Raw genomic sequence first — 60,948 nt, 5'->3', positions numbered from 1 at the left:
ATATCATATTCTTTTAAAATTAATTAAATGCACTGACACTCAAGGAGAAATCTTCGTTAACCATCAATTTTAGTGACCAAAAGTTGTTAAATGTACAAATTTAGATATCAATTTACAAAATAAAAAATTTGTATTGGAAGTCTGGGTACATCCCATTAGTTAGGTACAATAGGGAAGTTTGGGAGGGATATACTCGGCCACGGGCACGACAGGAAAAGGTGAGGCACAGTCAGTAAAAGAAGGTTAGAGTGGTGTGGTCAGAGGCATATGTCTCGACCCAGGAGCCGTAAACATCACGGCCCAATGGCTAGACACATTTGAGGCACTGAAGTCAGGGAGTGGCCTGGTAGGATGGCAGGCACGCGCAGAGTGGAGGCCGAGTAGGTGTCGGCCCTGGGTGCCTGGTACATCTCGGCCCAAGGGTTCTGATGCGTAATGGGCTAGCAGTGCAGAGGGGTAGACCCATCCCAGTCACGGCAAAGATAGCACACAGGCCCAAGAGTTTGGAAGTCCAATGGAATGTAGAAATGTTACCGTTAAGGTATGAGAGGCAGTTACTGTATTGATTAAGATTCCTTAGTGTTTAATGGGAGAAGGAAACCGCTCTGTAGGCAATAATAACGGGAATAAGGCCAGGTAGTATAAAAGATATTTGGACTGTCTAGTAAAAGGTAAGTTTATCTAAAGCCAATATCTAAAGAGAGAATATCTGGGGTTATTACTGACTTAAGCATCGGAGTATTTGCAGGTACTCACCCCTGACGGTAGTCCAGAAGCAGCTGTAAAGAGAAGGGACGCAAAGTGGGCGGAAGAATACAGAAGGCCTTTGAGATCGCTTGGCTCTAACCCTTACAAGAACATTTGGCGCCCACCGTGGGGCCAAGCTACTCTCAAGGGACATGGATTCGACCAGGACAACGATAGATCACAATGCAGCCCTAGCCGAGATGCGGCGACAAATACAGGAAGAGATGCAGACAGAAATGCAGCGACAACTAGCTGAGATAAGACGTAAAAACGAAGAGGAAGTCAACGCCTTGAGGGCGGAAAACCAAAGAATCAGGAGACAGACCGAACGCACGGAGAGAAGGAGAGAAATGCCACAAGAAGAAGAAGTACAAGAAGAGACGTCAGACCAGGAGGAATCCCGCGCTCAAACTAATCCCAATCATACCGGTGCACTAGCAAGAACACCTAGGCGTCACCCCTTTGTGGACGGAATCATGACGGCTGACCTCCCTGCACGTTGGAAGGGGCTTACTATGAATCAGTATGATGGCACCACAGATCCGGAAGAGCATATAGACATCTTTACCACTCAGGTGGGACTGTATACAACCGAAGACGCCATCCTCTGTCGCGTTTTCCCAACATCGCTAAAGGGTCCGGCGCTCCGTTGGTTTACCCGGCTTCCCCCCAACTCCGTGGACTGTTTTGATACACTGACGACGCGTTTTAGCATTCAATTTGCTACTAGCAAACCCCATCATCTCACCTCTTTGGCACTGGTGAATGTGCGGCAAGAAAAAGATGAGACATTACGCAATTTCATGGAGCGATTCGGGAAACTATCCCTAAACATCAGTAATTTGAATCCAGAGGTAGCCATGCATCATTTGATTACAGCCCTGCGACCAGGCCTATTTGTGGACAGCCTGTGCAAAAAACCTATGGCCAATCTGGACGAGCTCCGAACGCGAGCTACGAAGTTTATGCAAATGGAAGAGCTGAAGGAGTTTCGCAACACCACCCGCAGGGAAACCCTTGACAGAAAGCAACCCGAGAGAGACAGAGCAACAACCTCAAGACCAGGCTCTAGGTTCCGAGAGCAAAGACAACCAAAGTATCATAGATACACCCCGCTGATATCCAACAGGGCACAGATTCTGGAGGAAGCCCTAAATGCCGACCTTATATCTCCCCCTAGAAAGGTCCCAACTCCCCCTCATGCTGACACCACGAAGCACTGCCGTTATCACCGAAATTACGGCCATACTACAGAAGAGTGTTTCACACTAAAGGACAAAATCGAGGAGTTAATACAAGTTGGGCATCTCAAAAGGTTTGTAAAACGCGAAGAGGGGGGATTTGCATCCAGAAAGGAGGACCGAGATGGAGGAAACGAGAGGAAAGAGTACAGAGCGCCAGCGTATGGGGGGCGACGCGAAGATAACCTTAGACGAAAGATCGATCATAAGAAGGATGAGCAACGGGAACCACAGGAAAAGCCATTACGAGGAGTTATTAACTACATTGCGGGAGGTTTCGCTGGTGGGGGCTCCACTGCATCTGCCAAAAAGAAGTATGTCCGTGCAGTTCAGAGCGTGAATGCAGTTTCTATATATCCGCGTAGGCGTATGCCGCCTATTACCTTTAGGGACGACGATTTTCAGGCTGTTGACCCTCAACATGATGATCCGATGGTCATATCGGTGGAAATTGAAGACTTCGCTGTCAGAAAAACCCTTGTGGATCAAGGAAGTTCGGTAGACATCCTCTATTGGAGAACTTTCAAAAAATTGAAAATTTCAGAAGAAGACATTCAACATTATTTAGAACCCATAGTTGGCTTTTCAGGTGAGAGGGTGGACACGAAAGGCTATATCGACCTCTTCACTAAATTTGGAGGAGGAAAGGTGACGAGGACGGTAAAGATCAGGTACCTCATCGTCGATGCGCACACATCATATAACATATTATTAGGAAGGCCCTCTCTTAATACGTTGGGCGCAGTCGTTTCCACATATCATTTGGCAATGAAGTTTCCTTCCGCATCTGGAGATATCATCACCATACACGTGGACCAACCTACTGCTCGTAAGTGTTATGCGGATAGCTTGAGAGGACGACCTAGGTCACCACCAAAACGCGCAGTACACAATATTGAGAGAACATCGAGGATTGAGGGCGCAGACTTAGATCCTCGCTTCAATGATGACACACGGGTCGAACCGGTTGAGGCCACAGAGAGACATGACTTCGGGGATGGGGTCAGGTACACCTACACTGGTAAGGCGTATGCAGATGTCGAGGAGCTGAAGCAGACGTTGAACGAGCACGCCGATTTGTTTGCATGGAGCGCAGCCGACATGCCTGGAATCGACCCTCGAATTGCTTGCCACAAACTGTCTGTTTATACAGAAGCAAAATCGGTCGCTCAAAAGAGGCAAAAAATGGGGGAAGAAAAGAGAGAAGCAACCAAGATTGAGGTACAGAAACTGCTCTCCGCGGGCTTTATCACAGAGGCTAAGTATACCACTTGGTTGGCCAACGTGGTATTGGTCAAAAAGCCCAATGGCAAGTGGCGGATGTGCACGGACTACACAGACCTTAATAAGGCCTGCCCCAAAGACACTTATCCTTTACCCAGCATCGACCGGCTTGTCGATGGAGCAGCTGGCCATAGGGTACTTAGTTTCTTGGATGCCTATTCGGGTTACAACCAGATACCTATGTACGCAGGTGACAAGGAGAAAACAGCTTTCATCACAGAGGAAGCCAATTTCTACTATGAGGTAATGCCCTTTGGTTTGAAAAACGCAGGAGCGACGTATCAGAGATTGATGGATCGGGTTTTTCATCATCTGATTGGAAAATGCATGGAGGTTTACGTAGATGACATGGTGGTGATGTCCGATTCGTTAGAACAGCACATAATAGACCTCAGGGAGGTGCTACATGCAGTACGCCGATATGACATGCGTTTAAATCCAGAGAAGTGCGTGTTCGGAGTCACAGGAGGGAAATTCTTAGGGTTCATGTTAACACACCGAGGAATTGAGGCTAACCCAGACAAGTGCCAAGCGGTACTAAGTATGCGTAGTCCTGCAAACATCAAGGAGACACAGAGGTTAGTCGGACGTTTAGCAGCACTGTCGAGATTCATGCCAACATTAGCCGAGAAAACACAGCCCATGCTTAAACTGATGAAGAAGGCTTGTAAGTTCGCGTGGGATGAAGCCTGTGAGCACGCGTTTGTTAAACTGAAAGAATATCTGTCCTCACCCCCGATATTGCACAAACCCGCAAAAGGTAAACCACTTTTAATATATCTAGCTATTTCTAATAACGCCGTAAGCACTGCTATAGTCCAGGAACACGATGGACAGCAACAACCTGTTTACTTCATCAGCAGAGTTCTGCACGATGCTGAGCTGCGCTACCAGACGGTGGAGAAGGTGGCATTGGCATTGGTAGTCACAACCAGAAGATTACGGCCGTACTTTCAGAGCTATGAGGCCATAGTGCGAACCGACTACCCAATACACAAAATGCTGAGGAGACCCGATCTGGCGGGCCGAATGGTGGGATGGTCAGTTGAGTTGTCCGAATTTCACACTCGCTGTGAAGCGAGAGGAGCAATCAAAGCCCAATGTCTGGCTGACTTTGTTAACGAGCTAGCTGGACAGACAGAGCCGAACGATAACACATGGACACTTTTTGTGGACGGCTCCTCTAATACCAAAGGTGGAGGGGCTGGCATAGTTTTGCAAGGACCAAACAATCTTCTTCTTGAGCAATCCTTGCGGTTCGGATTCAAGCCCTCAAACAATCAAGCGGAGTATGAAGCATTGATTGCTGGACTGCATTTGGCAGTAGATATGGGCGTCGAGAATCTCACGTGCAAATCCGACTCACAACTCCTGGTGGGACATATGGATGGCAGTTTCCAGGTGAAAGATCCTCTCCTCATCCGCTATTACCATGTCGTAAAAGGAATGTTGGCACAATTTAAAACAGTACGGCTGGAACACATTAATCGAGCGCAGAACTCCATAGCAGACTTACTCTCTAAGTTAGCCACGACTAAGATAAAGGGACAGCATCACACAGTAATTCATGCTACACTCAGTCAACCCACTGTCACCATGATAGATAGCAATGTCACAGAGGTAACAAAAACAGAGGACAAGGGGTGGATGGTTCCCATAGTTCAATTCATACAGCATGGTGAGGACAGCGGGACTGACGACCCCGCAATCAGGAAGAAGGCTTCGCGATTCATGCTCATAGGCGGTGAATTATATAAAAGAGGATTTTCCAACCCCCTCTTAAAATGTGTAGCCGAAAATCAAACGCAATACTTGATGGATGAATTGCACACAGGCATTTGTGGTTTTCATTCCGGCTCGAGAACCATGGCGTCCCGCATCTTGAGAGCAGGGTACTATTGGCCTACCCTCAAGACGGATTGTGACAGATATGTTCAACGATGCACTCGCTGCCAGCAGCATGGCAATCTCCTACACGCAAAGCCAGAAGAACTTCATACCATTATGTCCCCGTGGCCTTTTGCTATGTGGGGCATGGACATCTTAGGACCTTTCAGTCCTGGGAGGGGACAGGTCAAGTTTTTGCTTGTGGCAGTCGATTATTTTACCAAATGGATCGAAGCAGAACCCCTCGCTACGATCACGGCTCAGCAGGTACAAAAGTTCGTTTGGCGTAATCTAATCTGCAGATTTGGCGTTCCAAAAACCATCATAACAGACAATGGGCGACAGTTCATTGATAAGGGGCTGGCTGACTTTTATAAAGGACTCCACATTCACCATGTTACTAGTTCGGTAGAACATCCGCAGACGAATGGCCAAGCAGAGGCCGCAAACAAAGTCATATTGAAGGAATTAAAGAAACGACTCGGGGAGGCAAAAGGTACCTGGGCCGACGAACTACTAGAAGTTTTGTGGGCCTATCGCTGCACCCCTCAATCCACGACTAAGGAAACACCCTATAGCTTGACATACGGTGTTGATGCGATGATTCCTATTGAAATCGGCGACACTTCACTGAGACGACGGCTCTTTGATGTTAACCTTAACAACGAGAGCATGCTCATCAACCTAGACTTGCTCCAGGAACTCAGGGATCGTAGTTGCATTCGGGAAGCAGCATCCAAGGCTCGAGCTCAACGCCGTTACAACTCTAAAGTCAAGCATCGATCGTTTCATCAAGGAGATTTGGTTTGGCGGATGGCTAGCAACGCACGAAAAAAGGAAGGTAAATTCTCTCCCAACTGGGAGGGCCCGTTTCGCATCCGTGAGGTCGTTGGCAAAGGAGCTTACCGCCTGGAATATCTATCTGGGAGCACTATACCAGCAACTTGGAATTCGTCACATCTAAAATTTTATTATAGTTAAGACTATTCATGTGTCAGGCGATGTACTCTTTCCTACCTCGATTTTTTTCCCTAAGGAGGGTTTTTGTCGAGGAGGTTTTAATGAGGCATCCTTGTTACTAATAAAGTATTTACGTTCCTCTTATATTGTTTTGCGATTGGGTTATTTTTCTCACATGATAATTCTGTTCTTACTCTACCAAGGGCCCTGGAAGCCTCGTTAACCATGATGAGCCCTCCCCTCAACTCCTCACCATGGGTCAGGTAGTATCATTAACCATGATGATCCCTCCCATACACTGCCACTGCGCTCTATATAATGTAAAGCTTTTCCCCATGTCACGCCAATAATGACCTTCGCTAAGTACTCGGCCATCGCGGCCGAGAACATGGCTACCCCCGTGGCCGACACCTGTTCTTGCTCGCATACTAAGGGACGCCGTTATCGCAACACAAATGCTGACGTATCCCTATTGAGTTCAATCACAGCACATATACGACAATTAAATTCAACATAATATCACACAAACATAGCGGCAGTTCGTTACAGACGTCCTACAAATCATAAATGTTCAGCATCTGATTTAACAACCTTTTACACATAACACAAAAAGTCATAATAAGCATACAGCAGCATCCCACACACAAGTTCATCATATAGACGGCGGCGATGACACCTTCCCGGGATCGTTAGCAGCAGCTTTGGCGGACGCTATGTCATTAATATTCATCAAGACCCCATCGTAAACATCCTTCTCAATGCTAATACGATCATCTCCTGCATCAAAGTTGAATAGGTGGGCAGTCTGACGAACGGCTTTGTAAAAACCTTCCTCATGTTGAGCCATGACGTATCCCTCCAACTCGTAGATTCGCTCCAGGGCCACAGTATGTTCGGCCTGTAGGGTCGCCAATCTCTCCTCTAACCTTTCCAGTGCTGTTTGTGATTCTTCATCCTTCATTTCCAGCTCTTTGCAGCGCGCTTTCAGTGTATTGCCCCTCTTCTTTTCAACAGGCGGGGGTAATAAGTCCCCCCTCTGTGATGACCCTTCTGCTGTCATCCGTCCAGCACTTTCAACACTCTTTTTCTTTTCTTCTTCCATCCTCTTACGCCTTAGCTCCAGGTAGATATCCTTTCCAGACCCACCAGCTGCTGCCATGATACCTGCACAAGCATAAATGCATCAACCACCATTAAAATCATATCCCTGGCATTCAACCAAATAAACATACATACCGAATAATTCATCGCGTGGATGGGAGGATCTAAATACACCAATAATTTTCTTTGAAGAGAGTTTCTTGGGCAGTTGGTCCAAGTAGGACAGTGTATGTCGGTCTTCAGGGGTTAGCGACTCTCTCGGCCAAGTACGGTATGTGGTAGGGGAGTTAGTCCAATAGAAAGGAAACTTGGGTGTTCCATCATCGTAATAAAAATACTCAGCCCCGGCGGACCTAATAATGACTTTAAAGAATCCTGTTTTAAATCTCTTAAACGATTGGGTGTATGCCGCTAACAGACACTGGTGGCTTTGACCCACAAGGGATACCCAACTAGCTAATTCCCCTGGCCGGGTACTATAGTACTGCAGAAAGACTTGGGGTGATGGTTTTAGATGCAGCACGCGACAAATTAGTCTGAAAGACTGTAAGGCAGCCCAACTGTTGGGGTGCAATTGACTAGGAGCTACATTTAACACCCTTAATACGCCCATCGTGAAATCGTCAAACGGCACGCATACATGCAAGTCGGTAACCAAGGTTGAGTACATATAAAAGAAATCATGTGAATGACCCTCACGCCCGTGGCACACACTATCCCCTCTCCTGACCCGCTCAACACTCACAATACGCTCGTCGACAGTATCTGCTATGATATCAGCACGCTTGCGCAAGGCTGCTAGTTCCGCGGATCGGGTGAACCGCGACAAGGGAAGTTTAACTCTAGGGTCTACCCAGTCATACCCTGGCCGATGCAGGGCCGCATACTCCTCGGCCCCTACTGCACAGTCACTATCCACTGGGGATGATAGACTGTTCGACGAGTCGGGTATATCCCGCTCCTCGTCTGACTCACTACACCTACTAGAAGCACAATAAGCCGAAGGGGATGACATACCTGGAGAAGCTGCAACTTCTTCGCTTAGGGGGACCTTTCTTCTCAACACGCGTATCCCTCTCAATATGGGTCCTCTTCTTTATTTATAGGAGCCCTAAGGTACCAAATGAACATAGGTCAGGCACGGATTCCGATGTCGCCATCATGGCTTGTGTCTCGAGCCCCGCGCTACTCTAACTATATCTCTAGCAACTGCACCCCTATTTTCGTTTTGCAGCGCCGTCGTACGATTAATTACTCATTCATTTATGTTTTCATGCAGACTCTTGTTTCACTTCGTTTACTACGAGCCTGGGGGGGCTAGTGTATTGGAAGTCTGGGTACATCCCATTAGTTAGGTACAATAGGGAAGTTTGGGAGGGATATACTCGGCCACGGGCACGACAGGAAAAGGTGAGGCACAGTCAGTAAAAGAAGGTTAGAGTGGTGTGGTCAGAGGCATATGTCTCGACCCAGGAGCCGTAAACATCACGGCCCAATGGCTAGACACATTTGAGGCACTGAAGTCAGGGAGTGGCCTGGTAGGATGGCAGGCACGCGCAGAGTGGAGGCCGAGTAGGTGTCGGCCCTGGGTGCCTGGTACATCTCGGCCCAAGGGTTCTGATGCGTAATGGGCTAGCAGTGCAGAGGGGTAGACCCATCCCAGTCACGGCAAAGATAGCACACAGGCCCAAGAGTTTGGAAGTCCAATGGAATGTAGAAATGTTACCGTTAAGGTATGAGAGGCAGTTACTGTATTGATTAAGATTCCTTAGTGTTTAATGGGAGAAGGAAACCGCTCTGTAGGCAATAATAACGGGAATAAGGCCAGGTAGTATAAAAGATATTTGGACTGTCTAGTAAAAGGTAAGTTTATCTAAAGCCAATATCTAAAGAGAGAATATTTGGGGTTATTACTGACTTAAGCATCGGAGTATTTGCAGGTACTCACCCCTGACGGTAGTCCAGAAGCAGCTGTAAAGAGAAGGGACGCAAAGTGGGCGGAAGAATACAGAAGGCCTTTGAGATCGCTTGGCTCTAACCCTTACAAGAACAAAATTATTAGTAACTAAAATAGTTACTTATTTTTATAAATGAAAAATTATAAGTTGGTCACCAATTAATTAGAGACTAATTTAGAAACAAATTTATTTAGTAGCAAAAATCTTAGTAACTAATATTTAGTGACCAATTTTCTTTGTTAGCTAAAATCTTGGTAGCTCAATTTTAGAAACCAATTTGGAACCAATTAAAATTTTTTATTTATAATAGTGACTACTTTAATATTTAATAATTTTTTATTTTATACATTAATATTTAAATTGGTCATCATAGTGACTAAAAACTCTTAGTCACTAAAATTGGTTGTTGACGAGACATTTTTTTAATTATAGTGTAAGTTTCGCTTGTAATATAATTAAAGTTTATTGAAGTACATTTTGTTTATATGGCATGGCTTGAAATATAATAATTACCCTCGATTTAAAATAATTGAATGTTAATTTCATATTCAGATTTCTGTTATTCCAGCAAAAAATAAAAATAGTTATAGATAATGTTCTTTTATTTTTAGAAGTTTATATATGTTTTGTTTTATTAAACAATTAATATATATTTTTTAAATATTCACCAACGTGACTTCACATGTGTACATATGCCAGTATGCAGCCGTGATGAGAGCGTAGATTCATTTGGGAAGAATAGTAATTACATATATCATAACCATTACTCTGTAATTGTATTCAAACCTTTACCTTAATAATATATACACCGTAGTTAATGTTATTATAAAACTTCAAATTTGATTTAAAAAATGTACAGTATATTGCAGATTGAAATATTTCCAAAAAATCATTACATAAATAAGGTAGTAGAATATATTTAGCCTATAAATCAACATGATCATGATATTGCAGCAAGATAGTTAACACAATTACTTTAAAAATCCCAGTAACATATATAAACTTTGGTAAATTTTTGTTTATTTTAGCGAATAATCTGACATTATGATTTTGAGAGTGCATTAACCAGCACTCATCGATTACTTTTAGGGATAATTTAAATTATTTTGTGAACTAAAATTGGATGTGTCACACTGGCTGTAAGTATAGCAAAGAGATTATTTGGAAGGTTCAAGAATCTGAGCCATTCAGACCCAAATAATCACTGATGCTTTTAAAAACATATCACAAATGAATCTGTGAATATCGGTGTTTGGATAACTAGACTGTAGCAATATATGTCTTTAAGGCATAACTGGTGCTTTTCTTTTAGTTATAATCATTATCAAAAATCATATTTTGACACCCTCTGTAGTTTAAACAATCGTTTGATAATTTGATTTTAACAATGTAACAATATGCACATCATTTCTGCACAAAATATGAATAGAGACACATCTACTGTAGCACCTATATATGTACCCACCCATACAGGTTTTAAGGCGTTTGTTGGTGATACACACTGTTGTGCTCCTGTGCCTGAAAAGAAATTTGCATGAAAGCTCCATGAAACCCATATGGTACTCTGCCAGGCATGGTAATTTTGGTAACCACTTCACCAGAAAACTTCTTTGCATCGATTATATGAACCTGAAAGAAAAGTGGATAAGAGGTGATTAGTATATATGTAATACTCAGCAACACCCATCATAGGCTACTGAGTAATATCAACCCACTTCAGATATGATAGTATCTTCATTGTGAACAAAAGCTATGATCCAACCGTCATCTTCTTCAACACCCCCTTCTCTGGGGACAAACGCAGCCCCACTGCAAAATGTGTTTTTATCAAACATATGGCACTCCACTCTTACACCCTCTTCTGCTTTCTCTTTCTCTTTCTCTCCCTGATTCACAAAATCCAAGCTTTAGAATTACTTGATAGAGATATCTCTCTGCAAGTTTTCTCTCACGCATTTTATCAAACACTCACATTGCTCACTAAAATTTACTCTGCAAGCATTCTCTTACCTTGGAGAACTCTGTACGTGATTCTTCAAAATAGAGCTTTGCTAAGCCTCCATATTTTGGCGCTCCTAAATAACCCACTTGACATAGTCATGTTATTGAACGTTTATGTAACAAAATGGAAGGTATTTAAAATTCTCGAGGGGAAAAAAGAAAAGAAAATCTTCAGAATGTTACCTTGAGTAGAGCTTGCAATTGCATCGACTACTTGGGTGTATGCATATCTATTCCTCATTCCTGTGAAGTTTCCATTGATCACAGGAAAATCCATGTAAACTACGTTGCCTCCACACACATCTTTCTCCTTAACTTCTCCTGTGTGCATATTCAATCGCCATTCGTGACAGCGAGATAACCACTCGTATTCCTTCAAACTTAGGTTAGGTCCGGGAATTAGCGAATCTAGAGATGAGCAACCCCTCACTACAACCTGTTCATACCCATTCATTTATATTTTCAAAATCTTTTCATACCCCTTTTGATCATAGATCATTTGTTTTAGTCCATGTTTGGTTATACACATTACTTTATTAGAACTATAACGTTATTGCTACAACGGAACTTGCCTCGTGTCCATCCTCAAAAGAGTTGATAATGTGAAAGGTGCAATTAGGTTCCACCTCAAACCATTTGATTGAGTTGGCATCACCATAGCGTGGCAGTATTCCAATCCTTGCGTATTCCTCCTTATTATACTTTATTAATCTACACGCAGACAAAAGAGATACTGAGTTTAGGATCATTTTGTATAACTTTCTCGTAGATTAAATTGAAGGAATGTTCTCTCATACAAAAGGATATGCACTCACTGGCCTCCTCTAAGAAGTCTGTTTAGATCAATAGTTAGAGGAAAATCCATGATCACAATGTATCTGACAAACACAAACCGACAAAGATACATATTTTATAATGCAGATTGTACATAAAAATTAGCTCCGAGTCAGCAATGCTACCTCTTTGTAACACCAATGTCATGACATAGAGTGCACCTATTTAGTTGGAGGTCAACTTTTTGAACCAATTTCTCTCCATCAGCTGAAAAAGCAGAAAGAAAGAAACATTTACTTAAAATCTCAGATACTACTACTCACTACTGCAAGCAAGTAATTAGTACACTTTGTTTCCTTAGTTTTACAATTCAAAGCATACCAGAAATAATTCCAGCAACGACAAAAGGTTTGGCCGGTGCAACCCCTAACGTAACTAGCTCCCCCGTACCTGGAGCCTTCTGTGATAGAATAGAACATCAAAGAATTTGAGAGCAAGAATACAATTTAAAGTGCTAAACTATACTCATTTGCTGATATATGCATATAAAGAATAAAACCTTTGGATGACTGGTAAAAGGACGATCCCAGGCTCCATTGACATTCCAATTTCTTATAGTTTTTAGTGTGAAGATATCAATCTCTTGTGGAATGTGATTTTCGGCAACCGAGTAAAACCTCCCAGAATGTTCAAACACATTGGTGTTGCTGATGTACTTGTTTACTTTGCCGAATCGCAACTGTTAATTCCACATATGGAATGCCAATATTCATAAATGGGTCCAAAATTTCATGAAATTATTGCTTGATTAATTCTTCACAAATGAGTTTGATATAAATGCATGAATCTTGAGAAGATACTATTGCTTGATTCTTCATACCCAGTTTAGGAGATAAGCAGAGAAAATGGCGAGTGAATCGCCTTCAATGGCCGGTAGAAACGATGGTTTGCTGAGTTGCTTTTCTATGTTGTATGTATCGGTTTCAACGTGCTTGTTGTTGTAAAGAACCTTCCAACTCCCTTGACTTGACCTCTTAAAGTAAATTGCGTGAAGCATTCCCTCTCCTTCCACCCAGATGTGACTTGACCTTCCAAATATAGAATTTGTTGATTTTAATCCTCCAAAAAGTGGATTTGGTCCTGCACTATGCAACCATTACACACACCTAAATTAAGGTTATGATTTAGCTTTTACCTCTCATATAGGATAAAGTTAAGAATGCAATAGGAACAAATCGATAATATTTATACGTGTAGATATCTTTTAAGGGGGTTTTACGTATAAAGATTAGACTGTAATTCAGCAACAGAAGAAATTATAAGTTTAATAAATAATTGGGATCTAGTATGCTCTGGATTAACTAATTAATTAATCTAATCAAACAGCGACTTCCTACCTTACAGTGCACTATAATATGTTGCATTTTGAATATGTTGTACTGCAGCCTGCAACTGTAGCTTATGTCGTTTTCACTGTTTTCTCCGCAATATTATATTAAAAGTAGAATGCTAAGGACCGAAAGGAATGTAAAATTGGCATTTTTGTTAATGGAATTTATAGAATTTATTTACATTATTAATAAAACTAGAAATTATGTTGAGTTAATAATACAAAGTTCAAAGGAATCCCCACCATTTCTTATGTAAACACCCTCTGGAAAATCATCTGGAATTCGTCCCTGGATGCTGGTAACAAGAACGGCTTCACCCAACTCCTCCACCGGAGCAAAGTTACTCTGCACAGTTAATGGAACAATGTTGATCGGAGGCTTAAAAGAAGCTATATATATGTTTTTACATGATTGTAGAAGAAACACTTCCTTATATATAGTATATAGGTAGGTACCTGAGATGGAAGCAGTGGCTGATCAACAAATTCAAAGAATGAATCTACAAAAGCTTCAAGAAATTTAGCTGCAGCGTCTGTCATGGTCTTTTGAACATCAATTAATGAAGGGACTCCAAGCACAATTTTCTTGAGTGGCTGCTCAATAAATCACACATTCACTTACAGTTCAAGTGGGAAAAGCAAACTAAAACAAATATATGTCATAAGGGATAGATAGATAGATACATACATATATGTGTTTACCTTGAAGGAAGGGAAAGGTGGAAGGTTGAAGTGAGGAGATTTTTGTGAGACATCATGGGAGGGTCTTTTCTGAATGAAACAATTTGATATGAATGGTTTATATGAAGTGGCCATGTATGTAGGTGTGGGTTAAGGTAGCTTGGTTCTTCTGTGTTCAGAATTTGGGTTAACTTCAAAACATTTACCAAAATGGCTTCAGAGCAGCGCCATATCGTGTACATCTAAATATGGTGTATTGAGATTGGAATGTAGTGGGAATTTATATTTCTCTACCTAACTGGGTTATTTTAGTAATAATAATAATAATGGTAGTTATTATATTTAATGACTATTATATTATATAAGGAGTTGTATTTTAAGTGATGTGATCAAATGAATAGTTGGAGTACTAAAAGAAATGTGATTGAGCAATGGGCCCAATGATGATAGTATTGTTGGTTCCCTTCGATATAATAGAAACTCTACAAGAGTCAATAAATAATAAGAAACTTTTGTTATGGTCGTATCTAAATTAAAACATGGTCAATGATACTCTTTTTTTCTTTATGTAAAATGTAAAGACTTATAAGTTCCGAGAAAAAAAAAAGATAAATAGTAAATTCAAAATAACAAGTATTATTATATTTCGTTTTTGGCACAGTTATAAAAAAAATTATTTTAATTTTGTTTGAATTATCCTAATAATTAAAATATTTATACATATGTTTAAACTTTAGTAATTAGCATATGTTTGTTAGAGAGGAAATCAATGTTGATATGCAATCAATCTTGAAAAAATTACTGAGAATTTAAAATTTAAAATTTATAAAGTAAAATATAAAGGTTAAGAGATTTCATTTAAAATTTATTGCACATTCACGTTATTTTTTTCTTCAAGAAAATACATGTAACAATTACTAAAAACTAATTATTTGTTCAATTACCTCAATTAGTAATAAAGTTCAAATAAAACTAAATAAATTAAAATTATTTTATTAATATTTTTTTTAAATTACTAAAATAAAATAGGTCGTATTAATTTTATTGTTTACCTGAAAAAGAATATTTTTTTAACATGTTTGAAGATTAGTCTACCATCAAATATAGTCAATAGTTATTATTAATTCAGGTGTTATAGGATAATGGATACAGAATTTTGGCTTTCTCGTAATGAATTCGACCAGGAGAATTTGAATGCCAATAAAGAATTTAAGATACACAAATACTTAACAGTTTAACAAAAAAATATTTTTTATAATCTAAAGTTTTATTTAATATCTTGAGTTTTCAATCTTATCTTTTATCAACTTATTTCAATAAAAATAGAAGTTTATAAAACTTATATCTTAAACTTATTACCTTATATATGATTCTTGTCCTAAAGTTTCATTGTCTAGATTTAAAGATAATTTCACTCCTTATTCTTCACTTAGATTTAATATTTTTGTATTCGATACTTTTACAAAATAAATTTAAATAACAGTTTATTGATAGTCTGGCTTATTTATATGCAATATTTGAACTAAAATTAAGAATTTTAAATTTATCTCAATGAGAAAATTAAATTACATGTAATTTTTACGTCATTCGTTTATATTTTATTTGTGATAAAGTGGACTGATAATAATCATTATCATGGTTCAAGCATAGTTGAGTGATGAAAGTTTCAGTGGTTGAATTGAATAGTATATGATATGGAACATGTTCTTTTTCTTTGGAAAAATTAAAATAAATAGCATGCACAGGTGTATTTAACAAATGCATGATGCAATTTATTTGAATAACTATGGTTAGAAGTGATATATTTTTTTTAAAGTATGTTTTTAGTCTTTAAACTTTAATCTAAAATTGAAATTTATTTTTATCTGAAATTTTGATACATTTTATTCCCTAAACTTTAAAAATGAATGAATATAGTTTTTTTAATCAAATTATATTAACTTTTTTATGTGCCAAATGCGTTTTATGTTAGTATTGGAGTTGTTTACACTGTTTTACACAATTTCTTATCTTGTGAAAAATACATTCGACACATAAAAAAAAGTTATCGTAATTGGGTTAAAAAGATTATATTCATTCATTTTTAAAATTTAGGAACCAAAATATATCAAAACTTCATATAGTGACAAATTTCAATTTTAGGTCAAAATTCAGAACTAAAAACATACTTTTTTTTTTTACTTTTTTTTATTTTATCTAATATGAACCTATACTTTAATAATAAATATATTAATTTATATTTAGTAGAATGAGTTGTGTTCTAATGATTAAGCTTGTTAGACTATGGTGTTATGGAAGTATGCTTCCGGTAATGAATGACAATTATGAGGAGGACGTTATCATTGGAATGATTGTAAATAGGGATATTCAATTAATTAATAAGAAATAGGCTAATTAACTTGAAAAGTGGAGGATACTTTTACAAAGATGTATGAAAATAAAGTCAATAATAATAAATAAAAAGAAAATACTTATCAGAAGAAATGAAACTAAACCTACTGAAAAAAATGTGAATTCATATTAAAGAAAATAAAAATACTAATTATTTTATAGAAATACAAAATATTATCAATACAATATCCTTTTAAAGCATAATGTTGATATATGCTGTATAATAACTTTTATATAAAGTTAAAGTTCTTATTCATGCTTGCGATAAAACTGCAAATCAGAAATAAAAAAGAAAGGAAAATTTGTAATGTAGTCTAATAATTTGTATTTGAACGTTAGTATAATAAATATTTATATTGTAGCGTATTTAAATTAATGTTCTTTATTGAATCTCGTCATCGTTGTTCAAAATCAGAATCAAAACATCCATAAAAAATGTTAAATACACGTTTAAGTTATTCCTATAATTACACACTATTCTATTTTAAACTAACATAATTATTTAGTTATGTTACTTAATTAATTAAAGATTTATAACAAATACCTGAAATTTTGGGGGTTTTTATTAAAGCGTCACATGTACTAAACGGTAGTAACTTCTCATTTAAAATGAAGAAAATGTATGGTGGGTCAATGAATTACCAAAATGGATTTTATATTTAGTAATAGAAAATTCTTCGATTAAAGTAAAACATAATAAAATATTCATAAAGCTATCAATTAAGTTAATTGAAAATGGGATTTAAAAAATAAAAACGTCAACGATATTTTTGCTGTAATAAAAGAAGGAATTGTGATAATGATAGAGTTTGAATGACTGCGACACATCGGACAAACAAAGGTAGCACACAGTAGTAATTGCTAATTGTCGTTTGTTTTGAAAGTGAAGTTAATGTTTTTACTTTTTACAGTTACCGATGAAGAAAGAGAGAGAAGAAACAGAGTAACTATAAAATATGGCTGCTGCATAAACGTTGAAGGTGGTGGCGTTCGGCGTCTTAAACGGATCACGGTTCACCAAGTTCAAGTCTTTCTTTTTCTTCGTGGCTTCTACTCCCAACATCAATGACCAGAGTTCAGAAAAGAATATTCCAACACCTTCTTTAGATGCCAGGTACAGTCTTTAACGTTATTTTACTTGCGTTCTTTTAGGTTCAACGTGGAAGATGGAAGAACTAGAATATGTACTTTTAATTTCTAGTATCCCAATTACAAATAAATATTTGATAATATAGAAGCAGGGACCTCGTTGCGTGTGTGGTTGATCTGAAATTTTATGAAAAAAGGGGAGAGGAATTAAAATAATCTTGGAATCGAATTTTACAACTGGCCCTTTTTCGAATCTACAAGTTAACTGAAACGTGAAGTAATTCCTAGGAATCTTTTCATCTCATGTCTGTGTGACTGTTCTAGAGCAACCTGAGGAGGAGTTGAATGTTGTTTGTTCTGTTGGTAAAGTCATCTTGTTGTATTCTCAGTTCTCATTTTCTTTCATTTCTGTCTCAGTTATTTGATTTTCTTTATCATTTTATGCTTTCTGCAAAACGAATGAGAAGCAATTCATCAAATTTGGAGCTCGACTATTACCACTGAGGTTCATTTTATCTCCAAAAATCTTTGTGGAAACTGGGTATAAAGTTTGTAACAGTGAATCCCTTCAAAATGTGATGGGAATTCCCTTGATCTGTTTTACACACTTCAAGGTTTATCAGCAATGGTGTTTTACACAACAATAACTTCCTTAATTTATTTAAGGGGGAGAAAGAAAGTGACCTAGAGTGCAGAAACTATTTAGTTTTTTGTGTAAATCTGTAAGCAGAGTAAACCTTTTCTAATTAACCCACTCTTGGCTTTTGACAAGGTGATACAACCATCCATAGAAACACATTCTTTCATGAAACCTTTAATATTTATATTTTCTATGAATGAATACTGACCTATGAAAAGATACAACCTTTTATTAATCTAGAAATCCCTCACAAATAACCCGAAGTTGTACCATTTTCCTTCTGCAGAGTTGCTATGGCGATTGGACAGCGACAGTTGTTCAGTAATTTTAGCAGAATGGGTCAAGAGTTGTTTTCAACATTTCAGCTTGAAAGAAAGAGATTGTTAGGGTTTATCAGCATTACAATTGCAATAATTTTAGCATTCCAGTATTTGGAACTTCCGTATGGTGCTGTTCAACCCACTGTATTCTCTGGCAACAAGACTCCAACGTCTGATAGCACTGGATTCCAAGCTGCAGACCTACCATCCAACTCCGAAACGTTAAAAAATGTGACCTTTTTGAATCAAGAAAATTCTACCGATGAAAATGCCCATGAGATTGTTGATATACCCAAGACTTCTGAGGTAAAAGACAATGTTTCAAGCACTGGTTTAATCTCGGAACCAGCTAGGGGATCAGGAAGATCTTTAGAATTTGGTGTAACTGATGAAAGTTCCAGTGAAGAAAGTTTTGAGATATCAAATAATGGTTCTGCAACAGGTCAGACAGGGAATCTAGGTTACAACAATACTGTTTCTCATTTGGTTCCTCCAAGTGAAACAAAAGTGAGCCAAAATATGACGCCTCCAATGTTGTCAAATGATTATGATGAAACTGAATTCACGGAGGGTGAGAGGTTCAAGCCACCGCAAGATGATGTTAAAATAGTAGGAAATAATTCTTCTATCAGCAGTATGCCCAAGGAGACTAAACGTTCTCAAATACCTCAAGAAGTAACAACAATCTCTAAAATGAATGAGTTATTGCTTCAGAATCGTGCCTCATATCGTTCTATGGTAAATGATTTTAATGCTTTATTTTTTTCATTTTATGACTTGATCAGTTATTAATCATATTCTTGAGTTCTGTTCTAACGTTGCCGACTGATTTCCAGAGGCCAAGGTGGTCTGCGGCTGTTGATCAAGAACTACTGCAGACCAGATCAGAGATTGAAAATGCACCAACTGTAAACGACGATGTAAATCTTTATGCTCCCCTTTTTCGAAATGTCTCCAGGTTCAAGAGGTATCATTTGATCATTCGATTTCTGGATGTTGAAACTTCTTATGGGTATTCTGAGAAACGTAATTGTTCCAAAAACATGTCAGATATGTGCAATTGTCTATGTGTGCAGCAAGAAATACATTTAGTTTTGTTTAACATTGGTATTAATTATCTCTTCGCTGTCTAATCTAATCGCCAGGAGCTATGAATTAATGGAGAGAACACTCAAAGTGTATGTGTATAGAGAAGGTGCAAAGCCCATAATGCATTCACCGTATCTTCTGGGAATTTATGCTTCCGAGGGATGGTTCATGAAGCAGATGGAAGCTAGTACACAATTTGTGACTAAAGACCCAAAGAAGGCCCACTTATTTTACTTACCATTCAGTTCTCGGATGCTAGAAGAAACTTTATACGTACAGAATTCACATAGTTCTAGGAACCTGGTTCAATATCTGAAAAACTATGTAGACATGATTGCGGGGAAACATAATTTCTGGAACAGAACAGGAGGTGCTGATCATTTCCTAGTTGCATGCCATGACTGGGTACATGTGCTGTTCCTACTTCAATGAATGTGTCTTTTCTTCCGTATCAGTTTCTTATTTGACAATCATTGATACTACTACCACTTCTATGCAGGCCCCTACAGAAACAAAGAGAAACATGGGTAGGTGTTTGAGGGCTCTATGCAATGCTGATGTGAAAGAAGGTTTTGTCTTGGGGAAGGACGTGTCTCTTCCTGAGACTTATGTCCGAAATGCTCAGAGGCCCACTAGAAACCTTGGTGGAAACCGTGTTTCAAAGAGGAAAACTCTGGCGTTTTTTGCAGGGGGGATGCATGGTTATGTAAGACCAATATTGCTTCAGCACTGGGAAAATAAAGACCCTGACATGAAAATCTTTGGGACATTACCAAAGTCTAAGGGCAATAGGAACTACATTCAGTACATGAAGAGCAGCAAGTACTGCATTTGTGCAAAGGGCTATGAAGTCAATAGTCCTAGAGTTGTGGAGGCCATTTTCTTTGAATGTGTTCCTGTGATTATATCAGATAACTTTGTGCCTCCATTTTTTGAGATGTTGAATTGGGAATCCTTTGCTGTTTTTGTGTTGGAGAAGGATATTCCAAATCTGAAGAGTATACTCCTTTCCATTCCGCAGAAGAGGTATCTTCAAATGCAGATGATGGTGAAAAAGGTGCAGCAGCATTTCCTTTGGCACAGAAGCCCTGTCAAGTATGATATATTCCACATGATACTTCATTCCATTTGGTATAACAGAGTCTTCACAGCAAAAGCTAGATAGGTCAAAGTAGATTGAAACAAGTTTTTCTTTAGGTAGCAGAACATTCTTTGGACGACACACATACAGAATAAGATCTATGTTGGCAATTAATCATGTTGTTTTTGTGTAATTTTTTTATGTAATTAAATTTGTATATATTTACTGCCACGTTGTCTTGAATTATTCATACATAAATGTTTGGTAGTCTATGATAGCTTAAATTCAGATTTTATTCTTAGCTTAATTATCTTTTTAGAGTTGTTATTTATTTATTTTGTTCAATTTAGTTAATCTATTAATAAAATATCCAATCAAGTTTTTAACTAAAAAGTTCATTATCTATTTCTATTACGGTATCTGAACCATTAAAAAAGAGAATTCTTTATAATTATTTTTTACACAAATCTTTATCAACATTACATTTTATGTGTTGTATTTATTTTTTATTGTTTTTCATTTTTAAACTCAATTAACTATTCATAATAAGCAAACTGTCTACGGCATAGTTATAAAAAATCAACAATAATAAGTTATTTATATATAAGGTAAAAATATCTTTAAGAAAAGGCATAGGAAAAATATATAATCTCTATTAGAATTTTGGAAAATGAAAGTTACCTGTTATTTGAGAGTTAAAATTTGGACATAAGTGTCGGACTTATTCGCATCTTGGTTCCTTAATTTACTCCGATCTTCCATTCCTCTGTTCCCTCCTTCCTTTCCTGTCACATGTTATAGATCTTTTTCCCTGTTTTTTTAATTTACTTACGACAGAGACACAGATCCCATCGCCAACCTATGCCCTTTGTCGTTCCGTTAGTCCAATCATCCTGTTACACCTTTCTCCTATCTTTCTCTAACCTAATGAATCTCTCAATGTCTCTTCTCATCAAAAGATTCTCTCTTTCACCTCCCCATTGAAAACCCTCGCAAAAGTTATTGACTTTCCTCGGTCAATCTTTATGGGTCTGCTTCCATTTCTTCTTCTGATCTCTCTGGAATGATGAGTTAGCCAGTCTTGCTTCCTTTTCTGAGGTTTTTTTTCATGGATCGGGGGTTTAGATTTCTGTGTAAGGCTGAAACTACGAGATTAGTTTCATTTGTAGGAATTGCAGTGGCTATAGTTTTAATGTTTCAGTATTCTGAACTTCCAACTGGTAAATTCGTATCTTCTGTTACTACCAAGATTACTAGTTTTAGAATGGATACATCTTTGGTTAATTCCAAAGTGGAGGGTAACGACATGCACCTAAATGGTTCAAATTTAAACTCTAAAGATGCTGTGGAAGAGAATGCAGTTAGTAGTATGGACTCCCTCTTTAACAATGGCAGAGATTCAATTACTGCCCCTGCACCAGAGAAAGCTATAGGACTTGCTGATAGTGTTGTTAATTTCACAACCACAAATGATGGTTCTCCAATGAGTAGTGCTCCGGAAAAGCAACTTAGTTTGAAATCACAAGGAGCTGCATCACCACAACCTATGGTGCCATCGCCCAACAGAACATCCTTAGATTCGGAAACGGATTCAAGAAGTCCTGTGGCATCTGTCACTTCAGCAGCAACTTCGGTGAAATCAAACACCACTGGTTCGGTTTCCAAGGATGGAAAGTCAGGTTCTTTGCAAGGTAGTAGTAACATGACAGTCAATAATGGTAAGCCTGTGAGTGCAAAGAATTTCAAAAGGAGACCATCTAAAGTTGTTTCAATATCTGAGATGAACTTGTTATTGCAGATTAATCACGCTTATTCCCAGCAAGAGGTATGTTTAGGATGATTGGCCCTGTATGCAAGTGTAGATTGAATTATATCGTTAGATGAGTTTTTCTAATTTATTCAGTTGTTGTTTGTAGAAACCAGAAAGGTTTTCAGGGGTTGATCTAGAAATATTCCGTGCAAAATCAGAGATTTTAAATGCACCCATCGCTGTGAATGATTCAAGACTTTACCCACCATTATACAGGAATGTCTCCATGTTCAGAAGGTATATGATATATAAATATAATTTTCATTGCACTGATTCTACTATTGAGTCAAACCACTGCAATATGGTTGAATGGCCCAAATTCTGGTTGAATTATGTTATCAATCCTGATCTGACTTATCAAATAATTGTTTCTGAAGAATGAACTGAATCTAATCAGTGATAAAAAGAAAAAAGCAGCTAAATATATCTTAATGAAAGGAAGATTCGGTTTGCATATTGTTTAATTAATTTCTATGTGTTTCTCTGCCTCATGTAAATTGAGTACCATGCTGTGCATGTTCTTCATACAAGAACTTGAACCAACAATGTTTGCATTCTGCAGGAGTTATGAACTAATGGAAAGGAAACTCAAAGTTTTCATCTACCCGGATGGAGACAGACCAATCTTTCACGAGCCCTTATTAGATGGAATATATGCATCTGAAGGATGGTTCATGAAATTAATGGAAGCAAACAAACAGTTTGTCACTGGGGACCCTGAGAAAGCTCACTTGTTTTACATACCTTTCAGTTCTAGACTGTTGCAGCAAACTCTGTATGTACGTAACTCACACAGACGTTCCAACTTAATTGAGTACATGAAAAATTTTGTGAACCAGATTTCTGGAAAATATCCTTTCTGGAATAGAACTTCTGGAGCAGATCACTTTGTTGTTGCTTGCCACGATTGGGTACGATTCTGTGTTCATGCAAACTATTATTAATGCATTTTCTGCTTTTTGCTTCCCCTTTCATCTGAACTACAATTTTCTTAATGCAATCTACAGTAAAGAATATGTTGTGTGCCTGTGTTGTGTTCCCTTCTCCATCTTAAATTGCAATCTATAACGTAGTCTCACTAGGATTAGTATTTCCCACATTGGCATGCCTACACCATTATGATTAAATCATTAACTTGTGTTGAAGCAGTATCACGAGTAATTGAGTGGAAGAGTATTTAACAAGCACCATTTGTCAGGCTCCTGCAGAAACAAGAGGGCGCATGCTTAGTTGCATCAGAGCCCTCTGCAATGCTGACATTGAAGTAGGATTCAAGATAGGCAAGGATGTTTCTCTTCCAGAAACATACATAAGATCAAGTGAGAATCCTGTCAAAAACATTGGGGGCAACCCTACTTCTCAAAAGCCTATATTGGCTTTTTTTGCAGGAGGTTTGCACGGTTACGTTCGGCCTATTCTGCTGGAACACTGGGAGAACAAAGAACCAGACATGGTGATATCTCGGACCTTGCCTCATGTCAGGGGCAACAAAAACTACATTCGGTTCATGAAGAGTAGCAAATTCTGCATCTGTGCAAGAGGTCACGAGGTTAATAGCCCGCGTGTGGTAGAGGCTATATTCCATGAGTGCATTCCAGTTATCATATCTGACAATTTTATTCCTCCTTTGTTTGAGATTTTGGACTGGGAATCTTTTGCTGTGTTTGTCACCGAGGAAGACATTCCCAATTTGAGGAACATTCTGCTATCAATTTCTGAAGAGAGATACTTAGAGATGCATGAGAGGGTGAAAAGGGTGCAAGAGCATTTTATGTGGCATGCTGAACCTGTAAAGTATGATTTATTTCACATGCTTCTTCATTCAATTTGGTACAATAGACTTTTTCAAATAAACCAGACATGATCATCATGCATCAGTTTAGCAGAAAGCTCACTTTGTAGGATTGATGACTTATGTTTGGTAATTGGCATGCGTTATACAAATGAAGCAAGAAGAAAATGATTTGAGAAAATGTTCATTTTTTCTAGAGGGTCATATAGACAAGAACATATAATAGTTTGTCCAGAACAATGTTAGTGTTTGAAGAGAAATCATGAATATCTTTGTATTCTATACTTGGCCAGATTATAAAAGTGTTTATTATTGTCATCAGAAGAGAAAACTCACTGCTTATAAATGAAGAAGCAGCTCAAACACTGTTTCCGATTTCCAAGGCAAAAATGGTCCTCATTACTTTGAATTTGATGTCATTGTTGCAAAACTTTACCAACATATGTTGTACGAAAAAGTAGTGTCATGAGTTTTAATTTAATCAATGCAAAGTTTTTACTTATTAGAAAGTACTTTGTGCATCATAAGTATAATATAAAATATTAATTAAAAATATACTAATTAATATGTTTTAGTGACTATATATATGTTTGAAGTTTCAATGTCAAAAGTTAATGTAACTAAATAAAATAATTTCGTAATCATCTGTAATTTTTAGAATTGATTAAAGAAATGCTGAATCGTTGACTAGATATTAAACAAAGTAAAAATCAATTAGATACAAAATTAATTAAAGAAAAATACTTATTTGGTTTGACATAAAAATTAGGAAAAAGGCTTTAAAAGAAGTAATATATTAGAAAGAGAAAATACAGGAAAAAAAATCTATTTTCAATAATTTAGCACTAAAATTCATCATATGTTGATAAATTTTCAGAGTCAAAGTTTGCAGTGACTCTCATCTTGATTGAAAAAATTGGTGAAAATATTCAAATAAAAATAAATCAGATCTACATTTTTATTTAAAGAAAAAAATCTCATTTTATATTTAATGTAACAAATTAGCGCTCTAGATCAAAATGCTGATTATAAATTTCTTTCCTTTAGTTTTCTTGATAGTGTTTTCCTTTTCATATAATAATATAAATAGTTAAAATAACATCATTAATAAAATAACGAAATTTAACATTAATAAATAATAGTATAAGTTTTTAAATTAAATAATTTTGATAAACTAACCTTTGTATTATTTATTCTTTTGATTGTTTCAATTAAATATTCTTTATTTTCACTTTATATTTTTAATAATTTTGTTCAGTTAAACAGCTTTTATTTTCAATCTACCAAGCATACCTTAATTTCATGAGTTCTTTGTTCTTTATCTTAAACTTTTGTAGCTTATAGGGATAGAAATGTCATATACAAAGGATTGCTTTAAAACATTGTGTAGTATTGGTATTCACGAAGGCATAAATTTATTTCAATAAGGCTGTGTTCACATGGAGAGATGAATTTGAGGGAGAGTGTGAATTTGTATAGATTTGTATGAATTTGTATGGATGAAGATGTGTGTTTCTTTGAGTGGATTTAGAGGGTAAAGTGAATGGATTTGAAGATAAATTTTATAAAAGTTAATGAGTGATTTGAATGATTGATAGATAAAATAAAAAATTATAATAGATAAAATTTTACAATTACTAAAATGTCCTTGATAGAAAAATATATAAAATAATTTTTAGATTAGTTTAAAAATATTAAATTTTAAAAACTATTATTTAATAAATTTTAATAAAAAATTATTAAAAAGTAAATTATATTAAATTATTATTATTATTTTCATAATAATTACTATTATTTAAAACTATTATCAATAATAATAATAATTATTATTATTGTATATATTATTTTTATTATATTTAATTACAATAAATATACATTATTTATTATTATTATTATTATTAATAACTATATATTATTAATTATTATAAATATATATTATTTTTTTATTATTTTATTATACTATAATATATATATATATATATATATATATATATAATTTAGGAGTATTAGGAGGATATTTGTGTAAATTATGATTCATCTCTTCAAATCCGCACTATTTTAGTGAGATGAAAAAAGTAACCCATCCTTTCAATTTGTGCATATCCTCTCTTACAAATTTGCACATGCAAATATAATTATTTTTCAATTCTGTCCTCTTAAATCTGCGCTCTACAAGAATCGTTCCATACAAACAGAGCGTAAATCATACCGTACAAGACCATGGTTAAGGATTTTGAAAAAATAATAAATTCACTTTGAAAATTTAAATTTAAGTATGGAATTAAAATTACTAGCACAATGTTGGTATTAAAGAATGTTTACTTACTTTTTATTTTATTTAAATAAGATAAAGAGAAAATAAAATACCATAAATTATGAAAGATGAGATATAAAAGATAAAGAAATACAAAATAAAATAAAGAGAAATATATATATATATATATATATATATATATATATATATTTAAATAAGAGATTAATAGAAAAAAGAAAAGATGAGGAGATAAAAGATAAACTTTGGAGAGTATAAATATACAATAAATGATTCTGATAGATAGTGATATATATATATATATATATATATATATATATATATATATATATATATATATATATATATATATATATATATATATATATATATATATATATATATATATATATAACCGTAGATTTCAATAAACAATTATCACAGTTTATCTTAGTGAAATTTAATTATATCATAACTTGGATTATCATAACAGCCAACATTATAAATTAAGATTTTAAATAAATCCAACTATAATTAGCTTATTTATAATGTTAATTTAGTTAATTGTTCTTTTTAATATTATAGGTTTAAAGTATTTTTTTAATATGAATCAAATATCAATTAATTAGACAAAACGTGATCAAAATTGATATATTACAAAAATTAGATGAATAAAAAGAAAGTATTTACGGATTTAGTTACATTTAAAGAAGAAAATCAAGTACTTACCATATTGTTTAACATAAAGCAATTTTTCATAAATGAAAACTCTGATTTTTTTTTCATGCTTAAATGATTGTAATAAATCAACCAAAGCATTCAATAATCATTATTAAAAGTACAATTATCAAGTATCTACCAACACAACTTAATTAAAAAAAAAAGGGGGGTAATGGATAATGTTATACAAGATTCTCGCTTGAAATAATATCTAATATTTCTTATCTCTTTTAGCATATATTCATTATCAGATTTTCATAAAAAATATTCTATCTATATCTTGCCCTTTTAAAAGATAGATTTTCACAACGAGGTACTTCATTTATTTTCTTGTAAGTCTTAGGAAAACTTTATACCAGTCTCTTAAATTTAATATTTATATATCTTTTTCAATTTTAGAAAACCAAAAAACTTTAAATTGTAAAGATTAAAATCAAAATTACCTTAAATTTGAAGAATTAAAAAATATATGGAGGGTATGTGTATTTAAGCTGTTACACGTGTTCTGACATCCATACGTAGAAATGAGCGAAAAAAACAATGTTTGAAAAAGATAATAAAGAGTGGTCCCCACCTCGAAAATTTCTCTGTTCGCTGAAAATCTTCATGGTCTTTCAAGATCCAACGCTCTTCTGAATCCACCTGCGTTTACTCTGTTTCTACTTCTTATCAAATCTCTTTCGCACTCTTATGCTCTGTTTTCACTTTTCAAGGTAACCCTCTTTTTTTCTCTTTGGGTGATGAATCTTCACAGATAAATCACTGAGAAAGCCAAAGGCAAAGGTGATGATGGAATGGATAAGAACAAATCTGAGATGAAAAGGCAATGAATTGTGTGAATTGGATCTAATCTATGAACTATTGCAGGTAATTGGCAAAGGCGTGTTATGGCTACAGAGATCAAAAACACTATGATGAGGGTGAAATCGAGTGGCCAAGATGTTTCTTCCAAGCCAAAGATTGATTCTTTAGCTCTCAAGAAGAAGATTATGAGCTCAAGCAAACACCCACTTGTTTCTAAGATGAAGTCTGTCACCACTGTCACAAAATCTGAGGTATCATCATTCTCAACAAAAATTAAGAATTGTTGAATTGAATTTGCGTGGTTTGAAGTTAGGACTTTGAATTTACGGGTTCTGAATTCGGCGGCTGATCTTCGTTGACTGTTGGAAATTGCATTGACTGTTAGTTTTAGATGTTGCTCTGCGTTCTGCTTAGGGTTTAGAATTCAGGGATGTTCCAATAAATACACATGATCTAGGAGAACTTAACTTGCATTTGATTTGTGTTGCATATCAATTTACTTATTTTTTTTCCTTAAAAAACGTTGTACCATTAAGCATTTATTGTTCACAAAAGTTAATTTCAATAAGGAAGGGTTGTATTGTAACAAGTATTTTTTGTCGTGCATAAACTTGAAGGTTAAATCAAAACCGATAACACCATCATCAGCATCATCGAAAACAATAACAACATCATCAACATCGTCGAAAACAATAAGAAAGACAACTACTTCGAAAGTGAGAGAAAAGAAAGTCTACAGTCTGCCTGGCCAGAAACATGATCCTCCAGAACAGGTATCGAATCTACCTTACTTGGTTCATAGAATTCACAAACCAATATGGAATCTGCTCACACTCATTCTTGTGTTTTATGTTAACAGAAAGAACCCCTGAGAATCTTTTATGAATCATTGTCAAAACAGATACCAACAAGTGAAATGGCCGAATTTTGGTGAGTTTTCTTTCAAACATTTGCTAGGTTGACCACTGCAAATGTTCTGTTTTAGTAAATCAAATTAATGTTTCATCCATTGCATCAAGTTGCCTTAATTGTTTGTAAAAATCATGTCCTGTCTACTGATAAGTGACTTTAGTTAAGAACATGCTACACTCTCCATTTGTATCACTAACATTATCTTTATCTAAACAACATTCTAAAGATTTTGAACTGAAAATTTTAATTGTTTTCCCAACAACACCATGATGAAGTTTGCTAGCCCATTTTTCTCTAATATTGTTCTCTTCATTCCATAAAGAGTGGCATTTGTTGTAGAAAAAAACCAGAAGTATCAGTTCATCTGACAAACTTATTTCATCATACGTGTATCTTGATAAGTATACAATTTAAGATAAGAGCTTATTCATAAGTTTAAATGCTGAAATAAACTCTGAGGTTTTTCATAAAGGAAAACACCAGGAGATTTAGTACCAATGAGTCGTGAAGGAGTCTCTATAGGATATCAAGACATGCTTTCAAAAAAAAACCTTAAGACAATAGATTTATGGGTCATTCTACTTATGTACTATTCATCTTTCTCATTTTTTATCCAATATGGAACTTCTAACTCACCTTGAACTCTTAACAAAACTCCCTTCTTTGATTTTAAGTATGATCTTCCAAATTGTTTATTATAGCTTAAGGTTCTGGACTTATCAGTTCATGATAGAATATTATAGCTTTTATGACTAGGGGATATAGAGTTTGATTATTCTTCTAATAAAATGTAAAAATTCGGCACAAGTAAATTCTTCATTATCCGGTGCCCTGGACCACCCTTCAAGCACATAGGACTCTTGCATAGTGGAATTTGTTTGACATGCATTATAGAATTATTCATAAATCTTTACCTCGTAACTTAAGCTTTTATAGGACTAATGGTTCATGACAGCAGTAAACTCTTTGTTGGCCGATTCCATTGTGCCATGACCTATTGGCAACTACATACCCCTAAGAACTGGCAGTGTTACTTACTCATGTGATTGAACTCGTCAGAGATTGTAAAAAAATGTGTCACAAGATTATATATATTTTTTTCATTCTTTTTTAGGAAAAAATACTCTAGTTTGTTTGAGTGACCTAATCTTATGAGTTTTTACTTATTTCTGTCTCTGGCATTGAGTATCTCTTGCCAATCTCTATAAAATCTGCAGACAGGTCAATTATCATTCTGTTTCTGTCATAATACATTCTGTAAGGTAGAAAACCTCTTTGTTATACTACAGAACAGTTCTTATCCAAGAAAAATACATAATAAGTGACTAGCGAATTGACTCACAGGTGGGTCTGTGGTGACTAGAAAGGTTATCAACATACATAATAAGTGATAAATAAAAAATTACTAGGAACATGAAAGATCAGCAACCTTTGTTAGGAAGCTATAATTTCTCACCGAGTGTAACAAATTTTACTAAGATAGACTTTGAGTCACGATTCTCAATTTTACTAGGATAAATTCTAACTTACTATTCTCAAGATTTGCATTCACTTATATATTATAAACTTGTCGTATCACTAGTTGATATGGGACGTCCAACACACCCCTCACTCGAGGCATATACATTTCGAACATGAAATTAAATAATAATGGATGGTTCAACAATGACTAGATAGCGGGTGAAACAAATTTTTTTTTATCGGCAAATGTTAGTTGTTAGTTTTTTTGTTACTAGAGGAGTTGAACTCACAACTTCTCATACCCTTCCTTCTAAACCCTCTAAACCAATCTTGTTTCTTCAAATTGTTAGCGGATGGAACAATAAATCCAATAAACAACAAATTTCATTAAAATAGGCTCTAACACATATTAAGAAGTGGACTTGCCTAACTCAACCTTGTCAAATTTGGATTGATGACCTCAAAAATTCAATTTTTCTTTCATTATATTGGCAGAGTATAGTATTAGTTCAGTCTGTATGAATCCTTCAGCATTATAGGGAATTTCTGTTGAACTATGGTGTTTTGTGTTGTATCAGGAATCTTTTGGTTTTATTTTCTGAATTTCTGGTGGATTAAATCTTGCTCAGAAATTACAAATATTAAGGTATATATCTGTGAATTTGCAGGTTAATGGAACACGGGTTGCTATCTCCTGATAAAGCTAAGAAAGCATTTGAGAAGAAACAGAGGAAGCAAAAGGAACTCCGAACAGGAACTCCTGTGAAGATATCGAAGCCACCAACCAAGACTGCAACATCACAGAAACAACAACAACAGCAGATATCAAAGAATGGAGACATAAAAGCCAAGAAAAGAATTGTGAATGAGAGTGATGATGACGACGATTTCATTTTAAGTCATAAAAGAAGAAAATGGTAGGAGGAAGGAAAGACTCATAATGTTTATTAAAAAAAATAAAAATAAAAATAAAGGAAGAACTATTGTACCTTCTAAGACAACCTAGAAATTCTCAGATAAAAACATTCTTCATGTTTTTAACATACTCATACAATAAGGTACATGCAATTTACATGTATTTCAGAATCTGCGTTATGACAACTGAAATTGCTTCTCTCTGTTTCCTCAGTGCCTTGAAATTTGACCAACATTTTCTACTTCCCATTTTTACTACCTCCTCTTCTTTCTTCTCACATTCTTAAAATGTTTTGGTTTGATCCAATCGATATAAGAATTTCTTCATAGGAATTAGTTGCAAATATGTTAACTACAGAACATGCGTTTACATAAATAAACATCCTTTATACCTAAACATAGTCCTCAATTGAAACTAATTATCTATTCGTAAAAAAGCAAAACAAATGAAATGCTATAACTTTTCGTAAAACCCATCAAATTTTAGTTAATGTAACTCTTCTTGAATATATATATATATATATATATATATATATATATATATATATATATATATATATATATATATATAAATATATAAAGTATTTACAAACAAATGTATTTATTTTCCATGCGTAAGGTACATCATCCACAATATTTAAGTGAAAAAAAGTATCATTTGATAAATCCCATTATCATACTCACAGGTCTACATGTGCAAGTGAATATCTACAGGTTGAAGACACACCCTTTCTTATTTTTTCTTCATTTACCCTTCAAAGATTCTTTTCCATTAGCTTAAAGTTTGGTGTCAATATAACTTCAAAATCAATCCAAAATTTTAAACAATAACTAAATAATATATAGAATGCTGGCCAGGATATGATTTAATGGGAGCGGAATTTTAGAATAAGTCGTGATATTAAAATAATTTCATTCCCCTGATGAGGATTCAAATTTATAAAAGAAGTAAATTTGAATTATTTTTTCAATATTATCTCATATACATTTATTTATAAATTTGAGAAGGAATCAAATTATAATGAGAATATTTTGGAGAGTTTTTCTTATCTTAACAATTTATTCTCTTTGAACGCAATACTTATATATGAATTACCTTACTAATCGTCAATTGAAAGAAAATAAAATGCTATAGTGAACAATATAAATATATATATATATATATATATATATATATAATTTTTAAATTTAATAAACAATTGCTAGTTAGTATGTGTTTAATAATTTATAATATTTTCAAAAATTTTAAGAATTCATGTTTTATTAAGGAATTTCTCTATATATTCTTTTAAAGAGAGAAAAATTAAAGTTGACTTTTATATAAGTTAATAATAAGAAATTAGACAAATTACATATAAAAATAAACTTTTACATATTAATTCAGATATAAATTAATTTTAACTTATTGATAATTTTAACATATTAGATAATTTAGTCTTAATTTTACAAATATATCCTCAATTATTTTCTTACTTTACAACAAATAATGCTTAAAAATCACAGACAAAAATTAGGCATTTTCCCCTAACCTTGCCTCATCATAAAGATGGAGGTCGCATGATTAATTGTCATATGGTTAAGCAGAAGTTAAATCATTGTACTTTGTTAACTAGATTACATCTAATCTAAATTGTTCGGTTAGGTCTTCAATCCATCCTCAACCTTTCATGAATTTATACCTTAGCCAGAAACCTTCCTATTTGAGTTCAGTTGGTAAGAGACTTCACTAAACATCGATAAAGAACATTTTGGCGTTTAGTGACTTCATTCTCTATACACATATTAACTTGAAATTTTTTTTATTGAAGTTATGGAACAAATCTCATAATTTGGATTCTTTCAAACAGTGATGGACTCACTATAAGTTAAACTGAAAGTTGAGAAAACAAAAGCAAACTGTAAGATAACAATCACGTTCTTCCTTGGATTGAACTGCATTGAGTTTTTCAGCCCTTAACTTACTGCAGTAAAAGATATACATACCAGTATATGAGATGATCCATGTCTTCTTTTTTTGACTGGTAGATAATTGTTATTTTAGTAATTAATTATCAATTATATACAAATTAAGATTGCAGAATGATAAATAGTTACCTTTAAACCTAAACCGACAAGCCATATATCATTGAGCAGACATCTTATGCCTGGTATCAGTATATTTTGTTTGCACTTGTTTTGGTTCTGTTACCGTGTTTTACATGTAATTTCAATTCAATTCATAATTCGTGCAGTTTAGATAGGATTCTGATTTAGGTCAGAAGTCTTTACAGTATTACATGGATTCATGTTCTATAGTAGGTTTAGAATATAAAACAAATATCACCACCATCAAACTTTTTGGTTTGAACTGTTATGGGTTCATGTACTATATAGTTAACCTTGGTTCGACCTTGTTCAAAGTAAAGGCAAGTCATGATCAAGTCACTGGTGTTAAGCAGCACCTTAAGACTCATTTCAGAAACCTCTCCATCTTGGCCACGTGGGCGCGGCTTGAGTGATGGAGATTGAGTAAGAAATTATAGGCTAATCAGAATCCTGAATCTTCTAAAAAGCTTTGCAAATTACCACTCTTAAGTCAGATCACAGATTGATATCTAGGTTTTGAATAAAATGTGTCCTCTATGAATCAAAAGTCAAAACAATAATGTCTCTACTATTGGTTTCAAAAACACAAAAATTATGAGTTCACTGTTGCTGTTCACCTCTCAAGAAAACCACAGGAATCCTGGAACAGAAGCGAAATGCATTCACCAACTCAAAGATCTTATCTGGGGTGACCTTTGTCGGACATTAGGCCATGCCTCAAAGTGGCCCAGATGTCTGATTTAAGGTTCTGTGATGGTTTTTCTTATTTAATGAGAAAGAAAGAAAAAAAAAGCCGTGTGTGGCAGCGGTTCGGTTCCAAGAGCTTTTGTTTGTACTTGTATACTGTGCAGAAGAAAGTTTTATGCGTTACCACCAGAACTATGTAAGAAATAAATAAGAAATAAAAATAAAAATCATGTCATGGGTCCAAGTCCAAACAAGTTAACAGGTACACCACAAAAGGCAACAGCTCATTTTGGAGGTACCATATCATCGTCTGGTACTGATACTTGTGAAAATATGGAAACGCACGTATAAAACAATAACACCATGGACGGGTTATTTTCGTCGTTAGCAAAGCATAAAATGCAGAGGCCCTAGCAGTGGCAGAAGCTATAAAGATAAGTTATTTATCATCTTGGCGTAGATATAGATAGATAGATAGACTTTGAGGGTTATTTCACTTTACCAATAATACAATTATGGTGCTGTAAATTGCAAGGATTTGTTATGTGTCTAATCCGAGTGATAGGAAAATGGGCCTTTAACATGTTTGACAAAGCAATGTCACTTTGAAGTGTGGGGTTGGTCCATTTATTAGAGTTAAATCACTGTTGACGAACTGCACGTGGCAAGATGGAAACACCTATAGCGCACCACCACTGCACAGAACAAAACAGTCCATAGGACAATATCAATACAATCAAATTTAGTTTTTTTTCTTATTAGGTAGCATTGTTTAGTATTTTTTTCACTACTTTTTCCAATGAATGAGATAAAAAGTAGTATAAGATTACCGTCTCTGGTGTCTGAAATGTGAGTGATGATGAGATGGAGACAATTACAGACCATGAATTGGACAACATCACCGAGGAATACTGGCAGGGCCCATCAATTTAAGAGGGACTAATCGCAGAGTAATAATAAACCGAAAAGGAGTAGGAATAATAAGGGGAAGAAATAATTGCATCTTCTTCTACGAGGAGGGAGAGGCAAATAAATATATTGTAAATGAATGGGGAAGAAATATTGAAAGAAGGGTCCAAAAACCTAAATCATTGCTGGCCCTGACTACGTAGTTTTAAAAGCACTCACATGCAATGGTTGGAACCCCATCTCTGGTAAATACCCAATTTACATCTACCAATACACCATTCCCTCTAACGATTCAACAGTTAATCACTAACCAATACACCAAGTGTGTGATGAAAAATGTTGTTTTGACATCTTCCTTGGCCGGGGACACCATATGGTTTCTGCACTGTTTTTGGCTTTAGAAAGGATATGGAGAGAGAAATATAAATATTGAAGGCGTGACAAAATATAAAAATATACGGTATGAACTGACATAGGACATAGAACAAGTTGTTCAAATAATAAATAAAGCTGGTCGTATCGGATACCTACGTCTACATGCAAAGACAAAGCAACACAATTTAACCCATCCCAAAAGAAGAGTGAAAATCAGAAGGGATACTCATCATAGAAAAACCCCAACTAGATTGAGAAAATAAAAAGTACACAAGTGGTGGTGGAGCCTTCGCACCTCTCGTGTCAACCTTATTAAATTTGACTAACCAAACCTGTTGCACCCAGCAGTACTTTTTACAGTGGAAAATACAAAATACCAAATTATTGGCGATAGCGAGTTAAGGGAAAAGATGATAAAGCGCAACAGAAGAGCCTTGATATGCATTGCATTGATGAAACTTTCTAACAAAAAGATAAGGGTAGATGAACAGCGAAGGTGAAAAAAAAAAAAAAAACAAAAGAAAACAGGAGGGTGGTTAAAAAAGGTAAGCACGAGTAAATACAAAGACGATAGATATATAAAAGGAAGGAGCAAAGTTAACAGGAGGTTGCGTGGCAATGGCGAGTGAAGAAGGTATTAGTATTAACTATGCGATTGCAGTGTGCGTGTCGCGTTTTTCTCAAGTGGGTCCATCCCTTTCTCCTCTATGAACCTTTATAAGTGTTATATGAGTCACTGAGAAGAAGTGACAAAGAAAAGAGAGGAAAAAAAAGTCGTAGCTAATGAATTTCACTTGCATGCCAAATGAGAATAGCCTCCTCCTCCACCTCCTTCTGCTCTTCTTCTTCATCCAAAAATAAGCAACTAAACTCCATCATCGCTGTAGAAAGAACCACATAGTGATAATTTAGTTTTCTTCGGCAATAAAGAATGAGGGTTTCAGCGGAGAAGACGATGTCGTTGGAGACCGAGGCGGGGCGAGAGAGCAAGAAGATAAAGCGCATTCGCGACTCGAGCAAGCACCCGGTGTACCGCGGCGTGCGGATGCGGAACTGGGGGAAGTGGGTGTCGGAAATCCGCGAGCCGCGGAAGAAGTCGCGGATATGGCTAGGCACATTCCCGACGCCGGAGATGGCGGCGAGGGCGCACGACGTGGCCGCCCTCAGCATCAAGGGCTCCGCCGCCATTCTGAACTTCCCCCACCTGGCGAACTCCCTCCCACGCCCGGCCTCCCTGGCGGCGCGCGACGTCCAGGCGGCGGCGGCGAAGGCGGCGCACATGGAGCCGTCCTCGCTCTCGTCCTTGGTGTCAGCAATGGACCTGTCCTCTGCCTCAGACGAGTTGACTGAGATAGTTGAACTCCCGTCCCTGGAAAGCACCGACGATGGGTGTGTGGAGTTGGAGAAGGAGTTCGTTTTCGTGGACTCGGTGGACACGTGGATGTACCAGCCACCACCCTTTGATTTTGACGCGGAACGGGACATTGCCTTGGAGGGTCTGGTGTGGAATTACTAGGTTCTTCTTCTCCGTGGCCTGGTGTTGTATAAATATTCAAAATCATCTCTTTTGTACGGTTTGGTTGGTTGGTGTGTGTTGTCTTAGCGGTGAGAGCAGCCACTTGTGGTTTTTCTTTCAGGGGCTGTTATTCTTCATCGTCTCTGTGTGTGTCTTTCCTTAACTCCTCTCATTTTAATTGTAAATGGGTAGAACAAATAAAGTAAGAGGACAACATTAATTTGTGTTTCTTTCTATTCGGAGTCTGGTTTGGTTTAACTCTTGTTAAGATTGCGCAATAGTGCTATCCGATATGCGAGTGTTTTGGTAGGATGAGGCGTACGGAAAGAGATAGAAAGGGGAAATGAGAATATTGATGATGATGTTATTTGGCCACACGTTTTTATTTTGTGTATCTTCCTTTGCTTGTTTCGATCATCTTAGTTAGGGTGGTGGTTGGCAGAGATTTTTGCCTTTAATATTAAAGGATATGTGTGTGTAGCTTGGTTTGGTTTTGCTCTGGGAAATTTTGAGAGGGTGGTGGGTGTGACCCATAAAGATTTGTGGCTAGCTTTGGTGAGATGGAAGAGTGTGATTGGTGCAAGAGATGGATGTGACAGTGAGAAATTCATTTTTATGTTTGTAATCTACACACTAACACACTGAGTATTTGGTTGTGAAGTAGAAGGGATTTTTGAGCATAGAAGATAGTAGAAAAAGCAGATGAAATAGGTTAAGAGAAGATTCCCCGGGAATTGCGTAACTGAAATAGAAATTGGTATAGTTTTGTTGAAAGGGTGTTGTCGAATCCAGGGCATTGCAATGTGTAGTGAGCTATCAAGAAGATTCAGAAATCTATTATGTTTAGACTTAACATGCCATTCAGACCACAGATTGCACACCCAAAATGTCTATGCTTTGAAATGGAAAGATTTTGCTGTTCAAAAGTTTCGACGACAGGAATGATTAACTATTTCTCTTAACCAAATCAAAAGTCAGAACACCAACGTTACTTCTTTTTTCACCTTCATGAAAATCTATATATGTTTTTTCATTTGAATTATAAATTAATATGCCCGCGTATATGACATCATCCATGACTTTTCTTTCACCATCATAATTGGAACTGCTGCATTCTTCAGACCGCCCCTCCAAATATGTACTCATAATTATGCACCTTAAATTAAAGTTCGTTTGCATGTTCGAGGATTACAATTTTTTAGATTTCAAATATGAGAAAAAAAGAAAAAGAAAAAGAAAATCATTGTGTTTTTTATACAAGGATATGTGATTCTATGTGTCTTTTAAATGGGAGATTGATTTAGGAAACACAATATAATAAATGTATCGTTCTCAATCCAAAAATTTTATATAATAAATTTGGGATTCTTTTTTGTAAGTTACTCACCTTTGTTATTTTTATGGGACTTATCTTATAGTTAGAATTTCGACAATTTCCACATTTTACCTTATATAAACAATTTGTATCTCATTCATAATCAATCTTTCTAACATACTTTTAACTTTTAGTATATACATAAATCATAAATCCTAATTATCACTTATATTTATCAAATTCGATTAAATTCAAATTTTCACAACATAATTATCATTACGGTGGTCGAGTTATATAAAAAATATTATAATCATATACTTCAATCCCAATAATACTATAAATCAAATCATATAATCAAAGTAGCTACATAATATTTAAAACACATTCACCCAATTCCTAAAATAAATTAGCACCGTAACATATTCATATAATTAAATAAGAAAATAATAAAATATAATTTGCTTTTAAAAATCCATTCAGTGACATTTGACCAATTTTACCTTGACTTATATGCAAACTTATTCATGTTGGTGTTTTAACATTAGCTAAATATATAATCAAAGAATACTATATATGATTGCAATCGAGTATGTTCTAGATCAAATATGTGGTATTATTAATAATAAGACTGTGTTTATTATTATTTATTTTATTGTCATATATATTGATATCATATAAAAATATCTTGATTAAAATTAAAGACTTGTTTTTATAAAATTGAGAAATGAGTCTAATATAATTTTAATTTAAGGTGTTATTCATCATAGGATTATTGAAGATAAAACATATGATCATTGAATTGAGTCAAGAATTTATACTTTTAAATTGTCAATGAAAAATTCTTTTGAAGAAAAATATAACTTTTCTTAGACTTTAGATTATCAAGGTTTTTTATTTTTCTTTGATATCAAAATTTAAAGTTGTGTTGGTTGAATGATCATTGAGTATGATTAAATTATTGGGGAATTAGTGATTAATCAAGAAAAAATCTATCAACTCTTACTAATGAGCTTGAGCTCTAAACAAATAAAGACATTGACTAGAGTGTTATGAATGGAAGAAGAAAAGAAGTTATTAAATCATTCATTATATGTTAACTTATCAGAATTTGACAATTATACCATATTCTAAAGTTAACTACAAGTTGTAAAGATGGAAGGAAATAATAGATTAATCTTCTAGTGATTTTAAAGTAAAAGATACTTCATGATATCCGACCCATTGAGGAGTGTAGGTCATACACTAAGGAGTATTTGATCTTTGTTGGACAGAAAATATTATTGATTAAATTAAAGAGTTTAATTTTGTATTATCTTTAACTGAAATATTATTATATTTTTTGTAACACCAAAAATATAATAATAATAATAATAAAATTTGAAAATCTATAAAATGATGAGTAAGATTAAATAAATTAAGTTAGTAAGCAAGTCATTTAAAAAATGATTTAATAAAAATATGATTTTTATTAAAACAGCACATTTGAAAAAGAAAAATGCAATGATTCCTATTGAATAGAAAAAATAAAATATTAAAATACCTCAAAATTATATATCCAACTTTATATATATATATATATATATATATATATATATATATATATATATATATATATAAGTGCGAGCAGATCGAGTATTTTAGCCTGCTGGCTTGTTTAACCTATGGCTTGCACAAGCCAATGACAATTAACTCTCAATTACTTAAATTTCTAAAATTTGGTGACTCCAACACAATACATCGTGTGTATTTCTTATAAGCAAATTGTTCATTATAGTTTTTCTCTGGTCCATCCATGCAGGGGTAACTACTTCAAATATACACAACTATCAAAATCTCTCTTAAAATGTCTTTTGTTAAGTTATCTAGTTGTTAACTCTTTGACAAGTGTACCAAATCATCTTAAGTAGTAAAATGGAAGTCCAAGTATAGTTTTCCCTAGACGTTTGTTTGTCTAATTATGATTACTTACTGATTTTAGCGATGGTGAAAAACATTGTTTGATTCAATCTAAAAAAAATAGCATACGAAATTATAAAATTTAAGAATTGATTTGGTAAAAGCTTCATTAGGATTGAATTTCATGAACTAAATTAACACAGTAAAACAATATATATCTATGTTATTCAAACATTCACATAATAAACACACTTGCTCTAATTCCTTATATGCAAGTTCTAATATGTATGTTAAAAACCTAAATCCTTAGTCTTTTTAACATATAATCTACATTAAGATCATATGTGTCTAGAATGACCAAGAGATTTGGTCTACTCCTATAACCAAAGCTCTTGGATTTCTATCCATGTCTACGTTTCAATTCATTTTCAATTATTTGGTACTAACAAATAGCATGATATTCCATCATACACATTAATAATCCAGATAGAACATTTGAATATGAAGAGATTATATTGCATCAGAAAAGTTACACAGAGTATGAATTCATTACATACAATCCTAATGAAATGAGATTTTAACTACTCCTAAACATATAGAACATTAAGATTTGATGAATTCTAACGAACGAATAGAAGAATTTGATGTCCTTTAGCCCTAGAAGTTCCCGATACCGATTTTCTGAGTTTCTGATGCGTTTTCAGACCAAAAGAAGCCTTTTTTTTGTTTTTTTCTCGACACTTAAATCACAATTAGAAATTGTCTGCTCGCTGGACGAGCCTGAGCTTTCACTACATGAGAAATAACTTATGATTCACTTCCAACTACTTTGTCTCGCTAGGCGAGATAGTCTTCTCGTTGGGCAAGTGTCGGCAATTTGACTGAGCGAGATGGTCTTGGAACACAACTCTAATCTTCTTAAATTTTCCATTTTCCTATTTCAAAGAAAAAGAAAAATATACCCAACTTAAAAGAACACATAACTCCAACATATTTATATGAAATGAACACAAAATACATGAATAAAGATAAAAGATAGAGGTTAATAAACATAAATGCTAAGTATTCATCAAACTTATCAACAGTGGTTATAAAATTTGGGTTGTTCCACAGATTAAAGGTTGGAACAACAAGATCTGTTTGAGTATGACAAACGCATAAGACCTTCTTACATTTGAAGGAGAAATTTCTTTGAACCATTACTGTCAAACTAAGGTATTTTCCTTAAACATTATTTTCTTATTATTTAATATGCATGATTTATCCAAAAATAGATTCGTACTTTTCGTTGTGCATGTTAAAAATGAGATTTTAGCCTTCATATATGCAATGTGCAAAGTTCACCTTGCAAATTCACTTGGTAAAATTAAATTAGACTTCAAGTTTACTTCCATAAAATGATGTTGAATTTATCAAAAGTTTAAACTAACAGATTTGTTTAGTCTATTATATCACCCTTGATATATCACTACAAGAAAATTATTGAATAATGACAATTTTAGTGACAAAAAACAATTAGTCGATATAATGTGACCAATTTAGATATCATTTTATAAATTAAAAAATATTGGTATCTAAAATAATTTTATAAACTAAAAATTATTGGTAACTAAAATAATTTCAAAAAATTATAATTGATATCTAAAATGGTAACTAAAATAGTTTCTATTATGAACTAGTCACTAACATTAGTTACCAAGATCTTGGTTACCAAAGAAATTGATCTCTTAATTGGTTTATAATTAGAAAATTGGTTTCTAAACATATTTTTCTCACTAAAATTAGTAATTATTTAAAAGTTTTTTTAGTGTATCAATTCTTTATCCATTCTCACTTTTGATATATCCATTCGAAATTTCATCTTGTTCAGATGAAAATTATTTATATTAATGAAATACAAACATTATGATTTATTAGGTTGACTTTAAGTTCATTTCATTAACATTCGATTTTTGGCGTTTTTTATTTATTTTTCACTTAAGGAATTTTACTTAAATTAATTTTAGAATTTATCTTTTCAGTAATGTCTCTCACCCATTAATGAAAAAAAAATCAATTTAAACACATGTAAAGAGTAAAGATCAAAACTCAATACTCCAATACGAAAACATAAGGTAAAAACCACATTCAAACTAATAATTTTCGATCACATGAACATTGTCAAATAACACAATCTAAATCTAAATCTGAAAATATAAATTCTCAATTCCTTTTATTCAAATTTTCAATATGAAGAACAAAGTATAATTCAAAAGATGTAAATTAAACGTTTCCAAATTTCAAGTAGAGCACTTTCAACACCGAAATTTAATTATAAGTAAGAATTTAGCTCCCTTGATCTAAAAAGTTGCTTTTGATTTAGAAAATATACAATGGGATATATTTTTTTTTCAAAAACTCAGTATCCTACCATAGAACAATCCTATTAATTAGATTTTCAACTTTTTTCTCTCAAATTTCACAAAACTTAAAACGAACTTGCATGCGTGAAATTTCTTAAAAAGGGGAAAAAAAGAGAGCACTATCCACTCTTTTTTAATCACATTTCCACTCTTTTCGTTCTTTAGTTTTACGATTTTTGAGTTTTTATAATTTGAAAAACTCTAATCCCAAAACTACTTCTACCACTCTCAAAACCATTCATACTACTCATAAAATAAAACTGCACTAACAAATAAATATAGAAAATTCTAAGTCGTTTCAAATGTTGAAGTTCGCTAATTATACTAATTCTGCTGATTCAGATAATACACTAATTTTGTAAATGCATTTCATATTAATTTTGTTTGGCATTACATATAGATGTGATTCTTATGAAAGGACAAATAAAAAATAGTGTTTTAGTGCATAATAATTACGAGCAAAATATAAAAAAAAATATTATACATGGAGTATGTGGACTTCCTATATGTTTCGTCGTTATCGGTCACTATTAATATTTTTGGTTAAAAGACGAGTTTTAATTAATATGACAAGCCAAGGGAGTGCTTTAGTTTTTGAGTGACAATGAATATGGTGGGAACCATTCCATTGGAAACATTGTTCCATACAATTTTTTTTCGTACATCTCTAGAAATGGAAACAAAAATCACAGCTCATATTGTGATAAAGATTGACCCTTTTTAGGCAAAATTATTTACCACAGTATACATTTCTTATTAAAAAATAAAAGGAGTACCTTATTTTTCTCCTCTTTGCATTCTTTTTTTCTCTACTTTTCTCCAAGAAATGAGGAAAGTTGTTGTCATTCATGTCATGTGTATTTTTTTTTTTTTTAAATATGATAATTTTTTCTTTTAAATATAGAGAAGTCATCCCAATAAATTATTATAAAAAGTTATATAAAAATTAAAAAAATGATTTTTAAAATTAATTTTACATGTGTAGATTATATAACGTTTGCTTTAATAGAGTTTACCTTTAATTAATTAAATGTATAAAATTAATGTAGTTTTTAAAATATTTGTTTTCTTTCAAAATTTAAAGAAAATATATATATATATATATATATATATATATATATATATATATATATATATATATATATATATAAACATAAACCATAAGTTGTTTTTCTTATACATTTTTATAATGAAAAATAAAAATTAAGTAATTCGTTGTAAACAAATATTTTGTGAGAAAAAATGACAACAATACGATATGGAAAGTGGTTTCATTATTACATCTCTTTTTCCTCAATAAAAGTTCATTCCCATATCATCTCTAAATGTAGCAATTAAAAAATTTTGATCTCGATTTCATTCCCACCGGATAACAGATGTAATCATATACTTATACTTATACTCATTTTTTTTAAATTTCAAATATCAATTAAATCATTTTTATATAAAAAAATAATGGTAAAGAAATCATGATATTATAAAAATATTCAATTAAAAGAACATATTATCTTTTCTTCTGCATATTAAATGTTAAGAAAAATATTATAGTTGAATAAATTTACTTCCTTTCTCAAAAAATGAGATATTTCTTTTATATTATGAAAAAAACTTTAATATATCACTTGAACGAAATCGCACAAATAACAAAATTAAATTAATAATAATTTGAATTTAAATTAGAGGTATCAAAATGGGTAAGACAGAACCATTTTGGTCCAGCATGCCAAAAATAGGTTGGGTCAGGCTGACTTACCACAAAATGGGCCAAAAATTGTAACCTGCCAAGTCACAGAGTAGACTGACCTGCCATTCTTTTAATTTTTTATTTAATTTTAATTTTTAAAATTTGTTTGTATATATACTTATAAATAAATATTTAAAATATATTTAATCATATAAATGTTTTCTAAGCTTTTAATTGATTAATTAATATTTTTAATTTGATAAATTAAAATAATTATTACATTTATATGTTGAATTACTCTAGTATAACTAATATTGAAACTTAATTTGTAATTTTAATGATTTAAATTACAATAGTGTTACATATTTATATTTTTACAAAAATATAATATAGAAAATTTAATATTTTTAATTATTTTTTTTAATTTAAAAAATAAAAAATAAAAATAATGGACCAACGGGTTGAAACCCGACCGACTCCATTTTGGCAAGTTGGCAAGCTGACCAGGACCACAATCCATTTTCAAACTCCTAATTTAAACATAGATCTTTCATGTTTTAAACTTCAATATATGTTAGACGCCGATAAAAGATATTTATGAATGTGTAATTAAGATTGTGAGAAGAGAAAAAGTACCTTGAATTTTTTATTAATTTTTTGGATGTAAAACAAACCAAACAGTCCATTGAAGAAAAAGAAAAGTATGTAGTCAAAGAAACAAAAAGAAGGATTACAAAACTAAAAACCAAGAGAATAATATATATATATATATATATATATATATATATATATATATATATATATATAAAGAATTTAGGTTACTTAATAAATTATGAGTACTTTAGTAGTTTAAACATGGTCATGGACAATGATGAGGACGAGATCTAATATTGGGACAAGTATGGAGAAGCAGACATATACATACTCATTCTTGCCTCAATATCCAACTGAAAAGATCAGGTATTATTCATACTCACACCTATGGTCAGGAGATGTAGAGATTTTCCGTCATAATGAAAACAAATTCGGATAATACCTACATGATGAATTTATTTGACATCTCTTACAAAAAGACACATGGAACTTGAAGTAGAGTGAGAGAGAAAGATGCAACTCTTTAATTTTGAAAATTAGGAAACGTGTCACATATTTAATGAGACACGTGTCAATATAGCAACATGTACTATGCGCATACGTTTCCATTTTGGTAAAATTTTACTTTTGTTTTATTTTGAATTTTTTTCATTGTTTTTTGGATGACACCAATCAAAACTTCCTCTATGTGCACCCTTCAATTATATTATATTATATTATATTTTATATATATATATATATATATATATAAATAAGTATTTAGGTTACTTAATAAATCATGAGTACTTTAGTAATTTAAACTTGGACGAAAAGATCAGGACAAGAACTGATATTGAGGCAAGTATGGAGACGTAGATATATACATACTCATCCTCGTTTCAATACTCAATTGAAAAAATGGATATTACCCATACACATACTTAGTCAATACGAGGATCTTCGTCAAAACAAAAACAAATTCAAACAATACTCATGAGAACAAATTTATTTGTTATCCTTACCTTAGACATCAAATATTATTTGATGAAGTCAGTTAATTGTAAATCTCGTTTTAAACTTTTCTTATAGATTCCTATAGGAAGGTATAAAGTATTTGGTAAAGCATACTATTGTGTAAGGTTGTTCCTTTGAGTGTCATGGGAGAATGCTCGAGAAAAGATTGTCCTACTACTATAGTAAAGGTTCACTTGAATCATATATGTTTCAATGTATTCATGAGGACCTATTGTACCTCTTTGTGGTTGAATATTTCCACCAAAGAGGTAAAAGTATACTCATAACTGTCATGTATAAAATGATGAAGACATTCCCTGTCTTATAGGTTAGAGTGAAGGTTTTCTCTTGATGTAACTAAACATGAGTTTTATTACTTGTAAGTCAAAAATATGTTATTTAACAACTATGTCTTGTTGATCAAGTTTATAAGTGTTAAATGTAAGTAAATTGAACTATCAAAATAAAATAACTTCACTCATATGCAATAGATTAATTTCTCTAAAAAACCTCAAATGATATAATTTTTCAATATTATTACTATATTTTTTATGCTAAATACATTTTTTTTTAAATAAGATAATTCACTGAGCACCAAAACCTCACTCATTCAACACAAGACAATCAACTCAGTAATATTTCTTTTTTTTTTTAAAGTGACTACTATAACTTGAGCAATGAATGTCATAAAATATATTTGTTCAATCTTCAGCTTAAGTCAAGAAAAACCTTTAGATCCAAACAAGAGAGTCGTTATTGCTCAAAAAACATAAAATTCTTAGTTAAAGATATTTTTTACTTGAGCGACTAGGAAGCACTCTAATATACTTTGATATAAAAATAGGAAAATGCTTCGTTGATTAAGGGATGCTCAAGCAATGAGTGATGGTATGCAAAACTATAAACACAATACTTAAGAAGATTCATAGTGATGTTGTCTTGAAAAATAACTTTATTATTATATAGTCATATTTTTAATATTTTTATATGTATATATGTTACCATGTGTTAAAATATTGAGATTGAATATTTTTACTTGTTGATTATAAATGAGTATAATTTGTTTTTATCTTTTATTTAATATTGGTGATTTAATATATTCTTGATTTTAGAAAGTGATATAGAATTTGTTTTGAATAAAAATTTCAATATTTTAAGTTTTTAAAAATAAATCTTATCATATTAATTTGTTAAGTTCTTAAAGCCTGAATTGTGAAATGTATAGAATATATTTTCAGAATCTTAAGAAAAAGTTTGAAAAGTAATTCTTAATTAACATTAATTTTGGTTAAAATTACTTAATACATTAACATTCGTTATATTGGGAAAAAATATTTATTTAGTTTATTATAGGAATGTTAATATACTAATTTCTTATCATAATTATTAATTTGGAAATATTTGTTAATTATTATATAAATTAGTATTTAGTAATATTCATTGGAAAAAATATAAAATTATATTAACAAGAAAAATATATATAATATATGTTTTAAATAAACTAGCCAATAATGCGATTGAAATACTTTTAATTTCATGCATTTATATTGTTTAATTTATTTCAGTTATTACATCATTGCTTCATAATTGTTTATGATAAAAAATAAAATATAATAATCCTTAATTAGAAGTTTACAGTTCGACAAAATTCATCAACAACTCTTTTTGAGTATGATAGTTGTATTCACTCTGTTTGAAAACTACAACAAAATCTTAATATACTTATCAAATAAAAGTATTATTCATAACTAAATTTTTGTCCTTATAGTAATAAGCATGACTATCTCTAGTTTGATCTATTGTTTACTGGTATTCTTTTTTATCAGCATCACATTTTATCAAATAGGATATAAAAACATACAGAATAAATTGGAACACAAACAGAAAAACTTTACTCATTGACAGATTTAATATAATATATAGAGATAAATAGATAATATAATTCTAAATATGGTAGGAGAAATTAATGATACACATGAGCAACCGCCATGACAGTTATATAAAAAATTATTTAATGAAAAAAAAAAAAGAGAATGTGATATGAAGAATGCAGTGAGTTGCATCTGTTACATATTATGCAGTTTGGTGTTTGTTTATTTAATCCAGGTGGTTAATTATTAATATTAATTGCCAGGTATGCCAACCATCATTGTTTTCCACTTTTATTATATTAAACATTATGAACAACACCGTACTTTTTTCTTTTCTTTCTTTAATCAAAAGCCTAAAAATTTATTGACCAAATTGCTCTCACTGAATCAATAATAATATATGTTTATACTATAAAGGGCAATAATTTCAGTCGCCGTACCTATGATATCATGTGCTTTCCCTTCTTTTTTTAACTACCTACTTAAATTAATTCTCAGCTATACCAACCAATAAAATAATAATAATAATAATAAACATTATTGTTTTCATTGCGAGAAATTGATAAGGAATCATAACACTATCATCCATAATCAATGAATCAATCAATTGCCACAGTTTTATAAAGGTTAGCATTGTTGTCTTTTGATCCACCACCCGTTTACACTCATCCGTATATACGCTTTACGTACGTCATTCGTAACGTACACTCACCTCCGTAATCATACGCTATACAGAGGTGGGGTTTCGTTCTTTCTGTGTCTTTCTTTTTTAGATTTTTATTTTTTATTTTCTGAAAACTATGAGATTTCAAAAAAAAAAAATGAAATAAAATACAACACTGTGACTCAGAGTGTAAATAGTTTTATATTATCATTTAACTGTAAAATGTTAGATACTGTAATCATTTTATTGACAAGTATACTTATGATAAAAGTTTAACATGTTTTTTTGTTAATCTATATATAGTGTAACCTTTTACAATAATCATAAAGATTACACTCGTAAATATTTATTTGTGTAGGCTTGTCTGGTTTTATTTGTCTACATGTTAACAGATATTTATATATTTTTAATGTTTTGTACTTGGTCTAGTTAAAAAATATTATTCAACTTTGTACGGGATCAGGTTTCAGAAAAAAAAAATCACAAAATTCTATCATTTTTTAATCGTTCAATTTAAATTATTTCAAGATACTATACTATCTTCATACTATAGTTTTTTTTAATTATTTTATTAATAGGGTGGAATCACCATATTATTATAAGTTGCAACAAAAATAAAATAAAATAAAAGTGGAAAAAATTGTATAAATTAAAAAAAAATCTCAAAGGGGATAGATGATTTTACTCTTGCTATTAACATAATTAAAATTAAAACTTATATTTATGACCTTTAAATTAAAAATAATTGTAACTATATAGAAGTTTTTTGTTTGGAAATATTAATGTATTTTAGTTTGGAAATAGAAGTTTTTTGTTTTTTGGACTATAAATCTTGTAGTTTAATTTGGAATATATACAAGTTATTACAACTTGGTAATCCTGAAGCTTTTCTCTAAAGATATTACTATTGTTGATATATTTTTAAAAATACCGGATTAATTATTATACGTGAGACCTAATTAATTTTTTTTTTGGTCAGCAAAGGAGACCTAATTAATTTTACTTTTTAATTGCAAAAATTTGAATTGGGACAACTTAATATTCCTAAATTTCTTTAACAAATCATTATTATCATTTTTGAAAAATATATAAATTAATAGTGGTTAGACAAGATGTATTATAAATCACATGATTTAACCAGGAGACTTTTAAATTGTGATAGATAGGTTATGTCAACTTTATTTAAAACCCACCAACACACAAATAGGTTTTTAAAATAGAATTATGTATTTCTTTTATTTAGTTTCTCATCTACTATACAATACTTACAAAAAACTGAGAATCAACTTGGCAATTTGATATCACAATTTCCTTCATTAAAATATATTTCATGTTCCTATAAATTTATTTATTTTTATTTAAATAAGATATTGCATAAATTAAAAATATTAATTAAAAGCAATTCTTGTGTCAAAAGAAAAATATTTCACGCCAATAAAATAAAAATGAACTGTTCACAATAATCAATAATAAAAACAAAATCAAGAAAATATGTTTTAATTAAAGTATAAACAACATGTGTTATTAGATAATTTTTTTGTGAAATCCTTAAAGAAAAAATAGGCACAAGATCTTAAAAATGAGATAACATAAAAGAATTAACAAAAGGTAATGTTAACCAAGAACTTAATTATATTATGAACATATTAATGGAGATGCTATTATAATTGAAACTTGAGACTCGAAGAAATGGTTAGTTGTAACCCTAGTGTCTACATACTTAATCTTTGAGTTTTGGTTACTCTCTCTGATTTTTTTTTTCTTGTAACATACAACACATCATGCATAAAACCCTTTTCTTCTCTCCTTTTTTTTTTTTTCTTCTTCCAAACACCAGATCTTATTTTATGCTTGCCATGAAGAATTAAATAGTTAGTCAAAAGATTTAATAGAGTGAATATTTTGTGAGAAATTTTTACATTTTACCCATCCCGTGGCAGAAAATTTGTCTGGCGAATTTGTACCTGTGACAAGTAGTATCAGTCTTTCAGAGTTGGTTCGCCCAGCCTCCAACCACGGTGCAGATAGGTCAAAATATATCACAATCAGTGTCTGCCACAAATTCGTCATTCAATATTATCATTGAATATATAAAGGTCTTGTATATGGTCCCCTAACGTTAATAAATTTATAGAAGGAGTACCCTACCCCCTTTCATATTTATACATATAAAATTGATTTTCCCTATGCATGTTGGTCTTCATTCACGTTCACCGGTCAATATTTTTCACTGGTTGTCTCAACAAACTTGCACAAGCACACACACTAAACCATGTCAGAGAAACAATACTATATATTATATAAGGGCTTAGGAAAGAAGAGGCAGAAGCTCAATAATTGAAAGCGATGAACCATTAATCCATTTTTGTTTGCTTTGTGGATATCACTGTTTCATGAACAGCAATGGTTGTTCCTCCTATTCACGTTGACATATATCTGCTACATGCATGACCGACCAACAACAAACAAAAGATGAACAATGATGTTATACGTAACGTAGTCTATGATCATTGAACGTAACTTCCACTGCAACCACAACACTTCTTCTTCTTCTTCTTCTTCTGCCTTCCATCTAATTGCACGCTGTCTACCAATATATATCCTCAAATAGACACCCATTCTCCCGCATCACATACGCAAAATTACAAAACTCAGTTTTCAAATTAATTTAATGCCTCTTCTACTACATTCTTATTATAACATCCTAAACCTGGTTGTCCCAGTGATTAAGAAAGTTTGCTTTTAGAAGATGCATAAAGCATTTGATTATTTCATTTTCCTGTTCTCCTTCCTTGTCTTCTTTTCTGTCCCCACTTCCTAACTTGGATAACCCGGTTCACGTCACTTACTAATTTAAACTTGTACCTTCTCAGTAACTGTTTCCCATTCCTGAATATTCAGACCATAAACGTTCGAAGTAAGAGAATTATGTTTTTTCTTTTTTTCACTGAACCGAGGTTGTTAGGTTTACTTACAACCGCAAACCAGACACAGATTGTATTTTAGTATTATATACTAGAAGAGGAGGGAGTTAGAAGTTTAACATTTTTCATAACTTTTGTGTTAGATGGGTTGATTTAAACTAAAGGGGAAATAGTAATGCAGCAGAATAAGGAGATATCTTTAAAGCTGCAGAGGAGATACTTGAACTCAATTAATTTGAAATAACAACAGAAACAAAAAATAAACTTCATGATGATCGTGCTAAGAGCACTTGGTAGTGGTTTTGAAAAAAATATTGAAAGAAATCATTGCAATGATCCAGCTTTTAGATTGCGACAGGATGAGGGATCCAATTGTTAGAGAAGTGGTGGATCTTTGTCCTTATTATAAATATCAATTACTGTGAACATGATGACGTATTCACTGCATTATACCTGCGTAATTTTTATAACCACGTGCTTAACCCTTTACTTAATCAAAGATAATCTTGTAGGTTCATCCTTAGTTTATCTGTGATATATATGTTAAGGTAGAAGTCATTGGTGTGTTCAATAATATTATAAAATAGTCATAAAATTTATTAATAAATTGATAATCAATATATCAAAAATAAAATTATACGAAAACTTTAATCAAACTAATGTTATGTTTATTGATAAAAAATTAGTTTATTTTTAAAATTAATTCTGTTTGGAACATGATTTTTATAAAATGAAGTCTTCTTTCCAAACATTTTTATTTTACTTATTTTGATAAAAAAAAACATATATATATATATATATATATATATTATATTTTATAGAAGCACATAACTATATATACATTTACATACATTTAGTTAGGTATCAGTTAAATGTCATAAGCTCATAATTTATAACTATGAGATTTTATATAAGAGAATAAAAGAGAAATAAATATAAATATAATATATGATTTTTAGAGTGAGAATTAGGGGTTAAAGACTTGTGTTTCTATTTTTGTTTTTACTTTTTGATTAAAATTGTTACTTATAACCGACCTATAGATGAATAAATAAATTAATTGACACACAAAGAATAGAAAAGTCAAAATGATAAAATGAAAGAAAAAATAGAAAGGTCAAATCCATCATGATAATACCACATTATATATGTTATAGGTGAACACACCAATATCTTCTAATAACACAATATCATATTCATAATACATATAAAAGAACTAATCAATCTATTAAGGCTGTAAATTGTAGGAAGAACTAAATTATTTCAATTTAAAAGTTTATTACTAAAGAGGGATGCTTACGAATGAAATTAATGGATTTCTTTTTTTTTTAGGAGTTTATTATTAAAACAAAGTCTCCATAAGTTAAAAGAAATATTTATAAATTACTTTTAGTATGAAATTTTAAATGAAACTTTCAGGCTCATCAAACAAAAAAAAAAGCTCTTATAATTGTAGGATACTAACAAGATCAAGTTCAAAGATTCAATGTTTCTCTAACCATCAGTCTATAACCTATGTCTAATTTTACAATAATATAAAAAAAGGCATATTTTTATGGTAATTTAATTCTACGGTAATGCAAAGTATATTTTAATTGTGATTAATATAATTGAAAGAAGATGCTTGGTGAATGAATAGTTGTATAAAAAAACATTACTTTGGTAGCGCAATATATCGAAGCAAATCTTGAAAAGTCAAAACAAAAGGTTGAAAGAAACAAAAGAGAATATTTTGGATAACAATAAGGCAGTAGCAGTAGGTATTGTTGAAGGTGAAGCAAATTGCAAAGGAAGATTAGCTACAGAGTCATTATCAAAGAAAATGGCTCATCATCATGATGCTTAAAACTCTTTTCTATCAAATTTTAACAATGTATACATCAATCAATATTATATTTCAATTCTCACTTTCTTTCCCTTAACACAAATCCTTCTTTCATTATAGTCCATACACTTATCACCCATGGACCCATTTCTTCTTATTTTTAGTACATTATTCTAACCTTTAAATTCCTACTACCTATGCTCAAAATATCCTAATCAAAACTAACCTTATTTTTCAACATAATATTCATTATCTTTCTAATATATTAATTAAATTTATATTTCTTCTTTTTAATTTCAGTTTCAACTTGTGTTATTAGAAAACCATATTTTTCTTTCAATCATCCCTACGACAGACGCCAGAGGAACAGTGGAAATTGTCGGCTAATCATTGGAGCTCAAAAATTAGTTCATATACGGAATAAAGAGAATGAAAAGAGCACAAATCAAAATTTAGACAAGTATTTCTTAACATAAACTTGTTTAGTCCTATGTTTCAAAAAAAGAAAATAAATAATTTATTTAACATTTAATTTGTGATATGGAAATATTTTGTCAATCTAAAATCTCAAGTTGTCATCATTCTCACCCTTGATTCGACATCACTTTTACCCTATTATTTCATCAACATTTTTGCACTGTCATTGTTATTGTTTGTATGTGTTTACCATTTGTCAGTGTGTGTGTTTTACACGAACTTGTGAGAAATCGATTCTGAGTTACTCTCCTTATTATGAATTTTATTATTATACTCTGTCTAATTATCTTTTGATTGAGTAGTTTTTTTTATTTAGAGTGTTGCTGTTTGGTTAACAATGCGACATGTTTTGAATGATTATTTTTAATTAATTCTAACAATATTTGTTTTTTAATCTTTTGAATTACTTCATTGCAGAACAATGTTATTTTATATTTGGTATTAGTTAGACCGTTTCTCGATCAATGTTTAATTCTGATATATATGAATTAAATTTATTTTATTGATGTTTGTAATGTTATCTTGTATTATTGACATTAATGTTATTTTTTATTAGTATTTTCTTAGAATTATTTTTGTAATGCAAATTATGAAAATTTTTGGCGAACATTATTAGGTAATACCTTCTTCTGTTAAGTCGAGAAAATTTTTCAGTCGGCATCAATTTAAACATCAGAAAATAAATTTCGACCAACAATTTCGTAAAAATAATTTCAATTAACGTTAGTATAAATAATTATTATTGACATTAATATATCAATCTAACAAATATAAAGAAGAAAATTTTGTCAATATCAGCTGAAAAAATTCAAGGAAATTTAAAAAATATAATAATATCAAGTTGACTAAAAAAGTTATCAATATTAGTATTTTTAATTATTAATAATTATTTAACATTTAAATAAATTTTATATTTGATGATAATTAAAATAATTTATTTAAATAAAAGATATATCAATAGCTAATAAATCTAAAATGTATAAAAAATGTGAAATTTTGAGTTGAACCACAAGTTTAGCTAATGACTTAGTTGCTTTTGACAATGTTGTGCTATATGATAGCCTAGATTAATTATTTTTTTCCCATAAGTGACTTCTTTTGTTGCATTAACTATTTTAATACAACTGGTATAAGGAAGGAACTAGTTGTGATAATGTGTAAAGAATTGAAAGAAAAAAGAGAAAAATAAAAAATGAGAGTAGAATAGAATAGGTAGTGTTGTCTGCATGATGGAACCTAAAAGCCTATATAAGCAGCATCAAGACATGTCCACACCCTATCCGTTTCCTTGGGTGAAAACCAAGTAAAGAATAGTGCTACAATTATAAAATATCCAATTAAATAAATATAAATATTAACCATTAATACCAGTGCCACCGGTCACAAACTTCGCATCGCTCACACTCCTTCTCTCTGATAGCGACTGTCGGCATTCTCCTACACTCACACGTGTCATTTCTCAACCCGCTATGCCGGTTCCCCTCCAATCTTACGTGGACAAACGACACGTAACATTAGAGATCCACTAATTTTAGAAATCAATTAATGGAGGTCAATTTCCCCTTTCTTTGTAATTATTATATTATTTTTAGAAAGGTCTAATAAATAAGTTGTCCAATCATCACTCAAGATGTCCAAGTAAAACTGGTAAATTTGGTTGAATTTTTCCAAGCGTTGTAAACCTTAAAAGAAAATTAAGAAGCAGCCTTGTCTTCATTATTTAATTAAGTAAAACATCACCCTTGGGATTCGTAATTTGAACATAATTAAGACAATTTAATCCTTTTATATGCAATTGTTTTCATTCGATTTGCCTCCCTAAAGTCACATTAACAATTCATTTATTTTAGTTTACAGAGAACACCCTACACGTGCGGAAATGTTTTTTTAGGCTTGTTTGGGTTACATTACATGCCTACGCATAGGAGTAAGAACATGTGCAAAATAAGTTCTAAACACAATTTTCATGTTCAATAACAAATAAGTTTATTGAAGAATATATTTTAAACAATTTTAGTTTTTAAATTAAAATAATTTACCGAAACAGAAAAAAAGGTTAAATGGTCTATTTTTATATTTGATGTTTTGGTGTGTAGAAGAGAGTGAAGGATTTGCTTAGGATACTAATGAAAAAGTGTCTGAAAAGTTGAATTATTTTGTAGATGCTTATGTTGGTGCAGAAAGACTAGTGGATGGGAATATATACTATTTTGGGTTTTCTCTCAGTGCTCTTATTATTGAGGTAATTAATTAGGAGTGTGCATGCAATTAAGATAACATTACATCTAAACACAGTTACGTAAGCATGGTCTAATATTGCAGTAATAAAAAGCTACTACTTATTAATTCTTATTATATAATATATAATAATAAAGGCTAAAAGTAGATGAGGCATGATTTTTTGCAGCACTATTAAAATTTCATCTCATCACTTCATAAATCCCCTGTTTAACATAATTTATTTGAATAACTACATGTTGATAAGATTATTGGTATCATCTAGTTTAGGTCATAATTTCTCGATAATTGTTAACAATCTAAGCAAAAATTATTGTCAAAGTTGGAAACAAAACTGTTTCTTCCAATTCTCATAATAAAATTTAAAACTTGCGAGTGAGCTTAATAGGTATATAATATATATTTTTAAAATCTACGACGTATTTAAATATATTAAATTTGATTTTTTCTAAATAAAATAATTCCAATTTAGTAAATTTTAGTTTCTTTTATTGATATAAACATGTTTTAATTGCTACTAAATTAAAGTAATTATTTAAATATTAAATCATTATCAAAAACTTAAAAATAAATATTAATATCTTGTATATTCAATTTTAATTAATCTTATATATATATTTGTAAGAAATGTTGTTAATTGACTTTAACCGAGATTTTTTCAATTCGGTTATAATTATTTAACATTGTTAAAGTTAATTATATAATAATGAGAGTTTGATTTTTTTGCTAATTTTTTTTATCAATATCGGCTGACAAATTTAACAAATTGATAGTGGTAGAAAAAAATAATTATAATTAATACCGAATAACATTAAAAAATTAATCCTAGTAAACTATTGATAAAAAATAATTGTTGATGATAAAAAAAAAAGTTATTATAGAAGATAAAAAAAAACTTATAACAACAATCATATGTTGAAAAAATTCTAATTCACATATGCAGAAAAATAGTATCTTTAACATTAAGTAATCGAACTCGAACTAATATCGATGAAAAAATATATATTAATATACACACACAAAATGCTAACAATTTAAATCACAAAAAAAAAAAAAACTCATATATAACAACAATAAAAGAATACTTTTATTGACATCAACTGAGAAGTACTCATCGTGATAATATCTAAATTTTGATGACACTCCAACTAAAATCAAACTAATAAAATCTTACAAAGAAAAAAAGACGAATTTAAAAATAGAAAAAAATTTAAATTTTTTTTTCGTAGAATTAAATGTGTTGTTTTAACTTTAAATTTGTTATGTTATGTAATGCATAAAGTCATGTATATAAGCTATGGGGATCTCAATTAATAATTTTAGAAAAATAAAATAATCAATTTAAAATGTATATATTTTATCAATCTCACTGATAAAATAAAAATAGACACATAAAATAATATAACTATAACTATAATTATATATATATATATATATATATATATATATATATATATATATATATATAAAAGTTTGGGACCCATGCACCCCACTCCTCTGTAATCCTCCACAGCATATATAAATGGTTTAGAAATGTTCACATTGCATCTAATTTAATAAATGATACTCATTTCAATTAGTAATCCATATATTTTGTCCGTTTTTATTTTTTAAAATTTTAAAATAAATGTATTATTTCCATTATTTGGAATTGTTTTCTTAAGTTTCTATAATAATTTTCCAAGAACTACTATTTTATTTGATGTTAGATACTTGTATAATAATATTATTTGTTTATTAGACTATGCACAATTATCTCTTACCTCGAATAGGATGTTGACTGTATTTTTTATCTTTGAAAAATATTGCAAAGGCTATCATTTTCTTCAGAGAGAAATTTTGAACTATGTGATGACATATATGATAGTGATATGTTATATCTTTCTATTTCTAAGTAATTTCGTTCGAGGAAACCATTCCTACTCGTATGACTAGGAGAATATGAAGAAGGAGAATTTGACACATCTTTTGCACAACATTAATAACTAAAATATTACTTTTAATATTTTTATTTAATTGACACATCTAATGTTGGAAATATTGCAGTAGGTGTAGCATCATTAAATGAGAGGATCAAATAAAGCTATGAATATTTATTTAAAAATGAAATACGGGTATTATTTTATTAAAACATATAAAAAGTGTCTATATTTTAAAATTAGAAAAAGTGTGAATGTGATTTAATAGCACTAAAGTAATTTAATTGTAATTTCCCCTATTGTCAATTTGACATAGATTTATTGTTTGCTAACGTGCTACAAGAAAACAAGTGAAAATCGCACTTTAATGAAGTTGCTTTTAACAAGAAACTTGTATAAATAGGAGATTCCATGCTCGCAATTTTAAATGATGTTGCTTCTTCACTCGGTTACCTTTTCAACTTTTGTAAATATATAAATTTATTTATTTTTAATTAAATTTTATTAAATTTATTCTACATTGTAAATATGTTTAATTATATTATAAGCTAAATTATTAGTATCTAAAATAATTTTTACTATAAAAAAATATTATAATCAATTAGTATATTATACTCTAAATTCATCATTAATATTATCAACCAAAATTTTGCTAGTCATCAAAGATTTAGTGTTTCAGAAGGACACATATTCACTCACACAATCTCTCGTCAATTGTTAGAGATGGAACAAAAATGAAAATCCATCATAGCATTACTTTGAGTGTAAGACACGAAGAAAAATTGAAGGAGGTATAGACTTTAAACTTAACTGTGAAGGAAAATCCATCAGAGTTTTGTATCCATTCACATGTCTACACTAAGCACTTGATGAATTGCAGTTGCGACAATTAATTCGTCTCGTAATGCAAGTTATACAATGCTGAAGATGAATCAAAAGCGTGTTGTGTGAGGATTTGCATACATACATGGTAGAAAAACTATCCCTAATTAAAGCTTAAACATGAAATGTTATGACTTCAGAAACTCACACTTTACAGTCATGAATAATGCACCAAAAGGGTAAAAGGGAAGAATAAAGTGAGAAAGTTATATAGGTGTACACGGAGGGATGATAACATTAATTTATATGGACTTTGATATTGTCCCGAGACTAAAGATAAAACGATTTAATAGTATATAAATGAATAAAAATCTCTTCGTATAAATCGTTTTTGTGAAATTAAGTTAGGTTTAATTTTTTTAACATGATATCAAAACTGTTCGACATATTGTACCATCTACTTATTGTGAATTCGTTGTTTGTTAGATATAAATAAATACAAACCTCATTTTATAAACCAATTTTATAAGATTAAATTGAATTAGACTTAAAATTTACTTCTTAATATTTACGTCCACAAATCATGATCAAAACCTGCCACCTGCATTTGTACTATAACGAAAGGGAAATGACATTGAAATTGATTTGGTAGTCTGCTAGATGGAAGGGAGAATATAGAGTTGTTGCATTTTCTCCTTCTTTGCCAATTTGCGTAGCCAAAACTCGCTCGGTTGTTCGGAACACAATTAATGAACGCCACTACGTCACATTTGGCGCAATCAATGCTCACCAAAACTACTCCTTCGCCAACAATTATTGCTTATCCTTTCGATCACTGCATGTGCAAATTTCAAAACTCTATATTAACTTGTTTCACATTACGTACTAACTGTGTAAATATATAGTCAAACATCACTATTTTTTGCAACACTCTTCGACATTATCTGTGGTTTTTGGTTTTCTGGGGATTCTCACTGAACATCATTAGTTTTCAGCATTAAGATAAGTAAATAGAAAGTTTGTGTCTGGATTAATGTCTTAGAAATTAAAGGAAGAATAAAGTTATGAAGATACGAGTGAGTGAGAGAGAAAATAATTGAATTCTCTTATTGGGGGTAAGAACAATAATGTTGGTTGTAATCTGAAAGTTAGATAAGACGTGCCGATTAGAGGTAATAGTTGAACCACACAAGTACTTATCAACCCAGTTAAGCTATATGAAAGTGACACCCTATCCATTACGATTTTTCTTGGGTCCAAATGTGTTGACTTCATAAATTGACCGTGTCTCATATTATGGGCTTCGAAGCCCAATGGGCCCCAGTTTCAGACGGGGTAAGGAATCTTGATCCAGGAGTAAATGCACATGCCAGCCTGGCTCTTTGAATTACTTGCTTAGACAAATCTCTGGAGCCAAAAGACAAATTCATTTATGAATCTTATTAACAAACAAATATTATTTCTTCTCCAAAAAAAACTTTCAAACATAGAGAACTTACTTATGCACACCAAAAAAAAAAAAACACTGCTGGTATTGACAGAAAACTGATGATCACTGTAATCTAAATTTATTCTACCACATAATGGGTTTTTAATTATGTAATATATTAATAATTATTTTTTGTAAAGTTTATGACAGGTTTAAGCAGAATATATTTAATAATTTAAAACTTTATTGTGACGGAGACAGGGAAGGCAAGACACCATCTGGGTTCTTATATATGATGAGAATGCATGGTGGGTCATGCATCATGATTGTGATGGTGCATGTCGATAACCAGATGCTGCATCTTGAATAATCCAACAGTTGTTATCCGTCGGATCATGAAAATAGTAGGAGGAGGCATTGAGTCAAGTTGATGGTTGGTTTTGATGTGATTGAAAGTTTTGTTTGTACGACGAGATAGAAAAAAAATTCATGTTTAGAATTCCAACCAAACAAAAATAAACACTCCAATATGTCGTCGCAGTGTGGTTTGCTACGGAATTCAATGAATTTGATGAAGGCTAAACCCTAGTTTGATGAGAAAAAAGAAGTTTTTCTTTGGTAACTACTTAAAAAATCACGTTTATTGTAAAATCCAAGTGAATTCAACACCAACAGCAATTCGTATTTCACCTATGAAAATATATAACTGTAGAAATTTTATATGTTCTCATATAGTTCTTATTATGCATTATATGCAAAATTCCAACCCAACAAACATGATGGCAATTATGTTTTCGAGAAAAAGTGTCAGAATGCGATAGCTACTTGTTGAAATATCTCATATATTCTTAGTGTGTATTTGGATAATTACTACAATTGATTTCTAAATCCTAAAATTGTATCTAAAATCAAAGAAAATAAATAAAAAATTTATTCATTTGTTTTGGTTTTTAATATAAAATTAAAATCAGTTATAGTAGAATCGGATCTAATTCCTACATGCCCTAATGTTTAAACTTATGAC

At 32.2% G+C, this 60,948-nt stretch overlaps 6 protein-coding genes across 12 annotated transcripts; 5 read left to right on the top strand and 1 right to left on the bottom strand.

The window, feature by feature from the left end:
* The first annotated feature begins 899 nt into the window (after positions 1-899).
* On the top strand, positions 900-6,140 carry LOC114163705. The gene has a single exon (XM_028048000.1). It carries the CDS (start codon positions 900-902, stop codon positions 6,138-6,140), a length of 5,241 nt encoding a protein of 1,746 aa, XP_027903801.1.
* Positions 6,141-10,530: 4,390 nt separating this feature from the next.
* On the bottom strand, positions 10,531-14,256 carry LOC114164271 (carotenoid 9,10(9',10')-cleavage dioxygenase 1-like). Of its 4 annotated transcripts, none has more exons than XM_028048874.1 (13): positions 14,046-14,256; positions 13,800-13,937; positions 13,587-13,689; positions 12,834-13,093; positions 12,513-12,692; positions 12,335-12,413; positions 12,139-12,220; positions 11,995-12,057; positions 11,752-11,890; positions 11,363-11,615; positions 11,189-11,253; positions 10,894-11,064; positions 10,531-10,807 (listed from the first exon to the last, which is right to left on the bottom strand). In XM_028048874.1, exons 1-13 carry the CDS (start codon positions 14,157-14,159, stop codon positions 10,655-10,657), a joined length of 1,800 nt encoding a protein of 599 aa, XP_027904675.1. In that variant the 5' UTR covers positions 14,160-14,256; the 3' UTR covers positions 10,531-10,654. The 4 variants fall into 4 exon arrangements, with proteins under 4 accessions (XP_027904675.1, XP_027904676.1, XP_027904678.1 ...); XM_028048875.1 differs by having other exon boundaries at positions 11,995-12,012; XM_028048877.1 differs by having other exon boundaries at positions 14,032-14,217.
* Positions 14,257-17,321: 3,065 nt separating this feature from the next.
* On the top strand, positions 17,322-20,863 carry LOC114164307 (probable glycosyltransferase At5g03795). 3 transcript variants are annotated; one of them, XM_028048918.1, is made up of 5 exons: positions 17,322-17,529; positions 18,431-19,202; positions 19,301-19,431; positions 19,610-19,958; positions 20,053-20,863. In XM_028048918.1, the coding sequence occupies exons 2-5, from the start codon at positions 18,438-18,440 to the stop codon at positions 20,716-20,718; spliced, it is 1,911 nt and encodes a 636-aa protein (XP_027904719.1). In that variant the 5' UTR covers positions 17,322-17,529; positions 18,431-18,437; the 3' UTR covers positions 20,719-20,863. The 3 variants fall into 3 exon arrangements, with proteins under 3 accessions (XP_027904719.1, XP_027904720.1, XP_027904721.1); XM_028048919.1 differs by lacking the exon at positions 17,322-17,529 and adding an exon at positions 17,822-17,867; XM_028048920.1 differs by lacking the exon at positions 17,322-17,529 and adding an exon at positions 17,898-18,009.
* Positions 20,864-21,361: 498 nt separating this feature from the next.
* Positions 21,362-24,557, top strand: LOC114164237 (probable glycosyltransferase At5g03795). The gene is made up of 4 exons (XM_028048827.1): positions 21,362-22,459; positions 22,551-22,681; positions 23,007-23,355; positions 23,643-24,557. The coding sequence occupies exons 1-4, from the start codon at positions 21,743-21,745 to the stop codon at positions 24,306-24,308; spliced, it is 1,863 nt and encodes a 620-aa protein (XP_027904628.1). The 5' UTR covers positions 21,362-21,742; the 3' UTR covers positions 24,309-24,557.
* A 3,157-nt stretch (positions 24,558-27,714) lies between these two features.
* On the top strand, positions 27,715-31,506 carry LOC114196165. Of its 2 annotated transcripts, none has more exons than XM_028086717.1 (5): positions 27,715-27,920; positions 28,075-28,262; positions 28,629-28,784; positions 28,871-28,941; positions 31,053-31,506. In XM_028086717.1, exons 2-5 carry the CDS (start codon positions 28,095-28,097, stop codon positions 31,303-31,305), a joined length of 648 nt encoding a protein of 215 aa, XP_027942518.1. In that variant the 5' UTR covers positions 27,715-27,920; positions 28,075-28,094; the 3' UTR covers positions 31,306-31,506. The 2 variants fall into 2 exon arrangements, with proteins under 2 accessions (XP_027942518.1, XP_027942519.1); XM_028086718.1 differs by having other exon boundaries at positions 27,731-27,990.
* A 4,556-nt stretch (positions 31,507-36,062) lies between these two features.
* On the top strand, positions 36,063-37,129 carry LOC114195868 (dehydration-responsive element-binding protein 3). Its single transcript, XM_028086287.1, has one exon. The coding sequence runs from the start codon at positions 36,287-36,289 to the stop codon at positions 36,869-36,871; it is 585 nt and encodes a 194-aa protein (XP_027942088.1). The 5' UTR covers positions 36,063-36,286; the 3' UTR covers positions 36,872-37,129.
* The last annotated feature ends 23,819 nt before the right edge of the window (positions 37,130-60,948 follow it).

This window comes from Vigna unguiculata, chromosome 9, assembly GCF_004118075.2.
Source record: "Vigna unguiculata cultivar IT97K-499-35 chromosome 9, ASM411807v1, whole genome shotgun sequence".
Taxonomy (NCBI): Eukaryota; Viridiplantae; Streptophyta; class Magnoliopsida; order Fabales; family Fabaceae; genus Vigna; species Vigna unguiculata.
This window is presented reverse-complemented; position numbering and strand designations above follow the sequence as displayed.

What these genes read in the sequence shown, in the direction of transcription:
- LOC114164307 (XM_028048918.1), top strand. Translation starts at nt 18,438, where the DNA reads ATGGCGATTGGACAGCGACAGTTGTTCAGTAATTTTAGCAGAATGGGT. An exon ending in GTGCCTCATATCGTTCTATG is followed by an intron (nt 19,203 to 19,300) that starts GTAAATGATTTT and finishes ACTGATTTCCAG; the next exon opens with AGGCCAAGGTGGTCTGCGGC. An exon ending in TAGTTGCATGCCATGACTGG is followed by an intron (nt 19,959 to 20,052) that starts GTACATGTGCTG and finishes ACTTCTATGCAG; the next exon opens with GCCCCTACAGAAACAAAGAG.
- LOC114195868 (XM_028086287.1), top strand. Translation starts at nt 36,287, where the DNA reads ATGAGGGTTTCAGCGGAGAAGACGATGTCGTTGGAGACCGAGGCGGGG.
- LOC114164271 (XM_028048874.1), bottom strand. Translation starts at nt 14,159, where the DNA reads ATGGCCACTTCATATAAACCATTCATATCAAATTGTTTCATTCAGAAA. An exon ending in CTTTTACCAGTCATCCAAAG is followed by an intron (nt 12,414 to 12,512) that starts GTTTTATTCTTT and finishes ATTCTATCACAG; the next exon opens with AAGGCTCCAGGTACGGGGGA. An exon ending in AAGATACTATCATATCTGAA is followed by an intron (nt 10,808 to 10,893) that starts GTGGGTTGATAT and finishes CTTTTCTTTCAG; the next exon opens with GTTCATATAATCGATGCAAA.
- LOC114163705 (XM_028048000.1), top strand. Translation starts at nt 900, where the DNA reads ATGGATTCGACCAGGACAACGATAGATCACAATGCAGCCCTAGCCGAG.
- LOC114196165 (XM_028086717.1), top strand. Translation starts at nt 28,095, where the DNA reads ATGGCTACAGAGATCAAAAACACTATGATGAGGGTGAAATCGAGTGGC. An exon ending in CCACTGTCACAAAATCTGAG is followed by an intron (nt 28,263 to 28,628) that starts GTATCATCATTC and finishes ATAAACTTGAAG; the next exon opens with GTTAAATCAAAACCGATAAC. An exon ending in AACATGATCCTCCAGAACAG is followed by an intron (nt 28,785 to 28,870) that starts GTATCGAATCTA and finishes TTATGTTAACAG; the next exon opens with AAAGAACCCCTGAGAATCTT.
- LOC114164237 (XM_028048827.1), top strand. Translation starts at nt 21,743, where the DNA reads ATGGATCGGGGGTTTAGATTTCTGTGTAAGGCTGAAACTACGAGATTA. An exon ending in ACGCTTATTCCCAGCAAGAG is followed by an intron (nt 22,460 to 22,550) that starts GTATGTTTAGGA and finishes TGTTGTTTGTAG; the next exon opens with AAACCAGAAAGGTTTTCAGG. An exon ending in TTGTTGCTTGCCACGATTGG is followed by an intron (nt 23,356 to 23,642) that starts GTACGATTCTGT and finishes ACCATTTGTCAG; the next exon opens with GCTCCTGCAGAAACAAGAGG.